At 41.6% G+C, this 65,026-nt stretch overlaps 2 long non-coding RNA genes across 3 annotated transcripts; one reads left to right on the top strand and one right to left on the bottom strand.

Moving 5' to 3' along the window:
* Positions 1 to 6,188: 6,188 nt before the first annotated feature.
* Positions 6,189 to 20,588, bottom strand: LOC141490149 (uncharacterized). Its single transcript, XR_012469069.1, has 3 exons — positions 20,484 to 20,588; positions 13,305 to 13,477; positions 6,189 to 6,402 (listed from the first exon to the last, which is right to left on the bottom strand). It is a non-coding gene; the product is annotated as an uncharacterized LOC141490149 (long non-coding RNA).
* A 216-nt stretch (positions 20,589 to 20,804) lies between these two features.
* LOC141490150 (uncharacterized) lies at positions 20,805 to 27,349 on the top strand. 2 transcript variants are annotated; one of them, XR_012469071.1, is made up of 3 exons: positions 20,805 to 21,023; positions 25,750 to 25,795; positions 27,150 to 27,349. It is a non-coding gene; the product is annotated as an uncharacterized LOC141490150 (long non-coding RNA). The 2 variants fall into 2 exon arrangements; XR_012469070.1 differs by lacking the exon at positions 20,805 to 21,023 and adding an exon at positions 22,215 to 22,289.
* Positions 27,350 to 65,026: the final 37,677 nt, after the last annotated feature.

Consider the following 65,026-nt stretch of genomic DNA (forward strand, 5'->3'; position numbering starts at 1 on the left):
TAGGAGTCGGGCTGGGGGGTGCCGAAGGCTCGGCATCACTCTCCTTCAGCCTTTTCTCCCAAGCTTTTCCCTCTCTGCCCAAGAGCTTTCTTTCAGAACACATTGCCGCCTCCCCCTCTTCTGGGGGAGAGCTTCTGGGCTGATGGGAGGAAGATGGGGACGGGGGGGGGCGGTGGTGGCTTCGAAGACTGATGTGTTTCTTTTCTGGATTGCAGCGAGCCGGGGTGGAGGGAGGACGTGCCACCAGGACCCCTCTAGAGCTTCTACCCACCCGCCCCCATGCACACACACACACACACACACACAGACACACACACACACGCAGACACCTCCGCAGTGTGGACTGGAGAGGGTTCGGGATCTGAAAGTCGGAGCTGAAGTTTGGCGCGAGAGGTTTAGGAGGAGAACGCAAGGAAGCTTAGTTCTAGAACGGCGACCCCAGCTCAGTTAGGGACTCTCTTCCTAGAGTCCAGCAGGGCTCAATGCCCCCCCCCCCCCCCATTTCTACGACCGGAAAGGGGGAAAGACAGGGAGTCGAGTGGCAGGCTGGCTGGAGAGTTGGGGGGGGTAGCGTGACGAATTGCAGCAGACCCATCTCCCTCTGATTCATGGAAATGATTCAGTGCGAGGTCTTGGCCCGGAGGAGGCGGCGGGAGAAGGGCAGCCGGCCGCCTTCCCGCCTCAGTTCCCCAAACCCCCGCTCCAAGGCTGGCGGCTCCACGAGAGAAGCAGCCCGGGGGGCGCTTTCCCGAGCTTCGGAGCGCGCAGGGAGAAGCAACGCTTGAAAAGTCCCTTCTCGGTTCCCCGGCTGCCTAGCCTAGGGTGCCGGCTCCCCGCTGCCCAGCCCCAAGAGCCTTCGGGACGCCTGGGTCGGCTTACCGTGAACCACAAGCGCCAAGAACGAGGGGAAGAGGATGATGCCAGGGGCGCGCATGATGCCTCTGCTGCCCGCTGCCCCTGGCCCACGCCGGGGACGGGAGTGGGCTCCGGAGAAAACGGGCTGAGGGCGAAGAGACTCCCGGGTCCGGCTCGCTGGGAGAGAGGAGCCGGGGCCGCCGCCGCCGCCGCCGCCTCTAGCGCCTGAAGGAATCAGCACCAGGGCCAGCGCCTACCGACGGCGCTGGGGAGCGCTGGAGAGGTGGTGATGGGGGAGGGGAGCCGAGCTGGCCGTAATGACACGAGGAGAGGCGCGCGCGGAACAGCTAGCGAAGGTGGGGGATGTGTGTGTGGTGAGAGAGAGAGACAGAGAGAGAGAGACAGAGAGACAGAGAGAGAGAGACAGAGAGAGAGAGAGAGAGAGACAGAGAGACAGAGAGACAGAGAGACAGAGAGAGAGACACACAGAGAGAGAGGGAATCAGGGGCAACGGCCTCAATCATCTCTACTATACGAGTGAGAAAGAGGACTCGGCTAATGTGGGGAGAAGAGTTCATCCTTTACCATCCTTATTCTTCCAGCGCCTCATCCAGGACATATTGGCTACCCTAAGACATAGGAGCTGGGGTAACAGGTAAGGGGGGGCGTCTGAGATTTCTAATTCAGATCAGAAAGATAAATATAGTTCTATTACTAAATAGCTGTGTAACTACATGTAAGGCCTGCCATTTAATTGTCTGAGCCTCAGTTTCCTCCTTTGTAAAATGAAGAGCATGGATTAAATCTCTCAGGTTCCTTCCAGGTCTAAACCTCATGCTCCAGTAAGGTGACAGAAGGAACTGGGCAGCCCTGTTCCCCTCCCAGGGGCTTTGAATCAAGAAGGCTGCTCTGTCAGAGGCAATTGGCAGGGGCACTAGTGCCCTTGTGGCAGCTCCCATCTTGGCCCATAATGAAGATGGTTTTTGAGCTTACAAAAGGACAATAAATTATTACTTTGTGTTCAATAAATGCCAAGGCTCCAGGCAGCTGCATCAGCAGCAAACTGTGCTCACAGAAAAGCTTAATTATCCTTATATTATAGTTAAAAGCCAGTGGCATCCGTGTTGAGGAGACACATTCTTTACTTGGCAGACAGCAACCTGGTTAAGACCCTGGGCAGCTAGAGACAAGATACTGCATCTCCAATCCAAGTCCCTACCCTGGAACAGTTGCACGGACAATAGGAATCACAGCCTCTCTTCTACTGCACCTCTCCAAGCCTCAGTTTCTTCCTCTGTAAAATAAGGATAATAATACTTTGAGGAGACATCTCACAGGGTTGTTGTGAAAAGGGTGCTGGTCAAACCTTAGAGTTTTAAGGAAATATGAATGCATAGAGACAGGGATACAGCCTGAATCTGTGATTTCATAGGAAGTTCCAGGTGAGGAGTTGCAGGACAGCATCTTCTCACAACTTATAGTCTTAGGAAGCTACCTAGATTACTGAGATATTAAGTGACTTACCAGGGTCACATGTCCAGGTATGTATCAGAACTCTTGGCTCTGAGGTCAATTCTCTATTCACTACTACAGGTTGCCTTTTGAAAGTGAATTCATAATATAATAGATTTGGACTAAAAGGGACCATGAAACAAACCTTAGGTCCAACCCCTCATTTTAAAGATGAAGAAACTAAGATCTAAATAATTTGCCTAAATTCACACTGGTAGTGTGAATCTAAGTCTTTAGACTCCAAATCTCATACTCTTTTATTATATTCATATTCAGTTGTTACTACTAATGCTACTGCTGCTCAGTTGTACAATGTTCAGTTTTTTTGTGTTGTGCCCAATTTTTAGATTTTGCAAGGCAATGGGGTTAAGTGACTTGCCCAAGGTTACATGGCTAGGTAATTATTAAGTGTCTGAGGTTGGATTTGAACCCAGGTACTCCTGACTCCAAGGCAGGTGCTCTATCCATTGTGCCACCTAGCTGCCCCTTATGTCCAGTTTTTCTTAACCCCATTTGGAGTTTTTTTGGGCAAAGGTACTGGAGTGGTCTTTTATTTCCTTCTCTAATTCATTTGACAGTTGAGGAAACTGAGGCAAGCAGCTTAAGTGAATTGTCCAGAGACACACAATGAAAGTCTGAGGCCAGATTTGAACTCACAAAAATGAGTCTTCTTGACTCCAGGGTCACCATTCTATACATTGCACTACCTAGCAGCCCAATACTATTAGTGTTACCCATCAGTCCTTAGCTGAGACTTCATAAATGCTTTGACTTGAGATTTGGTCCCATGACAAATCCTAGTGCAGATTCCAATGGCAGAAAGTTGGAAGGAGGGCATGGGATACTTTCTCAAGCTCAGGTGACCTACTCTTTATTAGCCCTCAGTGAAATCATACTAACTGTTATGGAGAATTGGAGGATGACCTGGAAGGGAGTCAGAGAATGACACCCTTCAAGGACATAGTGATGAAGTAAGGTCAAGAAGTCATTGGGCCTGGGGGAGGCAATAACCAGACATGACTGTGGTGACCAAGCCGAGGCAAGAGGATTACAATTATCATCTTCATAAATGACATTTTCAGGGTATCCCACAAGCCTTAGGGAAAATTTTAAGGTATTAAAACTTGAATAATAACCAAGACTTTTGGGACACTAAGTTACTTTAGAATATCCAAAGCACTCTACATGCGTTATTTCACTTGAACTTCCCAACAATCCTAGGTGGAAGGGAGATACTTCACTCATCATTATCCCCATTTCACAGACAGGGTATGATATTTGAACAAAAATCTCCTTGTCTCCAAGTTCAGTGCAATGCTTTATCTCCTAGGCCATTGATACCTTTAAGAAGATGGCAGGTTCAAGTGAAGAATTTGAAAGTGTTTTTGCTATAGGTATCAGGCAAATCATTTCTTTTTTTTTTCAAGTCATTTCTTTCACATGAGACCATCTTGAACATGTTTATAGGAAGAAAAGATGCTAGTAAGTAGGGAGATAGATAGCTGGGGATATTAATTAAATACTTTCTATATGATAGGCACTGTGCTTCCACTAAGGATTCAGATTCAAATAAAATAGCAACTGCCCTCAAGGAGCTTACATTCTAATGGGGGAAGACAACACACAAAGGGGACCTGGAAGAGGGTGTGCTCCTGAATGAAGGCATGGTTTGGAACTAGTGGCTGGGAAATAAGTTGAAAGCTTGCTTTCAGACCAGATGAGGTGAAGTTCCCTTCTCAGAGACCAGGGGAGTTCTAGGGATAGAGTCCAAAGTTTCGTGGTGAGATGAGAATTGTAACTGGAATGCAGTCAGCAAGATTTGGGATGATGATTTGGAGATATTGACAATGAGAGAGACAGAGATGAAGATAAGAGAACAGTTTATAATCGTTCTTGTAATAGTTATAAAGTTGTAGTACAGGAGATTCATGGGCCTTTAAATTAGGACTGTGAATTGGAAGAAACCTATGAGAAATGCTCCAGATCCAATTGTCCAAGTCTCTGACATATAAGATCAAACCAGGAATATGCTGTTAAATGTTTTTTTTTTTATTTTTTAGTTGTTTTTTCTTTTGCAAGGCAATGGGGTTAAGTGGCTTCCCCAAGGTAATTTTTTTTTAAGGTTTTTGCAAGGCAAATGGGGTCAAGTGGCTTGCCCAAGGCCACAAGGCTAGGCAATCATTAAGTGTCTGAGGCCGAATTTGAACTCAGGTACTCCTGACTCCAGGGCTGGTGCTCTATCCACTGTGCCACCTAGCTGCCCCTGTTAAATGTTTAATAACAGATCATCAAAAACGTTTATATAGATATGGCATAATACACTTTTAAATGCAATCTGCATTGTTTTTATACTTTTTTAAGGCTAGCAAATCAGCAAAACAATAAATCAATCACTGATTTGTAGCATTTGCCAGTATCTCAAAATTTACCAGCTGAGTCTCCAGCTGATTAGAGTTGGCTCCAGCACACCCCTAACATCAAACTTTTGTCCATGATTCCAGACACCTTAGAATGAAAGGGTATATAACTCTACCATTATACCATGCCCTCCAGGTACAGGGTAAAGAAGGTTGAACTAGGAACCAGAGTCTGAATACCTGGCTCTGATTGTTTCTTTCTGTGTGATTTTGGCCCTGATATATTCCATCTCTCTAGGATTCATTTTCCTCAAATAGAAGTGTATTCTATCAATGGAGAATGATATGGGCAAAAGCAGAGAGGAAATGAGTAGTATATAGGTTGACCACATGAAAGTAAGGAATTGAAATTAAAGTTGGCAAGGCAGATTGGTGCTTTTTGAATAAGGGATTTATATTGTACCAGATAGTCAATAGGGAGCCTTTGACAATATTTTTAATAGAAGAGTGGTCATTAGGATCATAGATTTAGAGCTGGCAGAGACCTTATAAATCATCTAATATAGATTAGGATACTGAATCTAAGGAATGTTAAGGGTTTTCCAAAAGATCATACAAAAAGCAATCACGAGAAGTGGGATTTGAACTCAGATCTTCTGACTCAGAGTCCTTGCTATATACTATTCTCTGCTGCCTCAAGATCACATAAATAGTAATGTGAAGAACGAGACGGGAAACCAAATAGAAGGCTAGTACACTTCTTCTAGTAAGAAGATGAGGGACCCTAAACTACAACGGTAGCATTAGAAGTGGAAAGGAGATATTTCAGAAGTAGAATCAACAGGACATGGCAAATGATTTTGGAAAAGGGTAGGAGGAGAGGGTCCAAGATGATTCTGAAGTTTCCAGTCTAAGTGACTGGGAAGATTGTGGCAGAAATAGAGAAATTGGGGAAAGAGATTTGTGAGAAGGGAAGGAGTTGATAAATTCTGTTTTGTACATATTAAGTTTGGGTTCATAGTTTAACTTATAGGTGGAGATATATAATTGGAATTTGAAAGTTATGAGACCCAAGTTCTGGAGAAAAATCAGGCATTTATATGGAGAGATTTGGCAATCATCTGTACAGAGGTAATAATTGAAGCCTTGGGAGTGGATAAAATCACCAAAGGAGTAAAGGGGAAAAGGAGGGCCGTTGGGGGATGGGGGGATGCTTGGGTTTAGCAGAATCGATAGGAAAGAGGCAATCAGAGAGAGAGAGGGGAACCATATGGACTGAAGGTACTCATTTCCTTTGCCATGCCATCTCTAGAAGATCTGAGCTCAGTACTTACCTTTTCCATGGGTTGGATTAAGGTGAATTTGTTTTATAGCTGAGAGAAAAGGAATATGGTTCTCCTTTACCCTCCCCGCCCTCCCCTAACTATTGTCCCTGACTTAGAGACACTTATCAGAGATTGCTGCCACATTTTAGAAACCCCTTTATTCTGAATGTCCTTCAGCAGTTTCCGACCCCCACACCATCCATTCCACTCAGTCAATTTCTCCAAATCATCTTCCTCTTCCCCTTTGTGGCTCAGGGGAGCTGCTTTAACAGCGATAAAGAATTCTAGGCAGCAGGCAGGTGGCGTGTAGAATTAGCCAAGGGAGACGTTGGGAGATGATTTCTGGACAGTCACTTAAAGGAGGAAAGAAAAAGGAGACAGAAAGCATGAGGGTGGGAGATGGGAGGTGGGAGATGGTGGAGGGTAGCAGGAGGAAAAAGGAAAAGCAGACTCCAGACAGAGAAGGCAAGAGAAAGCAAGTCAAAAAAGGGAGATGGAGAAGACAGAGCCTCATCTGTCAGGCAAGTGGCTTAGACTAGATGTTCCCTAATGTCCATTCCAGCTCTAACATTTTATGCGTCATAGGATTTAGTGCTGGAAGAGACATTAGAGAGTATCTAATCTGATTCCCTCATTTTACAGATGAGGAAACTGAGGTCCAGGGAGATTAAATCACCTACCCAAGGTCAGACCAAATCAAAACTGGGGATTAAAACACTGCTCTATGATTCCACTTCAGGCTGCCTTTCACATATAAAAATGGAAAATAAAAGAAAAAAGATGGGGAAAGAGGAATGGAGGGTTAGACAGCTGAGTTACAGTTGAGAAAAGATGAGAGAGTATCTGGAAGATGCTTTCTTCCATGAAGATTCATCAGGGCAGATCTCTTCTGATGCTCTGGAGACTCTTGAGTTTAGCAGAGCCTGTTTGACTGGGTAGAGGAAGGTGAGTCACAGGGAGGTGATGGTGGTGGTGGTGAATGCTTGGGTAGTGATGAGTAATGGAGGACTGGAGGGTGGGAGTGGTGATGCAGAGTTCTCCAGGCATCCAGGATCCCTGCCAGGCTGGCCTCTGCTGCTAGGGGTAAGGAAGAAGAGAGGAGACTTTGGCAAACCTGCTCTCTCTACTGGCAGTCCTAGGTTAGGACTCTTTGGGTGGGGGGTGGGTGGGTGTCAGTGTCAGCAAAGACTACAAGATCCAGAATGCAGTAGGGAGGCAAGATTTGCATTGTATGGTGGGAATTGTAGTCCCCCTGGGGATGCCCTTCTCTCCTGAATAAGATATCTATTAGTGACTCCATCTTCTACTCTTCTACCTCCACAAACCTTCATGTTAGGGGCTCCCATTTGAGGATGAGGAGGCGCTTGAGTGTCCCAGGGCTTCCTGGGATCTGGACAGGTTATAGACATCTTAGTGGCAGGTGAGGAATTGATAGCAGGGTCCTTAGATAAAGTTTAGATTATGCCTTCTTATTAGCCTTTATTTATTTCTCTTCATCAGGCAGCTAATCTACTATCATCAATACCTGCTTATTAAGCACCTACTAAGATTGAGAGGTAATCAGCCAACCAACCAATCAAAAAGCATTTAAGTACCTACTATGTGCTGGTGACACAAATACCAAAATGAGAGCCCTTAACCTCAAGAACATTACATTCTGGTTGGGAAGACAATAAAAACGCATATAAAGATATACAGAATGAATGAATATAAGCCATTTTAGGGAGTCTGGGTGGGGTATGGGTTAGAAGGGGCTTCATGTAAAGACCATGTATGAGCTGAATTTTGAAGGAAACCAAGGATCCTGCAAGTTGGCAGTGAGAAGGAGGGCTGCCCTTGTAGTCAGGAAGCTGCAGATTCAAATCCTTCCCTGAAAAAAAATTGTCTTTGTGACCTTGGACAAATCACTTAAATTCTTAGGCCCTGCAAATCTTTAAGATTATAAATAACAGATGGGAAAGGGATCAATCTACACTGAGAGTGTTTCCTCCCACCCCCCCAGATCACCAAAACAAACCACCAAACTCCTGTAATGAATTTTGCTTGGCCCTGTAGGGGATTTACAGTGTATAAAGCAGGTGACTTTGCCCTTCAGGGGATCTCTACCTAAGGGACAAGTACCATTCATCACAGTATTATAAATAACACCTAAGAGGTATAAACAATGAGATTTCAGAGGAAATCAAGATCACTTCCTGCTGGGGTTAGTCAGGAAAGTCCTTTTGGAGAAGGTTGACCTGGATGTCTTGAAGGATAGGAAGACTTTTGAAAGGTGAAGAGAGACTGTCTTTCACAAGGAGAACAACATTCACATGTCTAAAGAGGGAAAATAAAGAAAACAAACCTTTATGCCCATTAAATTCTAATGCTTTATGTTTGGGCCACATTGGAGCTGAAGTCAGAAAGTCTATGTTTGAATCCTAACTCTGAAGTTTAATGCATGTGTAATTATGGATGAACCATTTTAAAAAGTTTTTGAGGGGCGGCTAGGTGGTGCAATGGATAAGGCACCGGCGCTGGAGTCATGAGTACCTGGGTTCAAATCCGGTCTCAGACACTTACTAATTACCTAGCTGTGTGGCCTTGGGCAAGCCACTTAACCCTGTTTGCTTTGCAAAAGAACAGTTTTTGTATTTAAGGAAATGGGGCTTGAGTGACTTGCCCAAGGTCACACAGCTAGGCAATTATTAAGTGTCTGAAGCTGGATTTGAACTCAGGTACTCCTGACTCCAGCGCCAGTGCCCTATCCACTGTGTCACCTAGCTGCCCCTGGATGAATCATTTTAACTTCTCTGGGCCTCTGTTTCCCCAGCTGTAAAATGAAATCCTGTGTACTGAAGCCCAGGGATAAAGGTGAAACAGTTGGTGATTCCAAAATTATGAGAGAGGGAGAGAAATTTTGAGGTCACAGGGGCCTTGAATGAATGATCTCTTAAAGCCCCTTCAAACTTTAAATCTTTTCTCATGAAATGAGAAGGGACAGGGGCTGGGAAGGTGGCATGGTGTCATGTTAGTTTGGAGTGTGAGTCTTGCTCCATAGAGATTTTGACTGATATGCTTAATATTAATGTTCCTATGGGGGGTATTTTCACTTTAACTGAGAAATCTTGAGGAACCAAAGACTGGACTTATTGGAGGAGTTTCAAACTTCTGGATAACCATAGGGGAGACACATTTTTGGTCCAGAGATATCCCCATTTTATGCATCTCAGATCTTACCAGGTAGATAGTTTTCCTATTGGCTTTTGTAGGGGTCTGGCTTTAGAACTGTAAGAAAGCATGGAAATCATCTATATGATGAGGAAATTGAGACTCAAAGAAACTACCAAAATAGCAGTTAGTATTTATGGGGCAATTTTAGGAACTCTTTGAGATCATTTCATTTGATCTTTTTCCTTTCTCTTTTGGCAAGGCAATAGGGCTAAGTGACTTGCCCAAGATCACACAGCTAAGTAAGTTTTTTACAGTGTCTGAAGCTGGATTTGAACCCAGAACCTCGTGACTCCAGAACTGGTGCTCTGTGCCACCTTGCAATCCCCTTCATCTCCCTTTGATCTCCACAACAACTTTGGGAGGTAGGTCCATTTTACAGCTGAGGAAACTGAGGAATATAGCATTTCAGTGATCAATACTTGTCTGAGGGAGGACTTGATTTCAGATCTTCTGACTCCAAGTCTGGCACTTGTAGCTGCCAAAATCACTGGAGAGATTTAGACGTAAACTCTAAAGCCTTCTCAGTTTACAGGAAGAGTAAACTGAGTTCAAAAGAGGTGAAGTGATTTACCCAAGGTTACAGAGGCAGTAAACAGGAGAGCCAAGATTTAACAAATCTTTGACATTCAGAATATTGTCTTCCCATTGAACCACACACTTCCAGTATGTTCAGTGTTGGGTAACACCCAAGTCAGTAGTATGAAGAATATATCAGGAGAGACAACTGGAACTAGCCCTGGAATTAAGATCTGAATTCAAATTTGACCTTACTAGCCTTAGACCTACTAGCTGTGTGACCTTGGGCAAGTTATTTAAACCCAATTGACTTACCCCCATCCCAAAATGTAATGGGGCTTGGAGGCAAGGGGAAAAGAAGAAAATAAATTTGTGGGTCATAGATCACATATAAAAGCACCTCAGAGAGTGCAGTAAAACCTAGTCTAACTCCCAGAGGAAGTCAACTCCCCCCTTTCTCAACCATCAAGTCTCAACCTGTCAGTGCTCAGGACTACAGGTACTCTTGGGACTCATTCTCATCTCTCACTTCACATGCTTTCTGAATGAGAGGGAGAAGAAATGAATGTCTTCCCGGAGAGTTTACAAGAATGCCCTTTGGGGGGGAAGGATATTGGCAGACAACAGAGGAAGCGACCCTCGATTTCTCAAATTGAATTTTGGACAATTGGAGAGAAGAATGCTTTCCTTGTCCCCATCCATCCATCCTTCCTTCCTTCCTTCCTTCCTTCCTTCCTTCCTTCCTTCCTTCCTTCCTTCCTTCCTTCCTTCCTTCCTTCCTTCCTCCCTTCCTCCCTCCCTCTCTCCCTACTTTCTTTCCTTTTCCCCTCCCTTCTTTCCTTTCTTCTTTCCTTCTCTCTCATGACCCTAGGGCCAGATTTCCTAGTTATGGCCCTGTATAGAAGGGCTCCTACTTCTTCATAGAAAGAGACATTCAGGGGTGGCTAGGTGGCACAGTGGATAGAGCACCAGCCCTGGAGTCAGGAGTACCTGGGTTCAAATTCGGTCTCAGACAGACACTTAATAATTACATAGCTCTGTGGCCTTGGGCAAGCCATTTAACCCCATTTGCCTTGCAAAAACCTAAGAGAGAGAGAGAGAGAGAGAGAGAGAGAGAGAGAGAGAGAGAGAGAGAGAGAGAGACTTTCATTTCCCCCTGCGGAGCTTTCAGTGGGTGCCGGGTCCATGCCCCAGCAGCAAGGACCTGGTAGGGGAAGGAGCCCATTCCTTGCCCCAGAGCAAAAAATAGACAGGTCTACCCATTCTAATCAGTTCGTCGAATAGAGTTAGAATGGGATGCCTTCATTCTCCAAACAGGAAGGAGCCCTCCAGCCCTCCTACCAGTCCCAGCTAAGGCTGGAGCCAAGGCTTTGATCCTCCACAGCTTCCATAAATGTTTAATGTCATGAGCTTGGCGAAAGCTGTGAAGGGAAGACTTGGAACAGAACTTATGGTTGATGATGATGATGATGATGGCAGCGGTCAGATGATTTCCATGTGGGGAGCAGCTTAGGAGTGGGGGTGGAAGTCCCACAGTGCAGATTTGGACTACTAATGAAGGAAGCTCTTTGAAAAACCTTCCAGTTGGAGCTGGAGAATCTGACAGCAAAAACAAACAATCCAGTGGAAAGGCCCATTCCCCAGTCTGACTGAAGGCTAGAGAGGAAAGTTAAATGACAGACAAATGCAAATAGGGCTCAACAAACATAACAGTAATTACCATCCCCGACAGCCACTTGGTGTTTGCTTGAAGCCTCAATTGGCAATTCCGAGGGGGAGGCCAGTGCAGAGGGAGGGTCTGGGACCCATAGTGATAGAAATATATGCAGCAAGACTGGCCCAATTTATGTAATTTTAAAGCTCATGACGCTAATCCTTGAAAACTCTGATATTGAACCTTGGAATGTAGTGGTAGGTATCTTCCTAGACACCCCAATGTCTAAAAATATCCCCAGCCTCCTCCTTCCAGAAAAACTACAACCTTGTTTCAAGATTGCTATACCCTCAACATCTATCATGGGATTATATATTAATATTTTATAAGGTGTATTTACATGTAATTATAGTATATTAATATGTTATATATTAAGAGTGGGGTTTCATCTTTTTTGTGTCATATACCTTTTGGCAATCTGATAAAACTTAGGGGCCCCTCTTCAGAATAGTGCTCTATCCACTGTGCTACCTAGCTGACCATCTGAAGCCTTAGGATCATAGATTTTGAGCAAGAAGGAACCTTCCAAGACAATCTAGTCCAGTTCTCTCATTATACCAAAAAGCAGAGGAAGGCCTCAAGGTGAAGTGACTTTCCCATAGATATACAGCTAGTCAATATCAGAAGTGAGATTTGAACCCAGATCTTGGTAACACCAAATTCATTGCCCTCTCCATCACTCACCACTGTTTCTCCTGATTTCAAGCTTTTATTTTATGATTCCCTGAAAAGTCCCTGTTTGTCTGGAATAGATGGAGTACAGTCCATCCCTCACTGGAGTGCAGTCAATCAATCTATCAATAGGTATTCATTGACTCTTAAGGCACTGTTCTAGTCTGGGGTAGGGGGTGTCAGAGGGAATACAAGTACAAACAGTGGAACAATTCTCACTTAGAGTTCTAAGGAGACAGGTAAATTCTAAGGAGACAGGCACTAAATATAAAGGTAATAAATAAACATATTATACATAACACAAGTATATAATTATATATTATAGAACATAAATTATGGAATATCAAATATAAATATATAATTATATATTCTAGAATATAATATGAGCATAATTATACATTAAAATATATGAACTTAAAATTGTACATTTTAGAAAATAATGACTGTAAAGAATATAATCTAGAATGTAATACAAACATAATTATGTTCTAGAATAGAATATGAATATACAATTATATATTCTAGAATAAATCATGATACAAATATATAATATAGTCTAGAATACATAACTGTATAGGATGCTTTATATATGCATATAATATTAATTGCTAGCTTTTATGGAGTACCTACTTTTTGCTATTCCTGGGATAAGTGTTTTACAGATAGCTCATATGAGGTCGGTATTATTATGATTCCCATTTTCCAGCTGAGGAAATTGAGGCTGTGACTTGTACAAGTTCATACAGCTAGTGTCTGTGACTGGGTTTATATTTATGTGCACACATATTCACATGTGGTCTAAGTAATAACATGTATATGCACATTCACATATGTGTGCCTATGTGTAGACAAATAGACATATAAAGCAGTTAAATGTAAGGCAACTTGGGAGGGAGGACAGTAGCCATGAGGGTGATAAGCAAAGATTTGATACAGAAATGGTGCTGGGTTTTCCCTTAGAGAAAGAGAGGGATTCTCTGAGTGGGAGACAAAGAAGAGGTAAATTCTGGGCTTGGATTTGGCACGTACAGATGGAGACTGGGAGTGTCCCAAGGGAGCATCAGAGAGGACAGTTTGGCCATTCTGTGGATGAAGATGATAGCAATAGCTAAAATTTATATAGCACTTTACATATCTTACCTCCTTGGTTCCTCACAAGCCTGTGAACTAGAGGCAATTCTTATTAGTGGAGGAAGCAGACACTGAGAGAGGTTTAATTCACCTTCAGAGAGGCAAGGGCCTTTGAGCTTGAGGATGGGGTCAAGGAGAGTCGACTTGGCTCTTGGGGAAACTGAGAGAAGGTTCTAGCTGCCCTGTTACCAGAAAAAAAGGCCAAGTTGGTGATTCTTTATATTTGCATATTCATTTGCATCTAATTTGCATCTCATTTGTCTAATGTCCAGATACACTGGAACTTTTCCACATTGGGTTAAAGGTTAGAATGCTTTCAGCAATCAAAGCAACCCAGCACCTTTTATATCAGACTGAGAAGACTTGTCCTGGAAGAAACATCAGTTGACCTCTCCCTGGATACCAAAAAAACCCAAAACAAAACCAAACCCCCCAAAACACCCCAGAGCCTGGTTCCATATTACTAAGGGAGTCTTCCTGGATTGCACTTGTTAACTAAGAAACTGGCCCTTTTCAGGGCTTTTGGGTTTCTGATTGATTTAGTAGGAAGCAGAAAGTTCTTTTTTGGTGGCTGATATTTAGATATTGCCTTAAGGCTTACAAAGCATTTGCTCACCAAGAACTATCTCTCTGTTATTTCTTTCTTCTTTTTTTAGAGGAAATCAGGGTTAAGTGACTTGCCCAAGGTCACATAACTACTAAGTATTTGAAGTCAACTTTGAACTCAAGTCCTACTGATTCCAGGGCCAGGGCTCTAATCACTGAACCATCCAGCTGCCCCTATTATGCATCATATCCTAAGTCCTGATGGCAAACTTGTGAGGCAGTTATCCTTTTGATAGATAAAGAAACTGAGACTGAGGGATATCAGAGGATGGTAGATTTAGGGCTGAAAAGAGATTTAGAGATCATGAAGTAAAAATCTTTCATTTGACCCATGAGGAAGTTAAGTTCTGTGTCTTTCCCAGGATATAAAATAAAAATAATAATGATGATGATGATGATGATAAAGTGATTTGAATCCAGGTCTTTTTGACAACACGATATCATTCCCACATCTCACTCCTCTCCCTTCAATTTCATTCATCTCAACAAGCCAGGCTAAATAATGAGAATATGAAGAAAAAATGAAATAGTCCCTGCCCTGAAGAAGCTTAAATTCTATGTACTTCTCCCCCCCCCCCCCCAGCCATGATCTTATAAGAAAAACAGGTACACACATTTAGCACTGACAAATATTTTAGAGACTTTCTAGTTTGATTCCCTCAATTTAATAGTGAAGAAACTGAGGCTCAGAAGGGTTAAATGACTCCTCAAGGTCATACAGGCAGGATTTTAACTCTTATCGTCTGACTCCAAAGTCAATGCCCTTTTCTTTGTCCAACCCTGTCTTAAATTAGTGAATGTAGAACACATATAGAAAAAATGCAATGGGGTGGCTAGATGGTGAAGTGGATGGAGCACCAGCCCTGGAGTCAGGAGTACCTGAGTTCAAATGCGGTCTCAGACACTTAATAATGACCTAGCTGTGTGGCCTTGGGCAAGCCACTTAACCCCATTGCCTTGCAAAAACTAAAAAAAAAATGCAAAATTTTTGGTAGTGAGGGTACTTAAAATGGGGGGGGGGGAATCTAGAGGATCTGGCCCCTGTAAGTTGAGTATTGAATAAAATATTTTCTCTTTCATCCAAGGACAGTCTTATGAAGATTCCTAGATCTTATATCTACCTTAGTGGTCAAGGCAGCCTGGCCTGGATCAGGTCCAGAATAATAACTGGGAGAAGAAGGGGAAAAAAGGAAGGTGATAATCTCAGAGAAATATAGAGTGCCCTAGAAATAAAGTACTCTGAACTCAATATTTCCAGCACTTAAACTTACATAAAGTACATCTGTCTGGGAGCAAAGGCTTCTGATATGGCTCAGGGGCTAGGGACAAGTTACACTGATGACTGTATGATGGGGGAAGCCAGGACGCAGGATGTTGTGAACCTGGGAAATAGAATGAGTCACCTATACCTCTCCTCTAAAGTGTCTTCCCTAGGGAGCCAATGAGGGGGAGTGCCCAGCTTGGACTGGAGTGAGTCTTTTGAGGAAGCCTTAAACTATCTTGACTGGTTGGAACGCCCTACCTAAGGGAGTCTGGTGACAGCTGATGGAGGGACATAAGTGCCCTTCTGCTAACAGAATTGCTCAAACCATTGAACAATGCTGATTCCAAGCAAGGCCACTGCTGGAGGCGTCACGAAGCATAGCGATTTCCTTTTTTAGAAATTGTTTTGATTGATGTCTTTTGTTTTGACATCACCTTCACCTTCTTTTCCAAATATATTCCTTTTCTCTTCTTTACCCATAGAGCCATCCTTGGTAACAATGAATAAAAAAAGAAAGAGAACAAAACATTTCAGCAAAACCAGCCATCACATCAACTGTTTCTGACAGAATATCCAACTTTGCAGGATTAAAATATCCAACAGCATACTGGACTTGGTGCTAGAAAAACATTCATTCATATCCTGCTTTAAGCATTTACTTAGCTGCTTAGTTTCCTCATTTACAAAATGGGAATAATATTATCTACACCTCACAGGGTTGTTATGAGGATCAAATGAGATAACACGTGTACAACGCTTTGTAAATCTTTAAAAAAATGATAGCTACTATTATTGTTATGAATTATTCCACTCCCAGAGTCCCTCACTTCTGCAAAGAAGGGAAGATGATGCATTTTCTCAATCTTTCCTCAAGGTCAATCTTGAACATTATAATTACCCGGTGATCAGTGTCTTTTTTTTGGGGGGGGGTTTCCATTTCCATTGTTATAGTCTTTCTCTAGTTGGGTTTTCCTTTTTTAAAAAATTTAATTTATTTAAGGCAATGGGGTTAAGTGACTCGCCCAAGATCACACAGCTAGGTAATTATTAAGTCTGAGTTCAGATTTGAACTCAGGTCCTCCTGACTTCACTGAGCCACCTAAGCTGCCCCTTAGATGGATTTCCTTAGCTGCAGATGGCTCTGTAGATGTCAAAGCATTCCTTTAAATGGTTTTTCTCACTTGATTTTGCATCAGTTCGTTTGTCTTTCCATGCTTCCCCAAATTCTTCAAAGTCACCATTTCTTACATGGTAATAACATTCCTCACATTCATGCACTATAGTTTGTTTAGACATTTCCTTGATTGTTGGGCATTGAATTTGTCCCATGATGATTTCTCGAAGTTACTTTGTTTATAACAAGATCATTTGACAAAAAAGATTCTCAATGAATTTCCTTCAAGTAAGTTCCTTCCTCCATTGCAGTCCTTCCAGTGCTTCTAGAAGTACAGAGAGATTGTGCCATTGAGGACTTCCAACTAGAAAAGTCTTTGAACATAGGTCCATTGTGCCTACTGAGGATCAGCTTAACTAAATCTGGGGAGGCTTATTATCATGCTAGCTGCTGGGGGCTGAATTTTTCAGTCATAGCAATTCACAAAGATCATCTCTCAAGTGATGGGGATAGAGTAGGGTTAGGTAGTGATCTGTGTTGGTGGAAGCAATGTCTATCCAAACAAAATTCCAGATCTTGGAAGTATTGAAGAAACAGAGGTCCTTTAAATACCTTAAAATACATAGCTTGCTAAAGTTAGGAGGGACCTTGGGGATAGACATAAGTCTAACACTCTCATTTGATTTAATAGAAGTTCAAATGATAGATAACTTTTTAGGGAACTATCTATTGAGTAAAGCAAGGTATAATTGTAGAAAAATATATGTAGACCACCACTACCATTATATAACATCATCATCTTGTTTAATGGAATATAGATAGAAATAATCCTGGGAAAAGCTGCTATCCTGATATTATTCTTTTGTTCATTTGAAGAAAACTGATTTTTGCAGCTCAGTAAAAGAACTGATCTAAACTCTAGAGGTTCACTGAAATCCCCTTGGGTATAATTCTAATAGCAAATAATATGATAGGAGTGACATGTGCTTTATTCTGTTCCCATATGATTTTGATTTCTTCTATTGGCTATATTATGAAAGCTTTCCCCCTTATTGTTGCTGGTGCTGCTATTATTTTTAGCATTATTATTGTAAGAGAGGGGAAAGAGTATTTCTTTCTTACAACAGTTGATTAGTCATAGAATGCAGTTACTCATGCCCAGATCTAAATGTGTAACGTACAAAGGGAACAAAGGTGAGTGAATGAGGGAACAAATTACTTCCATCTTTGGGTGGATAGACCAAGATGATCTATCTAGGCTAAATAAAGCTCAAAGGAATTATGGAAAGTTACTCCTGAGGGAAGGTACAAGGGGATTTCTCTCTCCTCTACCTCTTCCTTAACCTACCAGTTATTGCACTTAGCTGTGACTTGTCCAGAGGGATATAGTTTGCCCTATAAAGAGCAAACCCAGCCAAGCAATCCATCAAGTAAAACTACTAAACCCAGAGGTGAAGTGTGTGATTACTACAAAAAGAGAAGTATTTGAGGTCTTGTATTTCTGAGTTGTGAGTTGTCTTGGTTACATGTGTTTCCTATGTATGTGACATAGCTATTGTACTTTATGTTTATGTCCATTACCCCCATGGAAGTTGTATATATTTGTGTATTATTAAGCCTCAGGTTTATGGGGAGGATATTTTATCATTACTGCTATTGTCATGCTTTCTGAGTAAATGTCTTTGCTAAGAACTAATTGGGTCTACTGACTGTTAATGGGAAACACCTTGGTGGGGACTTATGAACTTTATTTTTTTATATATAATTTTGAGCTATGTTTTCAAGGGAGCAGTGACATAGGGTAGATCCTTGAATCCTGAGAGATGTGTAATGTACACTCTGGAGACTCATGAATGTGATTAAAATTAGGGGAACGTTCTTTCTTCCATCCCTCACCCTGTGTCATAGAGGCAATGCTGTAGATTCAAAGGTTATGCCAGACCAGCCCAAGCTCTAGAAGATGCCACAAAGTTGACAAGGCTTTAAGAATGGACCCAGTGATTGGTAATCAAGAACTAGCCTAGCCAGGTTCAAAAAGACATCACAGGTTAGCCCCAGCAGCTCTCAAGGACCAGCTAATAGTCACAGGGGATGTAGCCTTGTGTAGGTTGAGGGAGGCCCCCACTGGAGAAATTACAGATCTTTGGAGTGATGATGAAAGGGTCACCTCAAGCTTGTCCTTCCCTTTTCACTCCCCAAATACTCATATTTAGTATTCTTCCACTACTTAAGGGCAAAGTGATGCCTATGGCTATTGTATTATCTGGCAAGAATCCTGGTTTTCCAGAATGTGAGGTCTGGAAGGAAGGCTATGTTATAATAAGTTCACAGGTTTAGAGTAGGAATGATCTTTGGAGACCATGTATATCAACATCTTTTTATAGATGAGGAAAATAAGGTTTTGAGAGGTTAAGTGACTTGCTCAAGGTCTACCCTCTCATTATAGAGATGTTTGCTTGGAAGAATGTCAGTTAGTTGGCAAAGCAGAACTCTAAGACCTAAGGGTTGGTAAGCTAGGCACTAAATCCACTAAATCTAGTCTGTCTGTATTCTTTTCCAGCTGCCCATATAGGTAATTATTTTAATTCTACAAGCTTAATTAAGTCCCTATTATGAATCAGGACTATTAAGTGCCACAGATAGGATTCGAACCTAGATCTCTTCTGATTCTGAGTTCAGTGATTTTTCTACCTTACTACCTGAAAAAGTTCTTCCTCCAAATTCAGTTCAGTTTAGTTCAGTTTAGTTCAATCTAACCAGTGAGTTAGTCACCAAGTATTTATTAAGTACTTTCCTATGGACTAAGGCACTGTGCTAAGTTCTGGGGATGCAAAGAAAGGCAAAAACACTGCCCGCAATGACTGTTCATTCTAATTAGGGCATGTATTAATAGTAGAAGGATCAAGTGTATTGATGATTATAAAACTTTTATTATAATTCTACTCCGAAACAAAGCTTTTCATCCTATTTCTATTTTCTTTGCCTTAAGGGCAACTAGATGATGAAGTGGATTGAGCATTGACCTTGGAATCAGGCAGATGGGAGTTTGAATCCAGCCTCAGACATTTACCACTTACTAGCTGTGTGACCTTGGGCAAGTCACTTAACCCTGATTGCCTTGTATCCAGGGCCATCTTCAGTCATGCTGATTCATATCTGGCCACTGGACACAGAAGATCTCTGGAGGAGAAAGTGAACCTGGTGACTCAGCACAGTTATCCCTTCACTCAAATCCCATTTACGTGCTTCTCATGGCATCACCTCTCTGATGTCGTGGTCTTCTTTGAAATATGAAGGACAAACATTATTTTCTTTACCTTATGGATAAAAACAAGAACAAAAAACCAAACCACTGTGTCCATTTCAGCTAGGGCCTTTGAGGTAAGTCTTAATAAATTCTGGTCCTTCTAGATATATTTACTGAGGGCTAGGTGCTGCTCTGGGAGCTGGTGATACAATGCAAAATGTACTTTAAGAAGCTTCCTTTTTATGGGAAGAGGCAATATTTGCATTGAAAAATGGTCTTTGGCAGCTGAATGGAACCTAGACAAGAACTAGGAATTCCAAGATTAGGACTCATTCAACCAATCATGGCATTCTATAGCTAGAACCAGCCACCCTGTCCAATCAATCTTTGCTTTACAGGTGAAGTGACTTATTCAATGTCACACAGATAGTAAGTGGCTGAGTGAGATTTCATTCCCTGGACTCCAAATCCCATTGTTTCTTCCACTCTAACTTGCTATCTTTAAAGTGAAGGCTTTCATCATGGTTCTAGAAACCAGGAGTTGGAGATCCCTGGACTTTGAGTTCTGTCTCTGACACTGAAATAGCTATGTAAACACTCTGACCCTCAGTTTCCTCATCTGTAAAAATAGGAAAGATACTCAAACTCTCTACTTCCCAGAGTTCAATCAGGGAAAGCACTTTGTAACATTTAAGGTGCCATCAATTATGTTATTCTTCTTATAATTGTCATCATTGCTTTATTCAGTCACTTGTTAAGAGCAACAAATCGACCAGAGAGAGCTGTCTGAAGTCTATCTTCTTTTTGGCTACAAGGGGTGACCCACTTCCTCTGGCTGGAGGACAGTGTTTCTGACATGCCCTTTTTACTAGTCCCTCATCTGTGTCCTTGATATGTCTCCCTCTTGTACAATATTGAAAAATTGCTCCAGGGTCTCCTATAGAAAAAAAAATCTACCTTGCCCATCTGCTCTGGAGCCTATTTCTTTCTGCTTCCTCCTCTGGTCTGTTGCACTGGGGGCAATTTGCATGAAAATAGGCCAGAAATTCTGAGTGTCCCTTAACTCTGGATATCCACTCCCACCTCCCTCTCCAACTCCTCCTTGAACTTGTCCTCTGCTTGTGACATCACAATGGTCTCCATGGCAACTGATTGTGAGGTCACCAGCCCTTAAAGCAGCAGAATGTACTGGCCTAGACAATGGCCCTGAAGTAGAAGGAAAAAGGAAAAAAAGGGAGAGGAGGGATGAACTCTGAGATTGAAGCTATATAGACTTGAACTGAAGAAAAATGTATATAGGTATATTGGAAAGGACTAGAAATCCTGACCCATCTGCCACTGGGGAGGACATAGGGCTCTCCCCCAGGAGGCTTCAGCAGTGAATGGGCCCCTTTTAACTGGGCTGTCTTTTTACTGACAATAAGCCTCCTGTTAGAGGCAGAGGAGAATTCAGATTCAGGAGAATTAAATTGCTCAAAGGTAGTGCAGCAGCTAGAGGTAAGGCTGAGTAGTGAGCCCTTGGCCCAAACATAATGGTTTTGCTGGATTCCTGAGAGAGAAAGCCTGGGAAGGGCCCAGGAAGCCTAACTTGGTGCAGCTGTTGCCTGGAAGCAAGACCTTGGGCATCTCTGGAATGCAATCTCTGAGTAAAGGAAAGTGAAGGGCAGTGGTGGTGGGGGGGGAGAGGCAATATGGTACAAGAGACCTATCACACCACAATACAAAAAAGAGCAATGTACAATGGAAAAGAGTCAAATCCTACCCCTGTCACTTATTACTTGTGGGACCCTGTTCAAGTCACTTCTCTTGGGAACTCAGTTTCCTCATTTGTCAAGTGAGATGGGATGGGCTCTAAATTCCCTTCCAGTTCCAACTCTATAATCCATTTATTGATGATGATGATATTTGTCCTTCGTTTTTGAAGAAGACCATGACATTGGAGAGGTGATGCCATGACAAGCACATGAATTGGATTTGAATTGGGGGGGGGTGCTGTGCTAAGTCACCAGCCTCAGTTTCTCCTCTGGAGTCATCTGGATCCAGTGGATAGATATGGATAAGAATGACTGGAGATGGCCCTGGTTTCAATCATGATTAAGTAACTTGCTCAAGGTCACATAGGTAGTGACTCCAGGGTTGCTATTCTATTCACTGCATCACCAAGCTGCCCTATTAAGTACCTACTGAATCCAAAAACACTATGACAGGCATTGGGATAAGGGTCAAACTTTAAATTAAAAAAAATAAGGCTTAATCCCTGTCCTCAAGGAGTTTCCATCTAGGGAAGAAGGGGTTCAATGCAGATGTCTAATACTCATGATAATACATATTATAGTATTTATGTACTATATATCTCCATCTATATAGATATCTAGATAGTATTCTAGCATTAAGGGACAGTGAAAGTGGCATTGGAAGGCATTCTGAAGAGCTTGAATAAAGAATGTCATTAAAGAAGGATCCTTTCAAAGAAATTGGACTGGTAATATGTCAGGTGCAAGAGATAACCATTGGACAGACTATGTGTTTCAATAGTACTTTTTGTTTTTGTAAGACAATGGGATTAAGTGACTTGCCCAAGGTCACATAGGCAATTATTAAGTTTCTGAGGTCAGATTTGAACTCAGGTCCTCCTGACTCCAGGACCAGTACTATATCTACTATGTTACTTAGCTGCTCCAACTTCACAGTATTTTAGGAGAAGAGAAAAACTTCCCCATGTTGAGCACTTTGTGGTTAGAGTGTCACAAGATGATCAGGCATGTATGTATAAGCTGTGATCTGCATTGCATGGAGGGTCAACATTTATCTATCACAGATCAATTTCAGTAAATGCATTAGAAAGGAGGTCCTAAAGAAAATGTCTCTTGAAATCTGAGGGGGAAGATCATTTCCCACTGAGGTGATCAGGGGAAGTCTTCCTGGAGAAGGGGATATTTGAATTGAGCTTCCAAAGATGGCTGGGAATTTTCCAGGCAAAGAAAGGAAAGACATTTCACATCTAGGAAATGCCATGGGAATGAGCAAAGGCATCAGGGAAACATGGGAGTTTGGTGTGTGTGCGTTGAGCACAGATCTGTAATGGAGCCTGAGTGTATGAGGGAGATTAACTTGAGATGAAGGTGGAAAGGTGCCAGGTTGTGGAGAGCTTTGAATGCCAGTCGGATGGATGTGAACTTTATTTGGTTGGCAATAGGGAAACACTGAAAATGTGTGAGCGGAAAAAAAAACCCCTTATCTCTATGTAAGAAAGACTCTTCTGACTTTGGGATGAGGGATAGGTTAGAGCATGGAGAAAGTGGATGTTGGACAAACTGTTAAGAAGCTATTTGCATGTAGTATACCTTATAAATGCTCCTGGCTTCTAGGGTGGTAACAGTGAGAACAGAATAGGGTACAGGTGGTAGAAATGTGGCAGAGGTGGACACTGATTGAATGTGATGTTCGAGGAGGAAGGAAGAGTCAGATGGTTATGAACATGAGACTCCAGGTAATGTCACAGAGAGGAGGAGTAGGACCAAAGGGAAAGATAATGAACTGGGTTTTACACACATATTAAGTCTAAAGGAGAGTTGGCAGAATCCCAAAATGATGGGCTCAAAAGGGAAACGAAGTCCTTCTCTCTTTTTTTTCTAGCCTGTTGAGTGGGTTGACTCATTCTTGTTCTGTCCTAAGCATCTTCGACTCCCTCCTAATCTTTGGAACCAATGGACCAATTGGGACTGTGTGGGTTGCTCAGGATCTCTAGCAAGGAGCTGGGACACATGTCTCACAGAAAAGAGGTCAGAACTTGGCTTCCATTGCAGGGAAATTCTTTGGTCCACTCTTCTTTCCACACAAAAATCCACATTTTACACACAGGGAAACTGAGGCTCAATGCATGACTTGGCTAGTAAATTTCAGAGCAAGGACTCAAGCCTACGTCTCCTGATATAGCTCTTAGTATTTTTTTTCCTTTTTAAGATTTTCCTTATTTTGAGTTTTACAATTTTCTCCCTAATCTTCTCCCCTGCCCAGAGGGCAGTCTGTTAGTCTTCACAATGTTTCCATGGTATACGTTGATCTCAGTTGAATGTGATGAGAGAGAAATCATATCCTTAAGGAAGAAGAATTAAGTAAAAGAGATAGCAGAATTACATAGTAAGATAACAGGTTCCCCCCCCCCCCAATTAAAGGTAATAGTCTTTGGTCTTTGTTCAAACTCTATGATTCTTTTTCTGGAAACAGATGGTATTCTCCATTGCAGATACCCCAAAATTGTCCCTGATAGTTGTACTGATGGAATGAGCAAGTACATCAAGGTTGGTCATCATCCCCATGTTGCTATTAGGGTGTTCAATGTTCTTCTGGTTCTGCTCATCTTGCTTAGCATTAGTTCATGTAAATCCTTCCAGGCTTCCTTGAATTCCCATCCCTCCTGGTTTCTAATAGAACAATAGTGTTCCATGACATACATATACCACAGTTTGTCAATCCATCCCAATTGAAGGACATTTACTTGATTTCCAATTCTTTTCCACCACAAACAGGGCTGCTATGAGTATTTTTGTACAAGTGGTGTTTTTACCTTTTTTCATCATCTCTTCAGAGTATAGACCCAATAGTGGTATTGCTGGGTCAAAGGGTATCCACATTTTTGTTGCCCTTTGGGCATAATTCCAAATTTCTCTCCAGGAAGGTTTAGCCATTATTATTATTATACTATACTAACTCTTTCTTCCTGGTGCTGGAGTGAGGAGGATCTGTGTTTAAATTTGACCTCAGACACTTAGCTGTTTGATCCTGAGTACATCACTTAAACCTGATTGCCTCTGCCTCTCTCTTTTCCCTCCCTCAAAATAGAAAATATGCATAAAAATAAACAAGGGGAAAGTTCTGAATTTGAAATCAGAGGATCTGAACTCTGAACAAGTGTGACCTTAGAAACAGCATGGTATAGTGTATAGAATACTGAACTTGGAGTTGGGAAGACCTCTTACCTTCTGCACGATAGCTTAGATCACTCTAGTTTTTTGATCTTGGACAACCCACAACTTCTCTGAAACTTAGTTTCCTTATAGGTAAAATAAGGGAGTTGAACAATAGATTTGCTAAGATAAGATTTGCTTCTGGCTCTAAAATCCTTACAGATCTTGGTCAGCTTCTTAGATCTTGGTCAGACCCTTAGGACTGGACTTACACTATTCACTGATTTCAGACACTCCCTAACCATTGAAATAGACCTCAACAACTAGCCTCTTGGATGTCGTAATCATGAGGTCGTTTTAGTTTCTGAATCTGCTCCTCTCCCTAAGGTTCAGAGACTTAACGCACCTGATTCCTAATTACTTCCCATCCTTCCTTCTCCTGCCACCTTCTGCCACCAACATGACTTGCTCTGAGTACCTGATTCAGTCTTCTTTTTCCTTTCCCCAGTCTGTTTCCCTTCTACCAGTTTCCATATACTCTGGGCCACAAGAGTGCATTTTCTTTTGTTCATTTACAAGGGAAAAGAGAATATACAAATTCCAAAATAATACACTAGGGTACAGTAATGAGACTGTACATAAAAGAAAACTATTCAATATTCCCTGCCTGGGTTATACCTAAGTCATTTGATCTAGATATGGTTCCCTGGGACCAGTTTGACCTTTGAATCCTCTCTTGACCTTCTAGAAAGTCTTGTTCCTTTTGTAGTATCATAAAGAGAATGACTTTTTCCTGAGAAAGGACACTCCTCTGTGGATTTGAAATTCATCTTACACAGATTGGACTCACTGAACTGTATTCGAAACCTATGCTTACTCTCAAAACAATCAGGAAACCTTCTGATTATTGGTAGTGCCAATGTGCCCATCATCTCGTTCGGCATCAGTTCGTGCAAATCCTTCCAGGCTTTCTTGAATTCCCATCCCATATTACTTCCATAGCCATATTACTTCCTCTTAAAGGGGTGGGGGGTCTATAAGAGGCTAAAAAGAGTTATAACATACAAATATGGTATACCTAGAGAGATACAGACACTGAAGAGAGAAAGCTAGGTCCCTTTTTAAAAAAATAAAATTAATTTTTATATATCTGAACTTCCCACTGCCTCTCTTAAATTGAATAAGAAATACTCACTACCCATCCCATCATAAACATCTTGTTTTTTCAGTTATGTCTTACTCTTTGTGACCCTATTTGGAGTTTTCTTGGCAGAGATATTAGAGTAGTTTGCCATTTTTTTCAATTCATTTGACAGATGAGCAAACTGAGGCAGAAAGATGAGCAAACTGAGACATACAATGGTAAGTGCCTGAGGCTGGATTTGAGCTCATGAACGTGAGTCTTTTTTTTTTTTTTTTTGGTTTTTGCAAGGCAATGGTGTTAAGTGACTTGCCCAAGGTCACACAAGGCTGAATTTGAACTCAGGGTCAGTGCTCTATCCATTGTGTCACCTAATTGCCCCAGAATATGTGTCTTCTTGACTCCAGACCCGGTAGTCTATCCACTGAGCACTCAACTGCTTTATAAATATGTATAATTTCCCAAAACAAATCCTGACATTCCCCATACCTGAAAATTCATATCTTTGTGTATTTTGAGTCTACCACCTCTCTGATAAGAGACACAGAGTACAAATCAACTTTTAAAATTCCCTCATCTGTAAAATAGGAAAAGTAATAATAGTGCCCACTTCCTGTGATGGTGGTTGCCCTTTCTTATTGAAGAGCGTCAATGACATCAGGAAAATGATGACTTGTCTTGCAAGTGAATTGGATTTAAGTGAGGCAGAGCCATACAAAGTCATCAGCCTTACTCTCTCCTCCAGAATCATTGGAGTCCAGTGGCAAGACATAGGAGAGGACAATTGGGGATGCCCCTCCCCCTTTATTGTGAGCATCGAAGAGAAAACAAATGTCAAGTGCTTTGTAAACCTGAATATGTTATGCTGCTGTTGTTCAGTCATTTTAAGTCACGTCCAAGTTTATGTGACCCCAATTAGGGTTTTCTTGGCAAAGATACCAGAGTGATTGGTCTTTTCCTTCTCCAGCTCATTTTACAGATGACTGAGGCAAACAGGGTGAAGTGACTTGCCCAGGGTCACACAGCTAGTATGTGTCAGAGGCTGGGTTTGAACTCAGATCCTCCTGACTCTACACTGTTGCTATCTAGTTGCCCCACCTTGTAAATTTACACATTTGTCTCCCCAGCGGAGAGTCCTGTTAATTGTTCAATAACAGGATCTCTGGGGGCAAAAAGAATGTACCCACCATACACTTTTAAGCATTGTTAGCACTTTCTCCATCCCTTTTTAAATCCAAATAATCAGCAAAACAATCAAGACCCATTTTGTAGCATTTGCCAATTTCCAAGGTATAAATGCTCCCACTGAAAATTTAACAATCAGTTCTCCTGAGCCAAGTTGGTAAGACCTGGCTTCTACACACCCTTGAGTTTCCTTCATTGAAATAGAAGCCCTTTGGGACAGGGACTGTGCTTGCTTTTCTTTCTCAGCAGAATTTCCAACAGAAAACATACACTTCAATATTTGCTGATCGATTATCTAAAATTGAGAGGAGTCCTATTTGTTTGAAATTCTGCTGGATCGTCCTTGCTTCTACAGTCCCCTTCCTTTAATCTCCACCTGTTCTCCCTCAGCTCTCCCTCAGCATCCTTCTTCCAAACCTCTCAGCTGTCCCAGACTCCCTCTGCCAGCTGAGCTGGGTATGATGCTGCAGATGCATGTGAATTATCCTTCCGCCTAGCCACCTGCCTCTTCAAAAGGGAAGCTACTGCTGCTTTGACTGCAGCCAGAGCCACCGATGGAGCCCTCATTTCTTTTGAGCCCTCCTAAAGCTGGCTGAGTTCTTAACTTATTAAAGATAAGCACATGGAAATAGGGAGCAAATCTCTTTATTTATGACATAATCTCCAACCCGGAAAAGCGGCAGGAATAGTGTTGCATATGCTAGGGAACCAATGGGAGAAAAAATCAATTAGATCCACCTGAACATTTCACTAATAACTTTCTTGTGATGTATGTTTCTCTTAAGCCCAGTCATGGAAGGGGTCTGCTGTGGGACTGGAGTTCAGAGTCCTGAGAAAATTGGGGTGCTCAGAACTAGAGAGAGTTTGGTAGATGATCCAACTTAGAACAATGCATTATAACACCAGGTCTCAGTTCATAACCTCTAGGCCACCTCCCTTCAGGGTACCACCTGCTATGGTCAAGAAGTCCTACTTTTGGTCTAGCCTTAGTCTTTCTTTTGGTTTAGCCTCAGTCCGTCTTTTTTATTTTTTAATTTAATTTTTTCTTTTAAAATATTTTTAAAATGTATTTTTCTTTTTTCTTTTTATTTCAGTCTGTCTTTATTCAATTTCAAATTATTTCATCAGTGGTACAGAAAATACCATACCACACCACACCATACCACACCACACCACACCATACCATACCATACCATACCACACCACACCATACCACACCACAACACACCATACCATACCATACCACACCATACCACACCATACCATACCACACCACACCATACCATACCATACCACACCACACCATACCATACCATACCATACCATACCACACCACAATATACCACATCACATCATATCACATCAGTCTTATCTCTTAAGGCAATACCAGTCTCATCACATATTTTATATATCATATTATTATATCATATACTTTTGAATCATGTCATATCAATCATATTATATGATATATCATGTTGCATTGTACCATTTTACTGTTATAGTATTAGATTGTATCACATCACATCACATTATAGCTCGTTACATAATATATCATTTTACATTGTATCATATATTATGTTTTATTAAATTATTCACTTTCATATTTTGAGTGTATATATCACTATATGTAATTGCCTTAGCTGTTAGAATATAAACTCTTTCCTTGGGACCCAATATAAAAAAAACCTCCAAAAAAACCACTGAATCTGTATGCATACTATGTTCACTTTTTCAAAATTTCTTTCTTTTCCCTTAGTCCTAATTTCTCATTCACAAAATGATTAATATGTAAACATGTTAGACACAAATGTACATGTAAAACTTTTAGCAGACAGTTCACCTCTGAGGGGAGAAGGGTGGGAAGGAAGATGGTAGAAAAATATGTAACTTATAAATATGCAAATTTTTAAAACAAGTAATTGGAAAATAAAATACCAATAAAAAAAGAATAAGCTCTTTGTTTCCCCAGTATAGTATCTGGAACATAATAGGTCATTAAAAATACTTATTGATTGATTGATTAATTGATTATGGTCTGCAATTTTGCATCACAATTAACTCCAGAGCCTTGAAAGGTCACCTTCAATGTTCTCTTCTGCAGAATTAATCTTGAACCCTTTCAATTTTTCTGCTAGTCCTCCATGTCACCATGTTAAATAGGAGCCATAATCTCTCATGTCTTATGCATCTCTGTGACTGTGTATTTTGTTAGCGAATTAGTAGTGTTGTTTCATGGAAAGATCATGAGATTTGGAGACAGGAGACCTGAGTTTGAATCCTTACCCCTATACTTACTGGTACAGGTATATCCTGTGTCCCTGGACAAATATATCTGTGATTATGCCTATTTCTGTAGGGGCACTGTAAGGCAATCCACCAGTCTCTGACATTCATTAAATATCTACTAAGGGCTGGGCAGTGGGAATAAAAGGCAAAAGTAAAACCAAAGCTATACTTAAAGAGTTAATGGAGGAGACAAAACGAAGAATAGACACACAATAACCTTCAGTGGGAAAGGAGGAGCTGGAGTGACCAAGAATGTTGATTTGTCTTGTGATGGAAAATACCATAAGAGAAGGAACTATGGAGTTTAAATGCAGATAAAAACTTATTTTCTTCAATTTCTAAAATTTGTCTTATGTTTTATATTTTTTCTCAATTTTTAAATTTTGTTTCTATTTGATTCTTCTTTCACAACAATTAATATGGTTAGCATAGTATAATATATACATAGTTAATATAGTATACACATAAACTATATTAGATCATTCTTTGTCAAGGGGAGGTGGGAAGGAAAGGAGGGAGGGGGAAATGTGAAACTCAGAAATGCAAAAAAATGATCATTGAAAGTTATCTTTGCATGTAGTTGGAAAAATAAATAAAATATTTTTTGAGTAATAAAATATTTTTTAAAAGTACGGTAAAATTTTAAAAAATGTTGATATGTGGAAAGAAGGGAATATTTGTACTGAGCTTGAAGCAAACTAGGATTGAGTAGCTAGGTGGTACCAAATTTGAGAAGGTGTTATATAAAGGGGAGCTAGAAGGAAGGGGAGATCCACATAGTGACCTGACTTGGAAATGTCCCCATGTGGGGTGCTCTGTTTTGGGAAAATATATCAAAATATGTCAAATATGTCAAAAACTCACCAATCAAATCTCAGAAAACTAGAGGAAGGGTCTTGGCCCCAGGTGGAGAGGGATGAGGAGAATGGCCAGAGAGAGATGGAGGTATGGTTTGGAAATGAACAGGAAGCATAGTGTAGAACCTGGAGTCAGGAAGACTCAGCTTCTCGAGTTCAAATCTGACTTTAGATACTTACCAGTTGTGTCACTTCACCCTATTTGCCTCAGTTTTCTCATCTGTTAAATGAGGTGGAGAAGGGAATGTCAAACCACTCTAGTATCTCTGCCAAAATAATCCCAAATTGGGTCATAAAGAGTCAGACTCAACTAAAAACAATAACAAAGAGGAGGGGGTGCATTCCAGATGGGGGGAGCATGCCAGGACAAAGGTATCTTTGTAGATGGGAAATGGTGTATCACATACGAGATCTAGAAAGAACAGAAATTGGCTGAGATGTAGAACATGGAGAGTGATATTTAATCAAGTTGAAAAGAATGAGTACAGGGTCAGGTCATGATCAGTTTGATACATCAAACAGATGAGTTTCTATTGGATCTTAGAAAAAATAAGGAATTCCTGGAATTTTTTTTAGTAGGAATGATGTGGTCAGATATATTTTTTTAGGAAAGTCACCTCAGCATTGGTGTGGAAGATGGGTTAGAGTCTGGAGAGACTTGAAGCTGGGAACTTCAGAAAAGGGGTGGGTTTGGGGGAAAAGATGAGTTCTGTTTTAGATATGCTGAATTTTAGATATTTATAGGGCATCCAGTTTGAAAAGTCATTTGCTAGTTAGGAGAGAGACTAGGGCTCAATCTTTAAATCTGGGAGTCATCTGCCTTAAGATGAAAATGAACTCGTGGGAGAAAGAAATTTTGTTAATCAGAAATTGATTCAAAAGTGTGATTTGTTATTACTATTGAGCTATCTGAGCCTGAAGTGGTTATCACAACCAATCTTCAATATTCTTTTTTAATAGTTTTTTCCAATTACACGTAAAGATAATTTTAAACATTCATTTTTTTTAAATCTTGAGTTCCAAATTATATTCTCTCTGTTCTCACCACTTTCTCCCTAAGAAGGAAACTAATTGGACATAGGTTATGTATATGCAATTATGCAAAACTCATTTCCATATTAGTCATGCTGTAAAAGGAGAAACATCCTCAATATTCTTAACAATCTCCAGTGAAGGAGATTCTCAGCAGAAGATGGTCAGATAGCAAAGAACCAAGTTGTGGCCAGATGGTGTCAGACGTGTGATCAGCTATAATGAGAGAGAGTGGAAAAAGAGATGAAAAGTGGCTAGCAGCTGGATTTCTACTTAAGCCATTTCCAACAACAGTTGAGAACAGCAATTTTTGACATTAGGGTTTTGCCCTTCTCAGACTTGGTGAGTTTGATGGTGGTGCCCATGTCTGGTGGTTCATGCACTACAGCACCAGAAAGAAACTAAAACCTTTTCTAAGGTTACTGAATTCCATGACCAAAATGGAGCTATGCTTTAATGATTGCACATATGTCACCTATTTAAAATTCTTACTTTTTTAGGGAAGGGGGAGGGGAATAATTGAATGTTAAAGATAATGAATTCCTGGGCAAGTAATTGAGGATAAAGGTAATAGCCATTGGAACAAATATGAGGGGCACAGTCTGAAAAAAATGTTCTCACCACATACTTTAAAATTTTATTTGCATTATTAATATTTTCTTCATCACTTCTTAAATCTTGACTATCAACAAAACAATACTTTTTAGCATTTGCTGATTTTGGAAGTATAAATGATTACACTGAATATTTAGCAATTTAGCAATGAGAACTGGTTCCAGCACACTGTTCTGTACTAGTAGTGAATGAACAAAGAGATGATTGAAAAAAACATTTATTAAATGCTTACTATATGCCAAACACTGTGATATATGTTGGAGAGTATGAAAATAAACAAGAAAAACAGTTCCTACCCTCCAAGGGCTTCCATTCTAATTTGAGAAGGTGTTATATAAAGGGGAGCTAGAAGGAGGGGGAGATTCACAAAGTGACCTGACTTGGAAATGTCCCCAAAGTGTGTGGTGCTCTATTTTGGGAAAATATGTCAAAAACTCACCAATCAAACCCCAGAAAACTAGAGGAAGGGTCTTAGCCCCAGGTGGAGGGGGGGATGAAGACAATGGCCAGAGAGATGGAGGTGTGGTTTGGAAATGAACAGGAAGCATATGGTGGCCTCTGTTTTCATCACCGTTGCCACCTGAAGGCAAGGACATTAAGACAGAAAGGCAGATGTGGGAAGGGAACAGCTGGTTACAAAAGTGACATCTGAGAAGAGGATCTGGATTTATGGAGCATGGCTTTTACTATACGGAATTATGGGCTCCTGGCCAGGGAAGGTTGGCAAAATGATTGGCCTGGAGACTTGTGGGTCTTAGCAAGAAGCCATTAAACTAAAAATGAAGGAAGAGAGAGAAAAATTTTCACATAAATCTGTTAAGTTCGATAGAGTAGGAGATATGAAACAAAGAATATGAATGGAGAGGAACAATACTTGATAAAGAATAATAATGAATAATAATAGTGTTTCTATAGCACTTTGAAGTTTTTGAAATACTTTATATATATATCATATCTCATAAGTATTGTTCCTATTTTATACTGGAAGCATTATTCCTATTTTCCAGATAAAGAAACTGAGGCAAAAAAGGTTCATTGATTTGCCAGAGGCATACAGCTAGTACATATCTAAGGATTCCATGATAGATCTTCATGATTTTAGATCTAGTGCTCTATCCTCTGTACCACCTAGTTTTCCTGTAAGAGAGGGCCAAGAGTAAAATCCATGACTTCAGTTAACTATGCAAAAATGTTAAGAAAAGGGGCGGCTAGGTGATGCAGTGGATAAAGCACAGGCCCTGGAGTCAGGAGTACCTGAGTTCAAATACGGACTCAGACACTTAATAATTACCTAGCTGCGTGGCCTTGGGTAAGCCACTTAACCCCATTTGCCTTGCAAAAACCTAAAAAAATGTTAAGAAAAAAAGTTAGTAAGCATTTATTAATTACTAGGATTGTGCCAACAGTATGGGTAATTAAAAAAAAAAGCTGCAATACAGAATTTAATGCAAGGGGATATATTTGACCTTATAGTTATCTCTGAGATTTGGGATATACGACTTATTATTGGAATAAATCTGGGGGGAAAGAATAGATTAGACAAATTAGATACTAAGAAGCTATGTTCAACCAAGATCAAAAGAAATGTAGTAAATTGGGAAACAATCTTTACAACTAATGATTCTGACAAAGGACTCATTTCTAAAATATACAGAGAACTGAGTCATATTTTTAAAACAAAAAGCCATTCCCCAATTGACGAATGGTCAAAGGATATGCAAAGGCAATTTACAGATGAGGAGATCAAAGCAATCCATAGCCATATGAAAAAATGCTCTAAATCATTAATTATTAGAGAAATGCAAATTAAAGCTTCTCTGAGGTACCACCTCACACCTCTCAGATTGGCCAATATGATCAGAAAGGATAATGATCATTGTTGGAAGGGTTGTGGGAAATCTGAGACACTATTACATTGTTGGTGGAGCTGTGAACTTATCCAATCCTTCTGGAGAGCTATTTGGAACTATGCCCAAAGGGCAACAAAAATGTGCATACCCTTTGACCCAGCAATACCACTACTGGGTCTATATCCTGAAGAGATGATGAAAAAAGGGTAAAAACATTACTTGTACAAAAATATTTATAGCAGCCCTGTTTGTGGTGGCAAAGAATTGGAAATCCAGTAAATGTCCTTCAGTTGGGGAATGGCTTAGCAAACTGTGGTATATGTATGTCATGGAACACTATTGTTCTATTAGAAACCAGGAGGGATGGGATTTCAGGGAAGCCTGGAGGGATTTGCATGAACTGATGCTGAGTGAGATGAGCAGAACCAGAAAAACACTGTACATCCTAACAGCAACATGGGAGTGATGTTCAACCTTGAAAGACTCCCTCATCCCATCAGTGCAACAAGCGGGAGCAATTTGGGGCTGTCTGCAAAGGAGAGTGCCATCTGTATCCAGATAAGGAGCTGTGGAGTTTGAACAAAGCTCAAGGACTATTCCCTTCAATTTAGAAAAACACAGATATCTTATTGTCTGATCTTGTTACCCTCTTAGACTTCTTGTCTCTTCTTTAAGGATATGATTTCTCTCTCATCACACCCAATTTGTATCAAGGTACAACATGGAAACAAAGTAAAGACTGACAGATTGCTTTCTGTGGAGAGGTGGGGGGAGGAAAGTAAGATTGTGGGGAAAATTGTAAAACTCAAATAATATCTTTAATAAAAATTAATTAAAAAAAAAGAAGTTATGTTCAAGGCAGCTAAATGGCACAGTGAATAGAGCCCTGGAGTCAGGAGGACCTGAGTTCAGATCCAGATTCAGACACTTAATTAACTACCTGTGAGACCTTGAGCAAGTCTCTTAATTCCATCGCGTTGCCAAAAAAAAAAGAAGTTATGTTCATATGTGGAAAGACATGAACTGGAAGGAGGAAGCATTCAGACCAATAGAGGAAGAAAGATTTTACAGTGGGAGTATTTTATAGACTTTCTGGCCAGAAGGAAGCCATGGATAATGATTTCAAGAACAATAATATTTAACTTGGAATAGAGATCTAAAATGAGTAAAGAGATCAAAAGGGTGTCTAGTTGCCCATGATGTGTTCAAAGTACCTGAGCCAAAGGAACCGCTTTCTATGATGCTGAAAGAATGGTAGATGTGATTATTGACTTATTATTGGTGATCTTTGAAGTATCAGGGAGACCAGAAGTGCTGCAGGAGATGGACAAATAGTGTACTATTTTTTTTTTAAAGCAGAGAATTTCTCTCCCCGGGGTTGGAGGGGTGGCCCGCCAGAGCCAAAGAACTTCAGCCTCCTGGAGGCAACCCCAGGGCGGTGGGAGCCCCGGCTCACAGCAGCGGGGCAGTCTCCTGAGCTGCACCCCGGGGAGCACCGGGCACAAAGTGGGGGAACAGCGGGGGACCTCTGCCAAAGCGAGCAGTGGAGCCCAGCCCTCAGGGCACACAGCCAACAGCTTCGTCTTTCCAGACCAGGAAACAGAAGCAGGTGGAGCCGGTAAGCAGGAGCCCCCAGGGCATGAGCCCATTGAGCTGAGGGAGGGGAGTGAAGAGAGAGAGAGACTGCTGAGCTCTGTCCTCTGCCCCTGGAACAGGACTCTGGGGCTCTGACCACATTCAGATCCTGATCCCAGTCTAGGCCCCCCTATAGAACAACAGGGCCCCCCCACCTCGGCCCGTGGCAGAGGCAGAGGGGGATGCTTATGTTCATTCACAGACCAGGAGGGAGGACAGAACCTCACACACTGAGACCCTGGTGGGAGTGTCCGAAAAGCTCAGGAAGCACCCCCAAAAAACAGGCTTAGGCTGGGAAAATGAACAAGCAAAGAAACAAGAGGAATACCATTGAGAAATATTTTGCAAATGAACCCAAGAAAGATCAAAATACTCAGTCTGAAGATGAGGAAGCACAAGCTCCTGCATCTAAAGACTCCAAGAAAAACAGAAATTGGGCTCAGGCTATGACAGAGCTCAAAAAAGACTTTGAAAATCAAATGAGGGAGTTGGAAGAAAAACTGGGAAAAGAAAGGACAGAGATGCAGGAAAAACATGAAAATGAAGTCAGCAGCTTAGTCAAGGAAATCCAAAAAAATGCTGAAGAAAATAGCATGCTAAAAACCAGCTTAGGTCAAATGGATAAAATGGTTCAAAAAGTTATTGAGGAGAAGAATGCTTTAAAAAGCAAAATTGGCCAGATGGAAAAAGAGATAAGAAAACTCTGAGGAGAACAAATCCTTCAGAGAAAGAATAGAATTCAGGGAGATTGATGAATTTACCAGAAATCAGGAATCAATACTTCAAAACCAAAAAAATGAAAAATTAGAAGAAAATGTGAAATATCTCATTGAAAAAACAACTGATATGGAAAACAGACTTAGGAAAGATAATTTGAAAATTATTGGGATACCTGAAAGTCATGATCAGGAAAAGAGCCTTGACATCGTTTTCAAAGAATTACTACAGGAAAATTGCCCTGATATTCTAGAAGCAGAGGGCAAAATAGAAACGGAGAGAATCCACCGATCCCCCCGAGAAAGAGATCCCAAAAAACCAACCCCCAGGAATATTATAGCCAAGTTCCAGAACTCCCAAGTCAAAGAGAAAATATTACAAGCAGCCAGAAGGACACAGTTCAAATATCATGGAGCTGCAGTCAGGATCACACAGGACTTAGCAGCAACTACATTGGAAGCTTGTAGGGCTTGGAATACAATATACCGGAAGGCAAGAGCTTAGAATGCAGCCAAGAATGAACTACCCAGCAAGGCTGAATGTCCTCTTCCAGGGAAAAAGATGGACTTTCAATGAACCAGGGGAATTTCAAAGGTTCCTTTTGGAATGGCCAGAGCTTAACAGAAGGTTTGATCTTCAGATACAGGACTCAGGTGAAGCATGGAGATTGGAGGAGAGGGGGGAAATATGAGGGACTTAATGAGGATGAACTGCATGTATAGAAAAATGATACTGATAATATTCATACGAACCATCTCAGTTAATAGAGCAGGTAGAGGGAGCTTTTATAGTTGAAGCACAGGAGAAATCTGAATTTGAAGATAAAATATGGTGTAAAAATGGAGTCAATAGGAAAAAAAGGGAAATGGAATGGGAGAAAGAAAAAGGAGAGGGGGAATAGTCCAAGATAGTTCACATAATAAGATTTTTTTTTATTATTACAATGAGCTATTGCAATGATATGGAAGGGGAGAGGCAAGGGGGAATGAGGGAACCTTTGCTCTCATCAGAGATGGCTAGGAGAGAAAACAGCATATATACCCAATGGGATATAGACAACTGGAGTAAGAAGGAGGGGGGAGCAGGGGGAAGGGGTGGGGATGTGAATAAAGGAGGAGAGGATGGACCATGGGGGGACAGTGGTCAGATATAACACATTTTCTTTTTTACTTCTTGCAAGGGGCTGGGATTGGATGGCCTGCCCAGGACCATAGGGCCAGGTAGATTCTGGGCCCAAGGGGTGGTATGGGGGCTCAGGGCTTCTTGGCCCCAGGACCAGGGATCTGTCTGCTGAGCCACTCAGCGACCCTACAGCAGAGTCAGAGTGAAAGGAGAGAGAAAATATAGTACATGGTAGTGGAGAAATAAGAAAAGAGGGAGTTGCGATCAGCAATGGCAACGTTGGAAAAATATGGAAGTAACTTGTGTGATGGACTTATCATAAAGAATGTGATCCACTCATGACAGAGTCGGTGTTGGAACAAAGACTGAAGCACATTTTTTGTTATTATCATTTGGGGGAGGGTGCAGGGCAAGTGGGGCTGGGTGGCCTGCCTGGGGCCACATAGCAGGGTGATCTTTGGGTGTCTGAGGCCGGATTTGGACCCAGGTGCTCCTGGCTCAAGGGCCAATGCTCTGTCTGCCACCCAGCCACCCCTACTATTATTACTATTTTATTTTATTTTGGGTCTTTTTTTTTTCTTCTTCTTTTTGGTTTTTGCAGGGAAGTGGGGATCGGGTGGCTTGCATGTCACATGGCTGGGTGATTATTGGGTTTACCAGAGGCTGGATGTGGACTCGGGTGCTCGTGGCTCCAGGGCTGGTGCTTCGTCCATTGCGCCACCTGGCCATACCTACAATTATTACTATTATTTTTTTTTAATTTTAATTTTTTTCTCTCCCCTTTACTTTTTCGCCCAAGCAAGTCTATCTATATTCATGGGGGGAGGGGTATTTTGTTTACTTGTAAACAAGTATATTTTGTTAATGTAAAAAAAACATTTGTACAAAATGAGAATAAAAAATAAATTTAAAAAAAGACAGTAAACAAAAAGCAGAGAATTAATTCTTCAAGTTATAGGATGGGGAGTTTGACTTTAATTATGAACAAAGTTTGGAATGTATTAGAGTCCTAGTGGACAGAGTTCTGGTCCTGGAGTCAGGAAGACCTGAGTTCAAATCTAGCCTCAGACATTTTTCTAGCTGTATGACCCTAAGGCATAGCTTCCTCATCTATAAAATGGGAACAATAATAGCACCTACCTCCCAAGGTTGTTGTGAAGATCAAATAATATGATATTTGTAAAGAATTCACCCAATGTCTGACCCGTAGTAAATATCGTATAAATGTTAACTATTATTACTATTTCATTCTACCAAGGCAAGAGTTCTTACACTTTTTGTTTTATGGACACTTTTGGACATCTAGCAAAGCCTTCTCAGAATAATATTTCTAAAGAACTGAAGGAAATTTTAGTTATAAGACAGTGAAATGAAAGTTGCAATTTTTCCCCATCAAAGTTTATAGATCTCCTGAACTCTATTCATGGACCTTGGGTTAAGAACTCTTGTCTTAAGGGGATGGCAACATGTTTTTGAGATCTATCAAATTTCTCCTGCTACAAAAATAGACCATTCCCTCTTGTCTCATTCTCATGGAAACAGAAAACAGTTACCCTTTCTCCACTTTATTATCCTTCCAGGAAAGTGCCCCTTCAGTGTGCATCAGGTGAGCCGAATTTTGCTCATTGAGTGAGGACTCTTAGCAAATATAAAACACTCAACCCAACAGGCCAAGATGTCGTCTACCCAGTTGTAATGAACTCCCCTTCTCCCTTCCTGTTCATTATTATAATTAATATTGAGTCAGAGCTGGTAGTGACCCTGGCCCTCTCTAAGTATTTGGGATACTTTGGAAGCTTATTCAGATCAATGACAGACAGCCGTGAATAGATAAACCTTCAACCATCCAGACGAATCAATTTCCAACGCTGCAGTCACAACAAACCAGAGAAATCAATCTGATTTCGAGTGACATGGGGCAACTCGGAGCTGGGCAATCTGGTTTTAATTTCCGAGTGGCGGCAGATCAAGCTTCCTCTGCTCCCCTACACATTCTGATTTTCTAGCCTGGTCTTGAGGCCAAGGATCACTGTTCTAAGCTTTCAATGGAACAAAGGGGGAGAGATAGTCTGCCCTTGTATTGGAGGAGGTCTGGGAAGAAGGGCCACTGCTGTCAGGTTTCCTGCCCCGAGTTCTGTGAGAAGCTGGCGCTGATGACCCTCAGGCCTGGGAAGGCTGAGTCAGACCACTGCCCAACCCTGAGGTTTTGCAGACTTCAGCTTGGATTTTCCGCTGTTCTCTGCAAAAAACAAACCTGGAAGCTTTTCTGGGTTCCTTCCCAGAATAGGGAGAAGTTTAGGTCTCCTGCTTATTTTAGGTTTTGAAGTTTGTGTTTGTGTAATGGAGAGGTGGAAGGACTCAAGGCTCTCTTGGAATGAATGTCAAAGGCCATTTTGTCCATTTTCAGATATCTGTCCTACTGTCTGGCATATTTGATGTGTTTCAGTCACTTCTGAATCTCCATAATGCCATTTGGAATTTTCTTGGCAAAGATACTATAGTGGTTGGCCATTTCCTTTTCCAGCTCATTTTGCAGAGGAGGAAACTGAGGCAAACAAGGTTAAGTGATCTGCCAAGGGTCACTCAGCCAGTACAAGTCTGAGGCCAGATTTGAAGAAGACCACTCTTATTGACTCCAGGCCTGGCATTCTATCCATCTCATTATATAGTAGGTGCCTAACGGATAGCATCAGAGGACGAGACGCCTCCAGCTAAGGATGTTCTTGTTCATTTATCCTGTGTATATCTTGTGTGTACATCGTTGTTTTCATGTAATCTCCCTCCATTAGACTGGGAGATCCTGGAGAGCAGCAATTATTATTTTACTTTCCTTGCAATTCCAATTCCTGGCAAATAGTAGGTGCTTAATAACTGCTTATTCTCTGATTGTTGAAATGAGTGGCAGTACAATAGAGAGCATGATGGTTTTAGAGTCTGAAGATTTCTGTTTGAATCATTTTCTGCCTGTGTGACTTTGGGGAAGTCACTGACCTACCAGGGTCTCAATTCCTCATCTGTAAAGTGAGGGAAGGAGATTAGTTAATCATCCAGCTGGAAATATGTTTACATGTTGTAAGTCCCTAGTGGAGCGCAAACTGCTGGAGGGCAAGGACTGTTTTTCTATTTTATCTTGGTTATCTCTTCATTACTTTACATTTAGTGGGGACCTAGCAAATGTTTGATGGATTTGATTTAGTGGGATAGATTTAGAGCTGGGAGGAAAGGCCTATTGCTCCATCTCTCCATTTTATAGATGGAAAAACTGAGGCCCAGAAAAGCAACTTAGCCAAGATTACATAGGTGATTAGTGGCAGAAGAGGGATTTGGATCCAGGTCTTCCTGAATCCATATACTGTGGTCTTTCAGTGTGCTAGGAGTGGGATCCTGGACATTTCATGTAACTTCTCCAAGCCTCAGTTTCCTCTTCTGTAATAATAATATCTGTTCCACTTAGTTGTGGGCTGTTGCAACCAGTCTTATTTTCTATTTTACAAGTCATATACCATAATGTGACTCATTTACATGGTGAGGGTCAGTGGTACCAATCTTGGCTTGGCAAGAGTCCATGGACTCTAGGTTCAGCCTTTTTGTATTCAGAGCTGAAAAGCTTTGGTAATTTTCTGGCTTCTGTCTTGTGCCTGTTTTGGATTTGGAGCATGAAGAATAATTAAATGCTAAATGGGCAATGCCAGCTGGCTATTGCCTGGCATCACAGTAGGGCTCAGACACTCAAGCTGGATGCATGTGCCTTCTCTGTTCCATGTATGAGGTGGGTCAATGGAGGTCACAGATGAAGCGATTATGCTTGTCAGGACCTAGCATAGGGGCTTTTAACCTGGGGTCTTTAAACTTTTTTTTTTTGATAGCTGTATTTCAATAGACTTAGTTTTCTTTGTAATACAATAAGTTTTATTTTATGGCATTTGAAAGCGTTATTCTGGGAAGGGGACTATAGACTTCAGAAGGCTACCAGTCAGTGAATAAATATTCAGGAAGTGCCTGCTATGAACCTACTATGTGCCAAGCTCTTTTCTAGAACTGAGACTATATGGAAAGGCAAAAGACAGTCCCTTCTCTCAAGGAGCTCATGATCTAATAGGGGAGACAACATGTGAACAAGAATGAACAATCAAGGGGCGCCTAGGTGGCACAGTGGATTGCCTAGCTGTGTGGCCTTGGGCAAGCCACTTAACCTCACCTGCCTTGCAAAGACTTAAAAAAAAGAGAAAGAACAATCAAACTATATAAGGATCAGTTGGTAATAATCGACAGAAGGAAAACTGCACTGAGGGGGAATGGGAAAGGACTTCCTACAGAAGGGGGGACTTTCACTGAGACTTGAAGGAAGTGGGGGAGGTCAGGAAGAGTTGAGGAGGGAAAGGCTTCCAGATCTGAGGACAGCCAGGGAAAAATGCCCAAATGGAAGGATGGTGTGGCTAAAGGATCCAAGATACAAACATTGACCCCAGAAACCTTTCATCCTTGGTGAGTGGGTTGGAACCTTTCAGGCTGATTCATAGAATGATTTAGTCAAATAGTTATCATTCATTTAGCAACCACTTATTAAGGGCTTACTGAGTTCCAGGGCTCAGGGATATGAAAATAAGTCACTGGCTAGAGTACTGGGGCTAGGGTCAGGAAGATCTGAGTTCAAATCCTGCCTCAGACACACCTGTATCACCTTGGGAAAGTTACTTCCCTTCTCAGAACCTCAGTGTTTTTGTCTGTAAAAGGAGGGGTTTGGATGTCTTGTAAGATACCTTTCAACTCTTTGATTAAACCTTAAATGGGTTCTACCTTCAAGGAGCAAAGATCCCTATTGAAAGAAACAATCTGAAACAAGTAAACAAAATGGAAAAATAGTTATTAAGATACTTTAAAATAGGCATTATTATTTTGGTAGTAAAAAATATTTTTTTTTAAAAAAAAAACAAGGTAGACAGAAGGAGACTTATCTATTAGAGGAGATGACATTTAACCTGAGTTCTCCTGAGAGCACTGGATTCCCAGGAACAGAGGTGATAAGAGAGTATTTCTGGAGAGGGGGAGCCAGGAGGAACGGGGTATACAGGGAACTGAAAGATTGACCCATTTGGCTGGAGATGAAGAGTGATGGGAAGCCAGCCTGGAAAAGTAGGCTACAGCCAGATCCTAAAGTTTAAAAGCCAAACAGAGGAATGAATTCCATTCCAGAGGCAAGGAGGAATCACTTCTTTAGCCAAGGAAGGACAATTGTAATAAATAGGCATAGGAATATCAATTTGGCAGTTATGTGGAAGATGGATTGGAGAGCGGGAAAGCCCTGGAAGTTGGGAGACTAATGGGCTGTTGAGGAAAAAAAGGCAATGAAGACTTGAACCAGAGAGGGAGAGAGGAGAGGTAAAAAACATTTATATAATATGCATTTTATAAATATGACCTCATTTGATTGACATGAGGAGGGCCTGTTTTACAGTTGAGGAAACTGAGGCAGACCACGGTTGGACTTGGTCAGGGTCACACAGATGGTAAGTGAAGTCAAATTTGAACTTCCTGACTCCAGGTCCTGAGTTCTATCTACTATACCACTTAAGTGCCTCTAACTGGGTGGGGGGTGATTATGTGGACAGAGAGAAGGGGCCAGACAGGACTAATTTCAGGGATGCTTTCTCTGCCTCAAGTATCTCTGCCCCCATTCAATAAACTTCAGTGGCTCCCTAGGACCTTCAGGATCAAATATACATTCTTCTGTTTGATATTTAAAGTCCTTCTTAACTGGCCCCTTCCTACCTTTTCAATCACCTTATACTTTACTCCTTCCATAAACTTCCCCTCAGCCCAAACTCTTTAAGCCAATGACATTGGCGTCTTTGCTTTTCCTAAGAAGGGACACTCCATCTCTTGACTGAGCATTTTCTTTCTATATATTTTTGCAAATTTATTTTTTTCTTTCTAGTTACATGTACAATTTTTAAAGTTGTTTTTTTCTGCAAGGCAAATGGGGTTAAGTGGCTTGCCTAAGGCCACACAGCTAGGTCATTATTAAGTGTCTGAGGCCGGATTTGAACCCAGGTACTCCTGACTCCAGGGCCAGTTCTCTGTCCGCTGTGCCACCTAGCCACCCCTACATGTACAATTTTTAACAAATGTTTAGGTTCCAAATTCTCTCCTTCCCCCCTTCTCCCCTCCTGAAAAGGCAAGCAATTTGCCTTTATTATAGATGATTATATTATCTATTCTATATAGATTATAGATGTGCAGACATGCAAAACATATTTCCATTTTAGCCATGTTGTAAAAGAAAACACCGACCAAACACATAAATAAATGATTCAAAGTGAGGTCTTCTGATGCCAGGCAGGGAAAGGGAAAAATGAAATGAATGGTCTTTGCCCTCAGAGAGCTTATGCCAGAATTTATTGCTCATTCTGAAATATTCTCATGAAAACCACTGCAGCTCAGAGATGGTAAGAAACTCAAGATCATGCAACAAATACCAATGGATCATAGTTTTGAATATGGAAGGGACTTTTTGTGGCTTAGTCATCTTTCAGTTATTTTGGATTTTTTGTGACTCCATTTGGGGTTTTCTTGGCAAAAATTCTGGAGTAGTTTGCCATTTCCTTCTCCAGATCATTTTACAGATGAGGAGACAGAGGCAAATGAGGATGATGATGATGAAGATGATGATGATGATAATGATGCTTGTCTTTTGTCCTTGAAGAAGACTATGTCATCAGGGAGGTAATACCATGATAAGCAAATGAATTGGATTTGAGTAAGGGGAGCTATGGTAAGTCACCAGCCTCACTGTCTTCTATAGAACCATCTGGGTCCAGTGACCAGATAGGAATCAGGATGACTGGAGATGGCCCTGGTTGTGAGGCAGTAAGGATTAATTGACTTGTCCAAGGTCACACAGCTAGTATCAAGTATCTGAGGCTGTATTTGAACTCCTGTCTTCCTGACTCCAGGGTCAGTGCTCCATCCACTGCACTGCCTGGCACAGGGTGAATCAACTAGTAAATGTCTGGGGCTAGATTTGAATTCAGGTCTTTCCTAAATATTATACTACCTAGTTGCTTGAAAGGGACTTTTGATGTCATTTAATCCTATTCCCTATTTTTCATCAGTGGGGAAACTGAGGCCCACAGAGAGGAAATGACTCACCCCAAATCAGCCAGGCTGGAATTTGAACTTATATTCAATGTTTCAAAACCCAGTGCTCTTTAACCTAAACTACATTGCTTCTAGGCATCCATTCCTTCTTTTTCTCCCTCTCTCAGGTTCTTAGCTCATCTAGTCCTTCCCATCCTTCTTCTACCCCCTCAATCACTCCCTTCCCCAGGCTAGGAATGAGCATGCATGGGTGGGGGTTGGAGAGGAGGGAAGACAGAGACCAGAAAGAATATAGAAACAGGGAAGAAAGGAGGGAGAGAAAAAAGCCCCACTAATTAAAATGCTTTCTGTACCCGCCATCCTTCATCGATCCTCGGGCACAGTACCTGGTGGGGAGTTCTGGGGTGCTATGTGATGTGGGAAGCTAGGAGAAGCTGGGGATGGAGAGGCAGGGAGGGGCAAGGCATGTGTGTTCCTGGCGTGTCGCAGTGGGGGAACCTGGCCCCTGAGGGCCGATTAAACATGAAACATACTGCGAGACGGCTTCCCTTTAATGAGATCAGGAGGGCCTGCAGGTGAGGTTTTCCCAGCTTTGCTCACTCAGCAGCCAAACACCACCAAAAGAAAATGGGCATCTTTTTTTTTAAAACTCCCATGCCTGACAGCTCATTAGAAGAATTAATTTACTCCGGTGTTTGCAGTTTAAAGGACATTATTTACTGGTTAATTGTTGTTATTACAAAATGTTAAATATCATTATTTATTTCCTAGCCCCTGACAGCTCCTTGGGTGGTAATTTATTAAGTAAGGCCCTGTCTTCCAAGGTAGAGGGGGAGGGCCAGGTTTAGATGGCCTTGGAGGGTACTTGAACTTGAGTCTGGAGCTCTAGGGTGGGGATGTGGCACTTTGGGGATCAGGCATGGGAAGAAGCCCTATCTAAGCCTCTAAGGACTTCATAAGACTTCATCCAATAAAGGACCATAGATGTGGCACTGGTAGGAACCTTCAAGGTCACCTAGGCTGGTCCCTCTAGAGGTGAAGGGTGAGTCTGACCCAAGGTCAGAAAGCTGGCTAATCAGTAGAAGAGGTGCTCTGCCCTGTTGGCTGAAATCTGACCCCATTTACCTCCTCAGTGACTTTCCCTAAAAAAAGGTCTTGTGATCAGGGGGGTCAGGGGGGTGGGGAGCAGCAAAGCACATCTGTTCAGGTTGGCAGTTGCTGGGTAGAGGAAGCACAACTCAGAGAGTTGGCATTCAGCTCATGAAGGTCTTGTTGTGGGTACTTCAACTGTGTGCTAAGGTCCAATTTTAAGCCTCTTTATAGGTGGCAAGGTGGTATGGTGGTTAGAGCTCTGAACCCAAGTCAAGAAGATCTGAGTTCAAATCCAATTTCAGATGCTTATTGGCTGTGTGATAATTCAATTAACCTTTGTGTGTCTCAGTTTCCTTAACTCTAAAATGGGGATAATAATAGACACTGCTTCCCAGGTTGTTGTGAGGATCAAATGAAGCTCACCTAGAGAGATCTTGGCAGGGTTGGTACTTGTACTTGGGGATCCACCACCTTGTTTCCTTCAAGGTCCTAACATCTTGAGTGGGACAGAAAGAGAGGACGTGGCAGAAAGATCCCTTGGAGGGCAGAAAGATTAGTTAGTTTACTAGTCCATGAACATTTATTAAAGTGGGCAGCCAGGCGGTACAGTGGATAGAGCACTGACCTTGGAGTCGGGAGGACTGGAGTTTGAATCCTGCTTTGGACACTTGATACGTATTAGCTGTGTGACCTTGGGCAGGTCATTTAACTGTGATTGTCTCAAATCCAGGGCCACTACCAGTCATTCTGATTTATATCTGGCCACTGGACTCAGAGATCTGGAGGAGAAAATGAGGTTGGTGACTTAGCACAGCACCCTCTCACTCAAATCCAATTCATGTGCTGGTATGGCATTACCTCCCTGATGTCATGGTCTTCGAAGATGAAGGACAAACATTATTTTTTAAAGTGTTTACTGTGTGTCAAATGAAAGGCAAACCCAATCCTTGCCTTGAAGAAGCTCACATTCGAGTGGAGAGATAAGTCTGAACCAATGGGTGAGCCACAACTCTGAAGCAGGAGAGATATTTTAACATCCTATGATAGTGTGATTGAAAGGACCCTAGAACTCTATTCAATTGGATTCAACAAACATTTAAGTGCCTACTATGTGTGTCTGGGGACAGAAGACCAAAAAATAACAAATTGTCCTTAGACATTAGGAAGACTGTTCAACTGTTAAAATTGTTAGACATAGGAGTACATACCCGAGGGACTTTGGGTAACTTTTTCTCTAAGGACTTTGAATAAAGGGCTCTGATACCTGGGATGACTTGGGAACCCTGTTGCTTGGAGCCTGGGGGATGGACCGGATAAATTTTCATGGAACCTTCCGGGACCTGAGTTCAAATCCTAGTTCAACTACTTAGTCATCATCTGATCTCTTTAAGTCTTCCTTTCTTCATTTAAAGGAGGAAGGGTAAGATGAGATGACCTCTGAAGACCCTCCATGATGCCAATCTATGATCCTGAGATCTTTAGATAACCAAATCATACAATTTACATGTTGACCCTCAAACAGGTCAGTGGAGCCATTTCCAAGCCTTCACAGGATTGCATCTGTTCCAATTTGTCAGGGAAAGGAGGAATGGCTGTCTTCTCTTTTGATTTCAAGGCCTTCTTATCTCTATTCCAATTCTTAGGGACTTCAAATAATGTCTTACACCCTTGGGGTCCTATGACACGTGAATCTATCTTATTCAGGGGGATTTGAGGAGAAAGAAGAGAAGAGCTGTTGCCTTAATAGTGAAGAAACAGTCATCTGGGCTGAGCCCCCCGGAGCCCAGCATCTATCTCCACAGTAGCCGAGGCTTCCTCTTGATGGGGTAGAAAGAAAAAGCCCAAGATCGCATCTCATTGGTGAGATGAATAATACATTTGAAGCATCTCACAAACTGTGTTTGATCCTCATAAAGCTTCAACCGTTAACGTATTTCTCTTTATCCCCAGCAAGGGAGGGTTGAGAACTGTCAACATTTTCTTTTCTGCCTAATTTGTGCTTTTTCCATCGAGAAAAGCAGGGAGAGGAATGAAGCGGGGTGTGGGGGAGGAAGGAGGCGCTCACATGTACACAGACATAAACATACAAAGTCAGGGTGGAGGTGGGCATAAGGTGGAGGGGGCATCCTACAGGGCTAGGCTAGAGTATGCCAGGCTGCCGTATGTTCTTGATGCTCCTTAATCCACTGTGAGAACTGGGGGGGGGAGCCAGGACAGAAAGGAGGGGGACATACGTGTGCCTTTGTGTTCTTCTGTGTCCAGGTATGTGCACCTGTTTGCAGGAACAAACCTGTTTGCAAATGGGAGTGCTTCTGAGAAGGCTCAGAAGTAGGGACAGTGAGCTGTCAAACTCTAATCACAGCTCCCCCTTTTGAGAAAAGGTAAATTTTCTTGGGATCATCAAATTACAGAATGCCAGACCTGAGAGAATAAGGGAGTCCACTGTGGCAGTGAGTAGAATCCAGGACTAGAAAGGTGCAATACCCCTCCCCCACCCTTACTAGTCAGGTGGCCCTGGATAAGTCACATCTCTTCCTCAGTTTTCTCTTTTATGAAGTCTTTTGAGGTCCCTTCCAGGTTGAAAACTATGATCTTATGAAACCTTCCCCTCCTCTCACTTTGCAGGGGAGGAAACTGATTTTTAGGGAAGTTCAGAAATTTTCTCAGGCTCACTTATTGAGGTCATGACAGGGATGATGCTTGTCCTCAGGGCTCCTGAATCACAGACCCCCCCCCACTCTGGTTTCTTTGTCTATCTTTGTGTCTCTCCCCCCCCCCCTTGCTCTGTCTCTGTTTCTCTGTGTCTATCTCTTTTTCCTTTCTTTCTTCTCTTTCCACTGTCTCCATCTCTCTTCTCCTCTCTTTTCTCTGTATGTCTCTGTCCCCCCCTCTCTCCCCCCCTTTCCTCACTCCTTCTCTCTGTGTGTGTCTCTGTCTCTCCTTTCTCTACCTCAATCTCTCCTCTTTTTTTTCACTTGGTCTCTCCCTCGCCCCTTCTACATTTCTGTCTCTCTCTTTGTGTCTGTGTATCTCTATCTCTCTTTTTTCTGGCTCTCTCTTTTCTTTCCTCTTTCTCTGTCTCTGCCACCCCCTTCAACATTTCTCTATCTCTATTTCTCTCTTTGTGTATCTCTTCTTTCTCTGTCTCGCTCTCTCCTTTCTTTTCTCACTCTGTCTCTGTCTCCCCCCTTTTCTTCATTTCTCTCTCTCTCTCTCTCTCTCTCTCTCTCTCTCTCTCTCTCTCTCTCCCCCCCCTCCCTTTTCTCCTCCCCTTTCCCCTTCTCTCTTTCTTTATAGAACACAGAACCAGAGAATTACAGCAACTTACCCCAGGTTACCCAGGCAGTATAAGTCAGCCCTGGGGGGCTGAACACGCCTCCCCCCTGCCGCTGCTGTCTGCCTTATAGTTGATGTCTAATAAATGCTCAGTGATTGATTGATCACTAAGTTCTCTGATTTCCTTCCATTAGACTGCAGTCTGATTTCCATTTGATTTACCCTGATGAGCCCAAAGGCCCTGATGAGATTATTTACAATATTTGAGTGTCTATGCTAAGAACTTCCCTTTTCCCCCAAAACAAGCTGCCTTATTCTGACAGTAATTATGATAACAATAATAGTGATAATAATTGCTTGGATGTATATAACCCTTTATCTCATCCAGATTGAGCCTCCCCAAGGAAAATTGAGGGAGGCCGAGGAAGCTCCTTCATCAGGTCAGAGCTAGAGGAGGGAAGGGCTCTCAATTTGTGCCTCAGTGGTACAACTTGTAAGCTTCTTGAGGGCAGAGGATTGTGTCTAGTAACTAGCATGAGGGGAGGTGGTGCAGAGGATAGAGAAATGGACCTGGAGTCAGGAAGACTCATCTTTGTGAGTTCAAATCTGGATTACAGACACATAAACTATGTGATCCTGGGGAAGTCACTTAACCCTTGTTGCCTCAGTTTCCTCATCTATAAAATGAGTTGGAGAAAAAAAAATTTTCAAAGCAAACCACTCTGGTATCTCTATGAAGAAAACCCCAAATGGGGTCATGGAGACTTGGACATTACTTACTTTTTTTTATTGTTTTTTGAATTTTACAATCCCCCTCCCCATCTCGCTTCCCTCCCCCCCCCACAGAAGGCAGTCTGATAGTCTTTACATTGCTTCCATGCTATACATTGATCCAAGTTGAATGTGATGAGAGAGAAATCATATCCTTAATGAAAAAATAGATAGTTGGACATTACTTAAAATGACTGAACAATAAACCAACACAAGGCCCATCATGAAAATGTGTGTTAAATTGAGTTGAACAGGGGCTAAGCACATTATGAACACTTTCCCTCAGGTTATTCATGATCCTTGCTCTCAGGCAATGGTACCGAATAGCTTAGGTAGCATTTGAATTCTGGTCCCACAACTCTAAATTCAGCTCTCTTTTATCTATCACACTGAGAATCACCTTTATATTCTCTAGGATCTTTATAGGCAATGCCCTCAAAATGAGGAATGCAACAGACAATTTTGGACGTGCCCAATGGGAAACTTCGTTTTGCTTGAAGAAACATATTTGTTACAGGAGTTTGGTTTATATTTCTTTAATATTTTCAGATGTGGGGGACAGAGGGGGGAAGAGAAAATAAATGGTTGTTAATTTAAAATAAAAAATAAAAAAGATAAATATAAGGAAGAAAGGAATTTGATTTTGAGAAAGTCTTCTTGAAAAGTCTTGTATGTAAAGATAGAAATATTTTTAAATGAATGAATGAATGGTGAGATCTTGAAATGTGAATTGTAAGGAAGCAATGATTTTGCTTTCCAGAAAAAGAAAAAACCCTTCTCCTGCCTCTGCCATTCAGAACGGGGGGAGGTAGAAGGATTGTTCTGCCCAGAGGGAAAGAGAGATGAGAAAGAGAGAACCCCAGCAGCTAGAAATAAAGGCTTTGGCCCAGGCAGGTTGGCACGACAACCTCATGCTACATGCTTACCGTGTGCCCCATGACCCTTCTGTTCAGGCCTGGCATCCCTTGGAGGTGGCATTGTGCTCTGTAGCAGAGTACAGATGGGGAGGCGGGCACCTCCTAGAATCTATTTGAGGGAACAGCAGGGGCTTTCTCATGCTTCCTACTTCCTGGCTATTTGATATCCAGCATCCTGGACCCCTTCTTTCTCTATTAGCCAACTCTTCCCCTCTTTTCCCTTTCACTCTTAACCAATGAAAACTGAATCCTAGTCTTCTGGAAAGTGTATGATGCATCAACTCCTTTGCCTTGACTTTAGCATAAGGTGTCAACCCTTAACCCTAATCAATGAAATAGGACCTGATCTCAGATTGAGAAGGGAGAAAGGCACAGTGTTAATATGTACTGAGGTGGATAAAAAGAGAGAAAGAAGGAGGGGTGGAGAGAGAGAGAGAGAGAGAGAGAGAGAGAGAGAGAGAGAGAGAGAGAGAGAGAGAGAGAGAGAGAGATCACAGCCAGACACAGAGACACAGATAGAAAAAGACAGAAACAGACAGGAGAGAAGGGAAGGATAGAAAGAGAGAGACAGAGGAGGGAGAGAGGGAGAGAAAGAAAAAAAGAGAAACTGAAAGAGATGGAGTAGGGAGAGAGATGGAGGGAGAAAGGGAGAGAGATGGAGAGAGAAAGAGAAAGGGGGAGGGAGGAGTGGGAGAAAAAAAGGAGGGACAGAGGGAGACAGACAGACAGAGACAGAGAAAGACATACACACACATACACACACACACACACACACACACACAGAGAGAGAGAGAGAGAGAGAGAGAGAGAGAGAGAGAGAGAGAGAGAAGTAAGATGGAAGGATGGACAGAGATGGAGAAAAAGGGAAAAGAGAATTCAGCAAATTAAAATTTTTACAACCACCCAGCAAGTCTGCAAAAATTATCTTCCCCGCGGTCTTTCATTTATCTCATTATCTGACTCCTAATGTGCTTCCTCCCCCCCCTTTCTTTTCTCTCCTCACTTGGTGCGAAATCTTATTAGCTGCGTTTTTTTCCCTCCCCTTCTTTCTGGCAGGGGCTTCATATAGTTTTTTTCATTAAATTTTCTAATAAAAGCAATCACTGGGACTGCCTGGCTAGGGGATTAAACAGCCGCCTCAGCAGTGTCGCGGCCCCTGCCCCACTGCCAGAGGAGCGTGGCCAGCCCAGCCAGGGCCAGAGCTATTTCCTTGCCTCCTTCGCCTGTTCTGGAATACTGGGATGTTCCCATTTAATCAGAGGCCACCAGTGGCTCTTGTCAGAGGTTGGAGATGGGGAGGAAATTCTTGACTGTCTGTGGCCAGAGCCGCCACAGCCTGTGGTCAAGAGAGGTGGTGGGCTTTCTTTTCCTGGGGATATTCTGGAATGAGAGATCATGGTATCATAGATTTTATGGATTTAATTCCCATTAAATACAACCCCATGGAAGCATAGTTTTAGAACCAGGAAAAAGCTTTGAGTTTTCCCAAGTCCCAAATCCTTCAGTTCATAGAGGAGGAAACTGTGCCCCAGAGAAAGGAAATGACCTGCCTAGGGTTCCAGAAGCAGCAAATTCCAGAGTCATAATTCAAACTCAAATCCCTCATTCTAATTTCAGTATTCTCTTAGATGGTAAGGTCCTTGAGGACAGAAACTATTCTTTCCCTCTTGTATCCCCAGCACTTTTCTCACTGCCTCCTTTGAAGTCATTGCTACAGTTTAGTTTTTGGGGAGGGGAGAGAGGGGCAAGGGGTCCTTGATTTCATGAATATATGAACTCCTTATGTGGAAATTCACTCCTTTATTGCAGGCTGACTCCAACGAAGACTTAAATAATAAGTTTAGATAGTTGCCAGGATACCAAGAGAGTAAATGATTTACCCTGATCCCCTAGCAAATCTATATCTACATCTCTCTCTCTCTCTCTCTCTCTCTCTCTCTCTCTCTCTCTCTCTCTCTCAGAAACAGCTCAAACAGGGCTCTCTTGGACTACAAACTGGCTCTTTAACCACTACTCCAAAACATTTCATGGCAGCTATTAGTATCCCCATTTTACAGATATAGTACACTGAAATCCAGACAAATGAAGTATAGGAGGGAGAATTTCAACACAGGTCTTCCAAACTCCAAGCCCACCATTCTATTCACTATTCAACCTTTAGGGGATAAAAGCTATGATTTGGAATGTTGAAAACTATCTTTATATGTAATTGGAATAATTAATAAAAAAAAACAAACTGTAGTTACACTATGAAACAATGAGATAGAAATGCTGGAGATAGAAACAATGAGATAAAATTGCTGGAGATAGAAACAATGAGATAGAATTCTGAAGGGAATTTTAGAATTTAGTTCAACCAATATTGATTCAGAACTTACTTTTATACCAGATATAATATTTGGAGCCAGAGGTACAAAGATTTTTAAAATGACAGTAGACTGGGAATTTTTGTGATATGGGCAGTCTTTTTTTCTTTTGCTTTCTCATTTGGGGAAGGGGAAAGATGAGGGGCAGTGGGAAGAGAAGTTAGATCTTTGTGAAAACAAAAAAAAAACATTTAATTTTTGAAAATGACAATCTTTCCCATCAAAAAGTTGCTTTAATAGAAATATAAATTAAAAGAAAACAACTGTGAGGTACCACCTGCTATCCATCAGACTGGCTAACGAGACAAAAAAAAGCAAAATGACAAATGCTGGAGGAGATGAAGAAAAACAGGAACACTAATACACTGTTGGTGGAATTGTGAACTGGTTCAACCATTCTAGAGAATAATTTGGAATAATGCCCAAAGGGTAATAAAACTGTGTAAATGACCCAGCAATACTGCTACTAAGTCTGTATGCCAAAGAGAGCAAAGAAAAAGGAAAAGAACATATATGTACAAAAATATTTAAAGCAGTTCTTTTTTTGTAGTCGTAAAGATTTGGAAATCAGGGAATGCTCATTGACTGGGGAATGGCTGAACAAACTGAGGTATATGATGTGAAAGAGTGATCAATACAATGATCCACAATTCCAAAGGACTCAAAAATGCTATCCTTCTCCAGAAAGAGAACCAAAAAACTCTGAGTGCAAATTGAAGTGTGTTTTCTCACTTTATTTTTCATTCTTTTGAAAAAAACATGGCTAAGATAGAAATATCTTCTGCATGAACATTTGGATAACATTGTTTGATCTCTCAATGGGGAAGGTTGGGAGGTAGGGAAAGAACATGGAAGTATTTTTTTAAAAAAATGCTAAGAAAGAAAGTTAAATTAGTAAAAAAGAAAGATCATTCGTCTAAGTGGTAAAGGGATGGTTAAAACATTCACAGATTAGGATTAATCATTTATTATTAAAGCATTTATTAAACTTCTAATGTGTACTAGACACTGTCCTTGGTGCTAGAGCTAAAAATACAAAGAATGACATCATCTCTGCTCTCAAGCGGTTGACTCTAGGGACAAGTTCTTTTATGAGTATATAAAGAATATATAAAATACAAATAGATTATTTTGGCAATTTGGGAAGGAGGGCACTGGTGGTTGGAAGGAGTCAGAAGAGATTTCATGGAGAAGATGCTGCATCGTGAAAGAAGAAAAAGAGGTCAGGAGGGGGACATTCCAGGTATAGGGGGCAACCAGTATTAAAGATACAGAGATGGATGATGTCCTGTCATGGGTGAGGAACTGGTAGAAGGCTAATTTCTTTGGATCATACAGTGTCTAAGTAACAGACAATAAAAGTGCAAAAATAGGTTGAGGCTATGTAGTGGATGACTTTAAAGACATTCATATTTTCTCCTTGAAACAATAATGATCAATAATGATAGCAAGCATCGATATAGTGTTGGTGAAGCACCTTGCATAAATTAGCTCATTTGATCTTCATAACAACTGTGTGAGAATGGTGTTCGTATTACTCCCATTTTACAGGTAGAGTAAATCTCAGAGAGGTTTGATATCTTATCCAAAATCACTAAGTGTATAGGTGTTTGAGATAGGATTGGAACTCAGGTCTTCCTGACTCCAAGTTAAACACTCTAACCATTACAACCCCTAACTGCCTTGGTATGTAGAAAATAAGAATGGAAAAGTAGATTGGAATTATATTGTAGAGGGCTGCAAATGTCAGTGTGAGAAATGACCTTATTCAGGGGGACCTATAAAAGGTTTTTTAGAGAAGTGATGTTAACATATCTGACCACTGGGAATATTACTTTGGTGGAGGAATTGAATGGAAGCAAGAAGGGCAGTTAGGATGCTATTATGTTGGTTTGGGTGAGAAGGAATGAGAGCTAAGGGAACGAATGAAGTGAAGAGTTTGGGATTTTGTGGGACTAGACTTGGCAACAGATTGCCTTGGGAAGAGAGGAGGGCAGAGGGAGAAGACAGAATCAGGTCATTCCCTGAGATTAAGATTCTGGATTCTTGAAAAGATGGAGGTGCCAAAAAACAGAAACAGAAATTAAGGGAAGGATAGATTTTGGCAGGAAGATGACTTCATTTATTTCTTGGGATATTCAAGGTGTGGGTGAAACCTTCAGTTTGTCACAGGGAAATGAAATCAGGGTCATAGGACCTGAATTTGACACCTTGGGTAAGCCACTAACTTCTCAGTTTCCTTATCCTTAATTCTTGTAAAACAAAGGGATTGGATGAGGTAGCATCTTGTTTACCTTTAAGGTCTAGGTCTAGGTTCCAGAAATATACAGCAACAAATTAGAAATAAAGAACCAAAGCTCTGTGACAAGGTTGAGAGTATAGATATAAATTGGGAAATAGTCTGTGTAGAGGTGATAATTATGGCCATGGAAGAGGAGGTTTGGACAAGAAAGGAAAGGAGTTATAGGAGTCCCCATGAAATGACTTCCATTTTAGTCAAATAAGTCAAGTAAGAAGTGAAGTCAAGAGTGAGGGAATAGAGTTGGGCTGAGGAGAGAATAAGAAGTACAATTCAATTAAATGCCACAAACATTTATTGAGTACTTCCTGCTTGCGAGATGCTATGCCAGACTCTGGGTATACAAACAGCCCCTGTCTTCAAGGAGCTACTGGGGGATATAGCATAGACCAGTGAATGCAAAATTTTAGACCAGAAGCAATGGAAAATGTGATAGAGAGCCAGAGTGCAAACCAGATCACCATGCAGTAATGGGAATAATTTGAGTATAAATGTAAATATAATAATATAATAAATGTAAAGTCTTGCATTTGGGAGTCATGGAGAGACAGCAGTTATCATGAAGAAGGTTTGGGGATTCTTATGGACCACAACCTCAATATGAGTCAGTGATATGAAGGAGCAACCAAAAAAAAAAAACTAATACATCTTGGACTGCATGAAGAGGGTTGAGATTTCTAGGAATTGGGAGGTGATAGTACCACTGTACTCTGATGGCATCAGACCTTATTGGGAACGTTCTATTCAATTCAGGGTGGCATGATTTTAGAAACATAAGGTGGAAAGAGTCCAAAGGAAGGTAACAGGAAATATGGAGGAAGGATGAAGGCATTGGGCAGATTGAGAAAAGAAGATCTGGCCATGGAGGTCAGCCTAGCTGCCTGCAAACATTTGAAGGGCTGATGTGTTAAGGAGTGATTAGACTTGCTCTGCTCAGTCTCAGAGGGTAGACTCAGGAGCAATAAGAGGCAAATTTAGGCTTGATGTTCAAGAAAACTTTCCAACAATTAGAGCTGCTGCAGAGTTCAATCAGCTACCTGAGAGTGGGTCTGGGGATGAGGAAGGAGAGAGGAGGGAAGGTCTGCAAGCGGAGACTGGACAACCAATCACTGGTAAACACGTGTTCTGGTAGGAATTCCTTTTGTGTCCATGTTGGCTAGATGACTGCCTTTCTAACTCTCTACTTCCATGATTCTATGAGATTTGTTATTAATAATAGTAGCATACCTGGAATAAGTGCATAGCCTCCCAAGATGACTACTCTTAAGGAAATGACCTTGATTTACATTCATAAATTATTTTTTTTGCAACTTTGGGGCATTGGTAATTAAAAGGCTATACTGAGAGCAAGGAAGCCCTGGGTTCATATCCTGCCTCTGATATTGTTGTTGTGACCCTGGGCAAGTCATTTAACTTTGTTTTTTTGTCATATCAGCAAAAACATTTTGAACAGTGTTATCTATGTGTCTTATTTACGGGTTTTTATGCTTGTCCTACGTTATTGGTTGGTTGGGGTCTTTCACGCTCGAAGAGGACCCAAATGACATCTCTATGTTGGGGTCAAGGCACAGTGTGTCTAACTATGGCGGATCAGACCAATATCCCGGGTAGGGCACAATATCCAGATGAGAGAGTTCTCTACATCTCTGCATCTCACTTTGCTTTGGAGCTACTATAATTCTGCTTGCTCATAGAGCCTAATGGTGCACATTATAAAACTTACATAAAATAGAATTAAAAAATAATGAGAGAAGATGAAATAACATTTGATCCTAGGATCGATAGGGAGACACAAGTGTTTATTGAGTAAAAGCCTGAAATGGTAAAACCTATGATTAGGAAAATCACTTTGGCAGTTGGATGTAGGATGGATTAAAGACTTGAGGAGGAGAGACTTAAGGCAGGAAGACCAATCACGGGGCTATTACAATATGCAGGCAAGAGATGATGAGGGTTTCTCCTATTTTGGAGGCTTATGTGAGCAATGAGAAGGGGACAGATGTTAGAGATGAGAAGGGAGAACTGATAAGATTTGGCAACATGGTCCCTAAGTATCAGTAGACCTTCCCATCTGACATAGTTGAAAACTTCCACATGTGTTTCTCTCCAATCAGATTGTGAGCTCCTTGAGAGCAGGGACTATCTTTCTTTCCTCACCGGCATTCAATACAATACTTTGCATACAATAAAAGCTTCATAAATGCCATTCATTGGTCGTTCATTCATATTTAGGTATGAGGTGAGGGGAAAAATAAGTGGTTGAAGATAATACTAAAGAATACTAAGAACCTAGATGTCTGGAAGACTGATGATATCCTGGAGAATTATAAATGGTTTCAGGAGTAAATTTAATATCATGGTATTTGGGATCTAGTTTAATGTATCCATACTTGCTTATCCTGTGTGACTCTCTCCTATCCAAAAAGCAAAGGGTAGGGTGGGGGTCTTATTGGTCATTACCATCAAAAATAAAACAGCTCTCAGAGGGGAAGTGAACAGGGAATGGAAAGGGATTTTCTCAATGGCACATGTAAAGATGCTATGGATTGTGACTGTCCGGAGGGTCCAATGCCTATCCCCTGAAGGTGAAGTGAGATCCTTTGTTAGAATAGCCTCTGAATGATCAACTCTTATCAGGCCGCCACTGATGGGATAATGCCACAGCCTCCAGGGAGCCCACCATTGCTTCAAGTCAACTCTTTAAGGTACATGCCCACTGTGTGACCCTGGGTAAGTGACTGCCCTCTTTGTTATTCATCTCTTAGTGCTTTAGGCAACATGCTTTCAATTGCAAAGAAAGTGCCAGTCTTCCCTGGCAGGTGATGTTTCTTTATTCTGACATGCCCAGTGAAATCACAGTTCTTTGTCTTTTCCTGTTCTTATCCTATTAAGGTTTTTCCCTTTAAGCCTCTTGTTTTTACAGCCCCTGCTCCTAGTCTTGCCAGTCAGGATGTCCCATCACCATTTCCCTTCCCCCTTCACTTTCCATCTCCTGTCCCTTAGCCCTCCAGCTCCCTCCTTCCCAATCCCTCATGCTGTAGCTGCCCATGTCCTTTAGTTTATGACAAGTTTTCCATTTCTATATCAATCCTTGGTAGTGATCAAATGGGTGAGTTCCATCCAGAACTTCTCCAGTATTCAGGTTAAAGGGGAAAATGCCCAGTTTAGAGGGCATTTGCCTACTCAAAAAGAATCTTGCCATAGCTTATAAGCTTGTACTTGCATTACCAGAATGTTCTGCCACCCCTGCCTCCTCCTGTACCCACCCTCCCGCTCATCCTCCCCCACACCCAGTCATTGGTTTAATTTAATAATACCTTTCATTGGTATAGAGCTTTTCACAGATGTTAGCGCTCTTTGACAAATTATCTCATTTCCCACCCACTCCCCTCCCAGGGCATTTTTTTCTCTGTGTCTCTACCTAAGAAGTGAGAGAAAACACCTTTCCTCCCCCAGAAACCTGAAGCTCACCTCTTTAGAAGAAAGAGGCAGTATGCCATGGAGAAGATGCTGGTTTGGAGTTAGGGGGATCTCAGTTGGGGTACTTCCTCAGATCCTTGCTAGTTATGTCACTTTGCTTTCTCTGGATCTCAGTTTTTTCTTCCCATCAAATGAGGAAATTGAACTTAGCATCCCATTTCTAAGTCTATGAATCTAAGATCTTACTATTATAGGTGAGGGGAGTCACTGGCTTTTTCCCTAAGGAGATCTGATTTGGGAGATTGGGAAACTAGGGTTGGGGGAAAACGACCACACCCCTGAACCAGTCCTCTCTGAACAAGGCTCCTTGAAATCAAACTCAGATTGATCGCCTCTTCTTACCTCAAGTGAAGAGGTGATTTATTTTTGAGGTGATCTTAAGGACTTGCTGTCTCCCTTCATCCATTTACCTCCCTGGTTCTACTCATTCTGACCCCTTCCTATGGTCCATCTCTCTCCTAACCCCATTCATAAACTTCAAGATTTTCATTTTTTTCTCCTCCTATCAGGAACTTATACATCTAGGAGGAAAACCTTTATCTGAGTCCATAATGGGGAGCATGGTGCTGCCAGGACCCCAGCAGCTCTGATGGTTATAAATGTGGCATAAAATAACAAGGAGGAGCTAAATAAATCAATCCCCACCAGTCCAAGAGACTGGTTGTATTCTCCTTCCACTGGATTTTATGGCTTTGTTCTTCTGCTTGGCCCCTGATGCTTGAGTTGGGAATGGGAAGGGGGAACACTGACATGGCTTAGCAGAAATAAAGATCCATGGAATTTCAACCTGAAAGAAACCTCATCTAGCCCAACCCATCTCTGAATGAGATAGTCAAGTGATCTCCCAGGCTCCAGTAGAAAAACCTCCAGTTAGGAGAACCCTATGAGCTTCTAAGCTGTCTTAAATATAACTCTAATTGTCAGAAACTTCTTCCTTGCCTTGAGGCAAAATCTAACTGTGAATGCCACCAGGAGATCCTATGGGATCAGGTAAAGCAAGAAATCTTGTCTCTCTCTTTCAGATCAGCACCTTTCAAATCCATCAAATCAAGGCAGACTAGGGCATTGGAAGGATGCTAGATTTGAAGTTAAAAGATCTATGTTTGAATCCTGGATGTGACATTGTGTCACCATGGGCAAATCACTTCACTTCCCTGGACCTTAATTTGCTCATCTGTAAAATGAGGGGGATGGATTAGATGGATTCTAAGGTTCTTCTTAGTTCGGAAATCAATGACCCATGTTTCTGGATCTGTAAGCTCCTAGAACTAGAACTAGAAGACACCTTAGAGATTATCCAGTTTTACATCCATTTTACAGATGAGGAAACTGAGACACATAGTTGACTTGCCTAAGGTCACATGGGTTAAAAGTGGTAGAGCTAGTATTACAACCTGAGTCTCAGTGTTGTATCTACTGCTTCAATTCAAACACAGCCTCAAGGAGAGCTATCTTGTGCTCTCAAGTCTTTTGCCCAGCCACTCAATCAATCAAGCACCTCCTACTATGTGCTAGTCACTGTACTAAGTCCTAGGGCACAAGTATAAAGAATTAAACTGTTTCTATTAGCAAGGAACTTAAATTCTAATGGGGGAGATAAATGTATAAATATATGTGTGTATACATGATGCTGGGGTTTTTTTTTATGTTTTATCCTTCATTTTCTTCTTTTTTTTTAGTTTTTTTTTATTTTTTTGCAAGGCAATGGGGCTAAGTAGCTTGCCCAAGGCCATTTATCCTTCATTTTCAAAGAAGACTATTACATCAGGGGAGGTGATGCTATGACAAGCACATGAATTGGATTTAGATGAGAGGGTCCTATGCTAAGTCACAGTCTCACTTTCTCCTCCTGAAATCTGAGTCCAGTGGCCACACATGAATCAGGATGACTAGAAGATGACCCTGGATTCGAGGTAGTCAGGGATAAGTGACTTGTGCAAGGTCACACGGCTAGTAAATGTCAAGTATCTGAGTCTGGATTCAAACTCCTGTCCTCACTCTTACAGATTCAGAAACATAGTTTCATTGATTTCTGGGCCAGCACTCCATTCATTATGCCATAAACAACTTGTATTATTTATACATGTATATGATTATATATAATTAATTATATATAACGCATATAATACATATAAAATTAATAAATATGTACACAATAATTAAATATAATAGTTTGTACATTAAAAATTTGTGAGATCAGGAGAAGTTTCATACCAAAGAATGCCCTAGCCTCATTTTATTTATTCATTTTAGGTTTTTGCAAGGCAATGGGGTTAAGTGGCTTGGCCAAAACCACACAGCTAGGTAATTAGTAAGTGTCTGAGGCTGGACTTGAACTCAGGTCCTCCTGACTCCAGGGCTGGTGCTCTATCTACTGTGCCACCTAGCCGCCCCCCGCCTCATTTTAAAAGAGATATATTCTTTGGAGCAAAGGTGAGAAAGGAGATTCCCAGTGTGAGGAGATGAAAGAAGACCAATCGGGTTGGGTCAAAGAATATAGGAGGAGGCTGGAGCCAGGTTATGTAGTGTTTTCAAAGGCAAATAGAGGAGTTTATATTTTATTCTATGGGCAATAGGAAGTTATTGGGATTGTTTGAATAGGGAGTCACATGTTCAGATCTATGCTAAAAGAGAATTACTTTGTCAGCAGTATATAGAATGGACTGGAAAGGTGAGAGATGAGTCAGGGAGAAAAATTAGGAAGGTTATTACAATAATCTTGTCCACATACGACGAAAGCCTACAGTAAGGTGGCAGCTGGGTGAATGGAGAGGAGTCAGATGCAAGACTTGTTACCAAGGCAGAAATGGCAAGATTTGTCAACCGATTGGCGATAGAATAAGGAAGAGTGAAGGGAAGAGTCCAGGCTACTGCTGAGTTATGAATTTGTGACTATGAAAAATTAGCGCTGCCTGTGACAAAATTAGGAAGTCTGGGAGAAGGGAGGGTTTGGGTGGAAAGATAACAAGTTCACTTTTAACCAAGTTGAGTTTAATATATCTCCAAAACATTCCATTTGAAATGCCCAATAGGTAATTGGTGGTCTGAGGCTGAAGCTCGGAGAAGAGATTGGGTCTGGGTATATAAATCTGGGAGTCATCTATGTGGAGATGATAAATAACCCCATGGAAAATGAGGAATTTACCAAAAGAACTACTAGAGGGAGAAGAGGAGAAGACCAAGGACAGAACCTTGGAGAACAGGCAAAGTTAGAGTGTTGTGAATGATGAATCATCAGAGAAAACTGAGAAGAAATTGTCAGACAGGGAGGAGGTAAACCAGGAAGGAGGATTATCACACACATACAGAGATGAAAAAAGTGTTCAAGAGAAGAGGGTTGGGGCAGCTAGGTGGCGCAGTGGATAAAGCACCGGCCTTGGAGTTAGGAGTACCTGGGTTCAAATCCGGTCTCAGACAATAATGACCTAGCTGTGTGGCCTTGGGCAAACCAACCCCATTTTGCCTTGCAAAAAAAAAAAGAGAGAGAAGAGGGTTAATGGTACCACAGTCAGTAGCTAGATCATGAAGGATTAGGACTAATAAAAGACTGTGAGATTTGGCATTAAAATGTTTAAAGCCAGACCGAAATGGGTTGAGGAGTGAGAGAACAGAGAGAGGAGAGGAAGCAGAGGTAGCAAGGCTAGACAACTTTTTCAAGGAATTTGACTGAACAAGGAAAGAAATAATATAATGCCTTAAGGGGAAGGGAGGGTCCAGTAAATTTTTTTTTTAAGGACAGGGGAGATTTAGATATGTTTGAAAGAAGCAGGAAAGGAATGAGTTGTTAGGGAGAGGTTAAAGGGGTGTGTGTGTGTGTGTGTGTGTGTGTGTGTGTGTGTGTGTGTGTGTGTGATAGAGAGACAGAGAGACAGAGACAGAGATAGACAGATGGACAGACAGACACTGATAGAACCTGAGAAAGACAGAGACGAGAGAGAGGGAGAGAGAGAGAGAGAGAGAGAGAGAGAGAGAGAGAGAGAGAGAGAGAGAGAGAGAGAGAGGTGAAACAGACAGGAGACACACAAAGATACAGAGTCACATAGAGTGGCACAGAGACACTCAGAGGGTCAGAGGCAGAGAAAGAGAGACGGAAAGATAGGGTTAGGGAGGGAGGGAGAAACAGGAGAGACAGAAGAGTAATGAGAGAGACACAGAGAAAAAGGCAGACAGGAGAGAGACAAAGAAGAGAGAGAAGAGAGGAGAGAGAGGGCGAGCATTACTGAGGATATAATTAGCTGGAAATACGGAAGGGGATGGGATGAAATACATATATGGAAGAACTGGCAAGGAGAAGGGCTACCTCTCTGTTAGAAATTGGGGACAGGAAAAGAGCAGAGAATGATGTCAAGGGTTTTTGAGAGGAAGAAAAATCTAGAAAAGGGAACTCAGGCCTGAAGAGGTAAGGTTCTTCCCCTCTTCTTCATCACAATACAACACAACACAAAACTGTTGACAATCCACATTGGGTCTTTGTAGAAGGCAGCAGATAAGTTACAGGAAGAAATCTGAAGCAGTTATTTCTATAATGAAGAACTCATGAGATGTGATTTCTGGTCTCAGCTCTACCACTTATAGCCAGGCTATTTTGGATGAACCATTTAACCTGAGTCTTGGTTTCTTCAACTGCAAAATGGTAATAATGCCAGCTGTAATGTTTGCTACCTCTATGATACTGGTCTTAGATTTTTTTTTAGTTTTTTTTTGCAAGGCAAATGGGGTAAAGTGGCTTGCCCAAGGCCACACAGCTAGGTAATTATTAAGTGTTTGAGACCAGATTTGAGCCCAGGTACTCCTGACTCCTTTTTTAAATGAAAGATCTCTAAAGTCCCTTTTAAATCTATGATCCTTTTAATAGCAAAATGGTAGATTAAGGGTGTGGAATGTCACTTATGTCATCAGACATGGCCACTTAGTTGATTTTTGTTAATTATTACAAAGGAGAGTTCTCTTGAAGTTGTTCATTATATAGGAAAAATCACTTAGGGAACAGAACTCAAAAGGGGTCAACAATATCTAAATAAAGAAAAGCCATACTGAATCAATGAATATAGGAATGGAAACAGCACTGTGCTAAATGCTGGGAATAGAACCAGAAAGGAGACGTCGCCACTCTCATTTCAGAAGTTCACACTCTAAAAAGAGGAGGCAGCACATCTAGAAGTGTTCAGATGGGAAGGCCCTGTGGTCCTTTGGGTGCCAAGACACAACAGATGGCAATGCATCTTCTTTAGTATCATTTTCATTGATAAAGCCATATCCGTTGAACCATTTGACAGTGCCAAGAAATTTGATGGTAAGAACACTCTTTTCTGTGGCTCCAGGAGGCAGGGGCTGTGGGGGTCTGCCTAGACAGTTGTTGGGTTGTTTCCAGAAGGGTTGCTACTTCCCTTAGTGATACCTATAGGAGATGGGCTACAAGCAGAGCTAGCAGCCTGAGGGAAATGGAGCATAGAAAAATTGGGGGGAAATGAGCTCACATTTACCATGGGTGGAGTTGACAAATACCTATGTGAGGTCCGATGAAAGGGACTGATTAGGAGGGATAGGACCCATGACTGACAGGCAGAATTCTACATTCCCTAAACACCCAAAGAGATGGCTACCTCCATTTTGGATATTTCCAGCTAAAGCACAGGGCTTAATAGCTGGCACATTTCATCTTTGTGGGTTCAAATTTCATTCTCTGGTAAAATTATTTGTTATTAGGCAGCATAATTGGGTAGCCGGTAATGTTAATGAGACGTGTATAACTTCAATCCCCAGGAACCCGGTTAGCTTCTGTTCTGGAGTCAAGGAATGTGTCTGTGACCTCTACCAGCTACTTGAAAATGTGACTCAAAAGATGACCAGGTATGATGAGCTCCCAGGTTCTGGAAAACCTTCTTATGATGTTTGGTATATTCTGCTGATAGTTGATCAACAGTACCATACTCATCTACTGAGAAGAGTACATTTTAACGAAAAGGGGTCTTGGAGAGGCAGTGGGCTGTGGCTGAAAGAGCATTGGAGTCAGGAGGACCTACATTCAAATCTCACCTTTAATATTGTGTGACCTTAAACAAGTCAATTGACTTTTTTCCCCATCTATAAAATAAAGTGGGTTGAATTAGAAAGCCTCTAAAGTCCCTTTCAACACACTCTCTCTTTCTCCGTCCCTTACATCTCTCTGCCCCCTTTCTCTCTCTCTCTCTCTCTCTCTCTCTCTCTCTCTCTCTCTCTCTCTCTCTCTCTCTTTCTCTCTCTCTCTCTCTCTCTCTCTCTCTCTCTCTCTCTCTCTCTGTCTCTGTTGCTCCATCTCCCTCTGTCAGTCTCTTTGCCTCTTTCTGGTTTTTTGTTTCTGCCTCTTTCCCTTCCTCCTCTATCTCTGCCTCTCTCTCTCTCCTCTTCCTCTCTGTATCTCTGTCTCTCTCCCCTTCCATCTCTCTCTCTCTCTCTCTCTCTCTCTCTCTCTCTCTCTCTCTCTCATCTTTCCATCTCCATCTCTGTCTCTCTCTGCCTCTTTCTCTCTGTCTCTGTCTTTGCCTGTCTATCTTTCTGTCTGTCTCTCTGTCTCTGTCTCTGTCTCTGTCTGTCTCTGTCTCTGTCTCTGTCTCTGTCTCTATCTCTGTCTCTCTCTCTCTCTCTCTCTCTCTCTCTCTCTCTCTCTCTCTCTCATTCCCTCCCTCCTCTCTCTTTGACTTGACAAAGGAATGGGGTATATTTGATGACATGGATGAGAGGAGAGAATGTGGGAACTTACTGGGAATTTCCAACAAGCTGAAGTTGGCCACCAGCCATCTAGGGAGGCTGTGCTTGGTGGCAAATGTGCCCATATGAGGTAGAGCTTTATTTCTCTTCTGTCATCTTCTCCCTTG

The sequence above is a fragment of the Macrotis lagotis genome, chromosome 5 (genome assembly GCF_037893015.1).
Source record: "Macrotis lagotis isolate mMagLag1 chromosome 5, bilby.v1.9.chrom.fasta, whole genome shotgun sequence".
Taxonomy (NCBI): domain Eukaryota; kingdom Metazoa; phylum Chordata; class Mammalia; order Peramelemorphia; family Peramelidae; genus Macrotis; species Macrotis lagotis.